Here is a 72,089-nt window from a genome sequence, read left to right as displayed (position 1 = left end):
CCACACACAAACACACACACACTCTGACATGTTTCACATTAGACATCATACGATGCCAAATACGATGTAACTAATACATCTTTGCACTGTCAAATTTAATCCAGTGACTAATGTTTACTAATGAGCCTTTAATGTAAAGTGTTAGCTATTGTACTTATTGAAATTGAATTATAATTGCAATTTAATTTATTTGAAACATTTATTTACTCTGAACATGGAAAGCAGTACACTTTTTTGGGTTATTTTATACACAATTTTTGGGTATTAAACCTGTTTATAAAAACTTCTGCAATTAATTACAACAGGAAAATGGAATAACATGCACGCACTCACACACACTTTTTATTTATTGTATCTTTAGGATACCTTTCCTTAGGCATAATAATTTTTATGAGATCATATTTTCTATCCCTGAACGCTCTACCTTCAAACATAACCCTCAAAGAAATGTTCTGCATTTTACAAAACATAATGTAATATGATTTATAAGTTGTTTTCTTTGTGAGGCCAAGTAAAATGTCAAATTTGTCATAATTTACAACATCTGTGGGGACATTTGGTCCTCACACTCATACTCACATACACAGGCATTTTCCTGAAGCTGTTTTATTGAGTAGCCATCCCTTATAGATTCAGTGGTTACTGTACAGTACTACACTGCTAAATGCTGCAGAATTGTTTCATCTTAAAATATGGCAAATGAACTTTAATGGGATGAGGCTTTTAAAGCATTTGATATTTAATGAGGCACTTATTATTAGTCCTTTGCTAAAAAATAGTGTATTATATTTCATTTCATAAGTATGCTGTTTTCTAAGAATGCATGAGATCTGTTTTCCAATACACAACCACGTAAGTCATATGCCACCTTCTTGAAATAAACAAAAATTCTGTCCTTACCATGAAAAAGACTTGTAAGATGTGTGTAGCTTAATAGGTAGTGTTTTATTGTTTGTACAGTAAAATCGTTCCACGAAAATCTTCCTTGAAAATGCATGCAATTGTGTTCCATATTTGTAAATGTACATTTTATGAATTGGAAATAGGAAAAAGAGTGGCTAAGGGACTGTCTAAAAAGCAGACACTTTGCATTTAAAGTCCATGTGAATTGAAAGTTGCTGAGACATTTATTTTAGGATGTTGATGTATTTCCAACTGTTTCAATATATTTTAGGTAACGGGGCTTTCTTTTTGCTCATCATTCTCTCATAGCAAACTAACAATAAGAGTGTAGGTTATTGATCTCCTATGGAAGCCTTCAGGTTAACATCAACAGAAGGACCGCCGCTCCAAAGATGGAAGTAGATGGTCAGACTTTGATTGTAGATTATCTAAACAAAACTTTTTTTTTCAGTGGATTAACTTGCACGAATTAATTATTCACTTTGAGAATAACAATGTGAGCTAGCAAAATAAACATTGTAATTTTAAACATTGTATTTTTTTATTTCACATGGAATATTAAGGAACCTGAATTTTGATTGGTAAATGTAGATTATATGTAATTTCATGACATTTTTACTCCAGGTAGAGGGTTTTTACTGTGAAATGTAATTACAAGATTTTGTATGTTTTTTAAAAACAGGAAAACTAATAAAATTTCTTTTAATTTATTATATGAATATATATATATATATATATATATATATATATATATATATATATATATATATATATATATATATATATATATATATATATAAATTATTATGTATTTTTTATTACTTGTTTGTGCTACAAAACAGTTTTTATTCTTTGTACTTCTTAAAATACCAGGAAGCAAATAACACCAAAACAAAGTAAATTTATCATTTATTTGCTGATGAGACTTTGGGTGAAGTACTGCTGTTGTATTATTCATTCATTCATTTTCTTTTCGACTTAGTCCCTTTATCTGAATGAACCGCCAATTTATCCAGCATATGTTTTGCGCAGCGGATGCCCTTCCAGCTGCAACCCATCACTGGGAAACACTCAAACACTCTTATATTCACCTTCTTGCTGTGAGGCGACAGCGCTACCCACTGCGCCACCGCGTTGCTCGCTTTTGTATTATTATGACGATAACTCTGTGAAAAAGATCACAGTATTTTCTATAGATGTATGTGACAGTGGTCACTGCGCATTGTTAATGCTGTTAAAGCAACCTCATAAAATTAACGAAAGTTAGCAACTAAATCAATTTGTTTGAATTGCCGTGAGATAGCATTGGATAGTCACATCAACCTTTCACTGGAAATTTTCCAGCGTTTCTTATATCCAGAGTACCCACGGGGTCTTCAAAGCACTGAAAAAGTCGTAAATTTGCTAATCTCAAATTAAGGCCTTAATAGCCCTGAATTTGGTATACAAAATCTTGGATTTCGTTATAAAGGTCTAATTTTATTCATTTATTTTTGCCTTTCCTAAGAGTAAGTTCATACCGTAACTAAATTACTTAAGTTACTAATGTGGGCTAATTAAAAATTCATGCCGCGTAACGTTGAGTGCACCTTGTGCTTCACGTCATAGCAGAAACCGCAAAAGCATACGCACACGTTACTATGGTTACTAGGCAAGTGAGGTACAGAACAAGATAGTCGCTAGCCTAGTTTGTCAGCTAAAATGGGAAAGTGTCGGTTTAATCCACAGTGGCCAAGGAATCCAAGCTACGGTTGGGTCAAGCCAGTGCCAGGAAATGACCACGACACCTGTTGGTGCCGGTGTGGTCGGAAATCTTTTAAGCTAGCACTGATGTTTGTTACGGCCGTGGACTCCCATATGAGGGGTGCCAAACACACCATGTGTAGTGCTGCTTGTCAGTGCCAACCACCTATTGTGCAGTTCTGTGCACCGGAGACCTCGTCAGTTACTGAAACTGCTTTGGCTATCAGTAATGAAGAAATTTCTACTTTAGAAGCATTGCCACCACAGAGAAGGAACATCCTATCTTACTGTGGCTCAACACCAACTCTGCGGGCAGAGGTGATGTGGGTCCTTAAAAGAATCTCTGAGCACAACTTTTACACATCAAATGAGAACGTTACAGAGGTTTCCTGACTCAGAGGTAGCAGCTATTCTCATGTGGAAGCAACAAAATGGCATCTATTACTCGGATTGGCTCCTTTTATTACTAAAGAACTGACTGACCAGGTCAATAAAGCCAATGGGTTTGTGGTCATGTTTGACGAGAGTCTCAATAACGAAGATAACAAAAAGTAAACAGTTGGACCTTCATATTCGCTACTGGGTGGACAACCAGGCTGTTGCGCATGGATTAAATATAACTGATAATTGAAATAAAATGTTTTATTTAATTCAAGTAGCCCACTTGTACATAATTCTTTTCTAGGGTTCAAAATTTATACAGATTTGACATTTCCCCTCATACTTCTGTCAGAATGGATACGAAGTTGGCATTGAATTTCATTTGAAATGGTATTAAAAAGCCTTGAATTTCATTTGAAGGATCCTGGGGGTACCCATGCATACAATATGGTCAATTCAAAAAGCAACAAGGCCAAATTTGGGCTGTCAGTAAACATTTAATAGATTACCAACAATATAGTCTACAAAAAGACTAGTAATTGAATGGAGAGGAATGACTGATTACACACGGTCTAATCTGTCTGTTTGATAGCTAGTCTATTTTTGGACTGTTGCAAGACGTCTGTTTCATTGACAACCCAAATTTAGCCTTGTTTTAAGTCTATGTTTGTACATCTATTTATTGTGTGTTTTTAATACAAAGTTGCTTGTGGGTATATAATTAATTACATTTTCTAGAAAAGCAGCCAGAGCATTGTTGGCAGTGGCTTAAGAGATACTGAGTGAACAAAATTAAAGCTTTGTTTAGGTCTTAAAAAGATTATTTGAGTGTAAAAAAAAAAGTGTATTTGAGACTTACCTCTCTCTTTGAGCAGTAGCACCACTGCTTCATTCTCACTGGTGGTTTTATCTCCAACTAAAGTGGGTAGGTAAACATTTGCTCCAAAGTCTATGAGCAGCTGAATGTATTCCAGCCCACAGCCATGTCTCAGACACATCTCCAAAACAGTTTTAGGCTCTTTGATCCTGGCAAGCATCTTTTCCTCAGTACAGTTGTAGTCTGGGTTGGCTCCAAACTGCAGCAACAATTTAAAACATTCCAGATGACCATAAACGGCTGAAATGTACAGTGGTCCTCGGCAGGCTGTGGCATTTAAGGCCCAGTCTGGCATTTTGGGCTTGACATCTACATCAGCGCCATATTGTAGGAGCTCCCTCAGGATGTCCACATCACCCTCTCTGGCCGCAGTCAACACAGGGGAGCAGTTGTTATGTGGGCTTCCATTAGGGTCTGCGCCAGCTTTTAATAAAGCGACAACACAATCTATGTGTTTGCCAGAGACGGCTGTGAAAAGTGGCGTTTGAGCTTTGACATCAAGACTGTCGACCTCTGCCCCGTGATCCAGGAGGACATCCAGACAGCGTAGGTGACCCTGAGCAGCTGCCGTGCGCAGTGGAGTGACCGGGATCCCCCAACCACTGCGGTTGTTGATGCACTTTCTGTATTGTTCTTGAGACAAGAGTTCAGTAAGGAGTTTGTCATTGTCTGTAAAGACAGCTTGATTCAGTTCGTGACTGCAGTTGGTGTCTTCCTCCTCATCCTCTTTGGGTTGAAGAAGAGAAAAGATCTTAGAGATGTCCATCAAACTCATGCTGGAGGACTTATCCTGAAGCACTCCTCAGCAAACTGCTCGAGTCTCCATGTCATCAAACATACAGACAGATAAAGAAGGAAGTTAAATTTAAGTTAAGGAAGAAAGAAGGTGTTAAAATTACCATTCAAGCTTAACAGTGACTACGTTTACATGGACATAAGCGAATTGTTGGCCTTAATCTGAATAAGACAGCAATATGATTAAGGTGTTTACATAAGTTGCTTTTTGAATGTTCTTTTCATGATCCCGTTTTACATGTTATACCACATAATTCGATCAACGTCATTACATCATAACGCTATCCACATTTTCTCCAGAGTAATTTGGGGTGTTTTATTTTTAATTTGTAGACTTTAACTACAGTTTGGCACTTTCACTTTCATTCAGCAACATTTCATGCATGCCCCCCTTTACAAACGACATATCATATGTGAGTATGAACTACTGGAAGAGTATCGTTTTAATGGAATTTGATACGAATAGGCAAATGGTGCCGAATGGGAGAAAAAAATCTCGGTATTTCATGAAGCATGTGTGTGTGATCCTTCACTGACTCTGTAAGTGCAGAGAATAGTGTCAAAAAGCTGTGTGTGCACGGAATATCCTATCACCAAATGCGGCGAAAATCCTACATGACAGTAATGGTTTGATTGGGGTGTTTACATGTCTGTACTCCACTTCAATAATGCGACTAAAATACTCCACATGTTTTAATTTGATTTCTGTTTAGTTCAATTATGACCTTAATTGGATTAAATGAATAAAAAATAGCTGTTTACAAGGTAGACTCTTAGGGCCCTACCATACACCCGGCGCAACAAAGTGCAAGATGTGTTTGCCACGATGTGTTGCTATTTTCAGACCAGCATAACCCTAAATTTTCTGTTTTGCGGTACATCGTTTAAATGGCAAATTAATTTGCGCCACTTTGTGGACTCATGTGTGTTTCGGTTTAGAAAAGAGGTGTGTTAGGGCGCATTGTTGGCGCATTGCTATTTTGAGGAACTAAAAATGTTAGCTTACACATTGCTTAATACACACAGAAAGTACAGCAATACACAAATATCTTTACAAATGAAAAAGAATTAAAGCAATAAAATAATACAAAAATTATTATTTTCTACATAAATATAAAAACTATACCTCCATGCCTTCATTTAGGGGGGCTTTTTTCAGTTTGTTCGTGACAACTTGCTTTTGTATAATGTTGTTATTATTATTTATTTATTATTATTAATTATTTTTTTTTTTGTATTATTTATTATACGCATATTTATGTTTGTTATTTTAAAAACAATCTGATTTGTCCACCTGTTTTTGGACCATATGGGGCATAGCACGTGTGTTTGGATATATACATTTTTTGACCACACTTTGTTATTATTGTTCATTTATTAGTTTGCTGGAAAGTAGAACGGAATTTAGAAATGGTTTTGAAACAAATCTGTGCACTTAACAAACAAAATTAATTATTTAGGCGAACAGATGTCTTCAGGGGAGTGAGGAAGTAAAGAGGCCAAATAGAGGAGGCTCATTCTTTATCCTCGTGCTGCAGATGGTCTGTTTAACTGTTTTCTCACTAGTGACATATTGTTTTTCCACTTTCCACAAAGTCCGTCATGTAAATAGCAAATGCGCCATGGCACAACGCAACTCACTCTTAAAGGGAATTGGGGATGAGCCTCTCATTGGTTTATTCTCAAAAGCACACCCTTAACTCATTAAGAGAATAAGCTCAACCCTGTTAGACCATGCACCATGGCACAGAGCATATTTTTCCGTCTTTAAAATAGCAAAAGTGTATTTGGACACGCCCTTAATGCTTTTGTGACAGACGCTTCAGACTTTGCGCCTACATTGTTAAATAAGAGCCCTTAATCAGAGTATTTCCTTAACTGTATTAAAATCAGATTTTTGGTGTCCATGTAAACGTACTCAATGTCTTAAAAGTTTTTATATTTGAATTGTAATGTGGACACAATGTTTCTTCTTCTTCTAAGAATCACAGATTTTCAGACAAACAGAATAACTTTGAACTTTAAATACACTAAATGTCTGTTACACTCTAAACACTTCTGGGTTGTTGTTAATTTTTTTCAATTAAAATTAAATTACACCTAAACCAAGTATTATTATTATTATTACTTTTGGCGACGCAGTGGTGCAGTAGGTAGTGCCGTCGCCTCACAGCAAGAAGGTCGCTGGTTCGAGCCTCAGCTGGGTCAGTTGGTGTTTCTGTGTGGAGTTTGCATGTTCTCCCTGCGTTCGTGTGGGTTTCCTCCGGGTGCTCTGGTTTAACACACAGTCCAAAGACATGTGGTACAGGTGAATTGGGTAGGCTAAATTGTCTGTAATGTATGAGTGTGTATGGAGGTTTCCCAGAGATGGGTTGCAGCTGGAAGGGCATCCGCTGCGTAAAACATGTGCTGGATAAGTTTGGTGGTTCATTCCGCTGTGGCGACCCCGGATTAATAAAGGGACTAAGCCGACAAGAAAATGAATGAATTATTACTTTTGTTTTTCCATTGATTGCATAGAAGAACCATGTCTAAAATGTTCAAAGATGTTCGTAAAGGGATAGTTCACCCAAAATCTAAATTCTGTCAGCATTTACAACCTTTCTTTTGTTCTAAACCTTTATGAGTTTCTTTCAGCACCAACAGTTACCAACAATCATAAAAATATTCTTTGACTTTGACTCTTTGATCCTTTTGTGTTCCAGAGATGAAGAAAGAAACTTAAATAAGTTTTGAAGGTGAAGAGAAGAACTTGAAGGTGAGTATTTTTTTTTTTCATTTCACTTTAATGGAACCGTTACTTCCAATAAATAACCTTTATTTAGTCTTTAAATGTTTTAAACAATATTTTGGAGTAGTTATTAAATTAAATGCATCCTTTCCTTTACATATTTTGTTGTTTATGGGTAACTTGCAACTAGCATGTCAATTAGCAAGCATTGACTATTAGAAGACTGTGTTTAGTATCTCCTAACACTTTTTTGTGATGCTTTACCAACTGACAACCTGCTGACAATAAACGATTCTGCAACAACATGTCAATTACATTTATTAAACGAGTAAAATTTTAAATGAAAATCATTACATTTATTTGTCTTGTAAAAAAATTCTAAATTAGCAAATTCTCACTTAAGAAGATTCTAAATGGTCTTGTTTCCATACTCAACACAGTTTTCAACTCGGTTTTACTGTAAATTTGAAAATATTTAAATGGAATATACTGGAAAATATCTAACTAATACTATACATTTTATTTTTGACTTTTTTTTGTTTTATTTTTATATGCTCTTAATTATTTTTACAGTTGTGGCAGATATACATCGTCCCTCCTCTAGTACAGCCAACATAGGACAAAAAACAATGTGTGTTTGATAACAACAAATCAACATTTATGTACAGTTGGGGATTCCAGTACTTGCATATGCTGATACAAATATCTCAGAAACAGTGTTTTAATGTGTTTTAATTGTGATGAGGTTTAAGTGTAACACACTTTCACACTATTAGGTTATTAATGTGAGGAATCATGCAACACGGAAGACTGGGGGAAGGGCTGCTGAATATTTAGCTTGGCCAGGACAAAAAAATTATATAAGAAATTTGTTTAAAAAGATTATATACAAATAAATGTACAAACAGAAAGAGATATATATTTGATAAATATTAGATAAATGTGTATTTTATCAAATAGATGCAGCATTACAAATTGGAGGAGCATAAAAGTCTTCTTTGAAAACATTAATAATCTTAATCATTTGATTTTCACAAGCTCTGTTTCCATCCAAAGTTTGAATTAAACTTACAGTTGAAGTCAGCATTATTACCCACCCCCCCTGAATTATTAAAGGGGCTAATAATTTAGATTTTTAAAGGGTTTTTAAAAAATTAAAACTTGGTTTTATTCTAGCCAAAATAAAACAAATAAGACTTTTTCGAGAAGAAAAAATATTATCAGACATACTGTGAACATTTCCTTGCTCTGTTAAACATCATTTGGGAAATATTTAAAAAAGGAAAAAAATTCAAAGGGGTCTAATAATTCTGACTTCAACTGTATGTGTAAAACTGAAATATCGCCAAAACATTTGCAAATAAATCACTGTTTCCTTCCACTGAGTCAAAGAGAACAAAATCGTCACTTCCTGATGAACTGGCGGCAAATATCAAAAAGAAAAATTTAATTTTTCACAATTCACTGTGGGACTTTTTATATAATTAAATAGAAGTCTCAGAAGATTCAAACACCACAATAAAATGTGAGGTTATAATACCGAACCACTTTGATGAAAGACTTAATGACAGATGGCTAAGGTTTAGAATGACTAAAACATTGCAAAAAGATGAGTTACAAGGGGGTCGATTCGCTTTTTTGTCTATTAATGATGTCCCATCATGCCTATTTTTGCTATTTCATGATCTGTTAAAACAACATCACATTTTTTGATGCGCATCCTGGAGTTTATTTGCTTCATCGTAGTTTATACGCATTTCTTCTTATCGAATAAATCATTCATATTACACACTTGTGCTCATACGTTTTTTAAAAAAAGCAAAATTTATGCACATTTTGTCATTTCCATTAAGCATTTTTATGTGATAGTTAAAAATGCGCATATAAATAGGATGATGAAAAAATAGCTACAGTCAGTTTGCCAAATGTGATCTTTAACAACAATGGCAGTTAGTGACTATTTCAGAAACAAACAAACAAATATCGTAGCGCTCCTCCAAGCAGAGACCGAGGATCCTTCAAATGCAGGTTATGACATTCTGCAATCAAATAGAATTTCGCATAATTGTAGCTTACCTGTACAGTGTGTAGTATCCACAAACTAAAACGCATGTAAACTCTGTAGCAGCGAGAGTCAGTAAGACACCAACAGATCTGAGCAGCCACAGGCGCTAAGTTTAGGCCACAAATGGATCGGCCCAAACTTCCATTCTTGGAGGGCCAGAGGAATGAGTTATAATTAGAAAGGTGATAGACCTGTGACAGACACAGACAACATGGCTGTCAGTGTAACAAGCCTCGCTGTAATGGGATCTGTATTGGAAGATTCATTGAGAAGTTTTGCCAAACAACAAGGTGTTAGTGAAAGAGTGAAGGCTGTAGCTTGTGTTGTAATCTCAGAGTCATTCAGTGTTTCTGTCATGATAACTGTGTGCTGCAGCTGTTGGGCTGTCGGGAGCTGTAGATGACTCAGCTGCTGATGTACCTACAGTCCTGAGAGACAAATGTTCTGCAGTTATTTTTGTTTTCATACTGTCTGGGAGTTCTCTACAGTTAAACCATGCTATTTTAAGTTTCAAGATAACACTACAGATTGTTTTAATGGATTTTTATTACATTTTCATATTTTTCATTTAATTTTAAGAGGAATTAAACTATGATCCATCTGCTCACTGACTTTAAAGAATAAAGTGAGCCATTGCTATATATATATATATATATATATATATATATATATATATATATATATATATATATATATATATATATATATACATATATATATATATATATATATATATATATATATATATATATATATATATATATACACACACACACAGTTGAAGTCAGAATTAATAGCCCCTTTAATTTTCTTTTTTTATATATATATATATTTCCCAAATGATGTTTAACAGAGCAAGGAATTTTCACTGTATATCTGATAATATTTTTTCTTCTAGAGAAAGTCTTATTTTTTTATTTCAGCTAAAATAAAAGCTATATATATATATATATATATATATATATATATATATATATATATATATATATATATATATATATATATATATATATATATATATATATATATATATATATGTATGTAGGGTGAAGAATGCCACAACTTTGAAAATCTGTATATAATCAAAGAAACATGACGAAACCTTGAGTACTTAATCAATGTGAAGAGTACTAAGCAAAGTTTTTTTTTTCAGTAGAAAACAAGTTCATTGATGTTCAATATGACCCCTTCCAGACACTCGAGTGACATCAACCTGAAAGTTGTGGTGCTCTTGTTTGAATCGCCCTGTATAATATACAGTAGGCGGCACAGTGGTTCAGTGGTTAGCACTGTCGCCTCACAACTGTATCAATTTCATTTGAAACTACATACAATAAGTTATTTAAAATTGTAATAAATATTTGCCAATTGAATCACTTGAACATTTTTTTACATTTTAATAAATGCCGCCTTGATGAACAAAAAAACTGACCCTAAACTTTTAACTGTATGTATATACTGTATAAATATTACAGTTTAAAATTATAATTTCTGAATAAAAGTGTGTTTTTGTTGTTTTTTCTTAAGATCTTACCCTGAACATTTGAAGCAAGTGTGGATACAAAGCATTGTGGATACAACTGGATAACTGTAAAAATGTTAAAATCCCCAGAGCATGATGGGATCACCAGTTTAAGAAAGTTGAGTAAGTTCACTTAATTTAGTTTCCTCAGGGTGCTCCGGTTTCCCCCACAGTCCAAAGACATGTGCTATAGGTGAATTGAATAAACTAAATTAACCGTAGTGTATGTGTGTGAATGAGTGTGTATGAATGTTTCCCAGTACTGGGTTGCAGCTGGAAGGGCATCCATGTGTAAAACATGCTGGATAAGTTGGTGCTTCATTCTGCTGTGGTGACCCCTGATTAATGAAGGGACTAAGTCGAAGGAAAATGAATAAATTAATAATTGTAAACTAACAACTGAAAAATATACTGTATACTTGAATTTATTTATTTATTTATTTATTTATTTATTTATTTATTTATTTATTTATTTATTTATTTAGTTGAAGTCAAAATTATTCACCCTTGTGTGAAATCTATTCTTTTTAAAATGTTTTTCATGTGATGTTTAGCTGAGAAGGCGCAGAAAAGAATTAAATTGAAGTTGAAAAGAATTTATATTTCACAGGAGGGCTAATAACTTTGACTTTATATCTGTGTGTGTTTGTGCATGTGTGTATGTGTGTGTGAAAAATATACTTAAGTTCAGGCTTTATTTTCTGGAAGCTTGCATTAAGCACTGACACAAAATATGAACCAAATTTGCACTATTTAAGGTGTTTTTATTTTCAATGTTAAAGCAGATGATTTATTCAACAATTTATTATTTTCTAAGTGACAACTGGTCCTTGAAAACAAACACGTTATAAAGAATCGCATACTGTATATTTTAATTGAATTTCTTTCCTATTGATTTCTTCCTGAGGTAAAAGTCTTACACAAGGGTTTAATCTGAAGAAAGATTCCAGGGCTGCCATTGGATTAGAGGCACAATGGAGCACATTAACTAGGGGTAATCCTGGCGAATATCGCAAATCCTTTCATATGACTCTGACGAGAGCAGAACCCTACAAGAAGACACTGGTCAGGAGCTAAAAAAAAATACAGCCAAATGTCTGTGAGTATTGATTAAATGTTTATTACTATAAAACAGAGTATTTTAGTTTTTAAGTAATAAATAAATGTTGATCTTGCATAAAGAATATATACAACCAAAGCAGCAAGATATTTAAATAATGTTGTTTATTTTTTATTTATTTTTTTGCTTTATATCTGACTAGTCAAATGTTTGAAAGATTTTTTTGTTTTGTTTCTGAAAAAGTCGTTTAAGAAGTCTTACCAATACCTTTATCTTTTTTTTTCTTCAAATACTTGTGTTTTACTACATATATTTATTGAAGCTGTTTGTTGTCTGGGTTGAACTGAATTGAATGTGGTGGTTGACAGCTTATTTTCACAGTCTAAGATTTCTGGCCTGGACCAGTTTGGTTCACTTTAATGTTGTTGTAAAACACAATTTTCTTTAAACCAAAATAAATCTATACATAATTATATTAAATTTAAAGATCTAATTATGTAAATGTTCTAGATTTGATGTCCAGTTAATACTTATCTCCAGTGCACTTCATATAAAAACATTTGTAGAATTATTTTGGGGTCATTAGTCAATATTATATGGAGCTAATAATATGCCAAAACAATCTGAATTTGAATTGTGTTATTTTGAGTTATTGACCATTGTAATTTAATAAATCAGATTTTTTACATGCTTTTAAAAATTGTTTTGAATATGAATTTCTTAACTTGAATATTGAACTTTATTGACAATTTTTCAAGGCTGAATTTTTTATTGACGCATTTTCAAGCTTCAGATATTTTTGTGTTCTGAATTCATAGACTGCAGATATCCAGTTTGTACAAATTCAGTTTCAAGTTTAAAGAAATTCAGAACATCAAATTCAATGTCCTAAAATTCAAAAGCAGAAATTCAGATCGTGAAATTCAGATTCAGCAGAAAGTCGGTCAGGGGTGATCAACAGGGAAGAGTAGACGATTATCGAAATCACCGACACAATTCTTCTGCAAACTGACTATTGGGGGTCAGCTATTTTCAGTAGTTTGGTGTTTTTTTATCTACATATAGCCTAATGTAAACTTAAACTCATATGCATTTTAATAGCGGGGAACAAATGCGAGCACGTTGTTGCTTCATGATCGCTGACTTGAAGTTGAAAGCTATAAACACATTTATTAAACCAGCCTCAAATCTCAGAGTGTCCTCGTGTAAGTGCGCAGAAAGGATGTTCATCTTTAAGTATAGGGAAGGCTGCTTTCTGTTTTGGTCACATAAAACAAACATTATGTTGAAAACTTAAGTTAAGAAATTCAAATTCAAGTTAAGAAATTCAAATTCAAAACAATTTTAACGGCACATACAAATTCAAATTTATTAAATTACAATTTTCATAAAATCAATTGAACTCAATTCAAATTCAGATTGTTTTGGCATTCTATTAGCTCCATAATATTAGGGCTGCACAATATATCATTTTAGCATCGATATCGCAATATCTGCATTCGAAACAGTCACATCACAACATCTACAGTGTGGAGTTTTAATATATGTATTATTATAGTTGATCAGCAATGAAGAATGTACAGTGTTTGCATTTTACGTTACATTTGATTATTCAATAACAGGGGCAGCAAAAAAATAGCCATATGTATGAGGTGGCGCTTCTTGTAATGGCAGATTGAACAAATATCAAAGTTGCAATTTTAGAAATATATGTGCTCTCAATAAAAGAAATACATCTTATGACATTTTGATGCATTTTTCCCTCTTCATTTACAAATATCATGATATATTGATTTGTTGAATATCATGATGGTTTTCTTGTGATATATCGCTGATATCATTATCTATTATTATCGGGGGGAAAATATCATAATATCGTATCGTATTACTGTACATGAATATCTGACTACTTATTTCACTTTTATCTTTGCACTTATTTTATTTATTTGTTCTTGCAATTTCTGTGATTCACTCTACAAGATTATTCTAATCGAAGTTAATGATTTTTTTCCAAATGGAGTTATTCAAGTCATCTGCCAAAATTGTATTCATATCCCAATATATATTGCTGCAAAATAAAATATTGCGATATCAGATTTTTCCAGTATTGTGCAGCTGTAATTGATTCAATCAATCAATCAATCAATCAATCAATCAATCAATCAATCAATCAATCAATCAATCAATCAATCAATCAATCAATCAATCAATCAATCAATCACTCAATCAATCAATCAATCAATCAATCAATTCAAAAGCAAATGCTTCTCTGGTCTTCTTTCTTTCTTTCTTTCTTTGTTAATTTAGCTAGCTAACTAGCTTGGATCGGCAAGGCAAGTTTATTTATGTAGCATATTTCACCCACAATGGTAATTCAAAGTGCTTTACAAAAGAATAAAAGAAACAAGAGAATTAAATTGATTAAAAACAGATGAAAATGTGTTAAAACAGGTTTTAAAGGAATGAAAAATAAAAGAAAGACATAATAGTGTGATCTGCCAGATGTAGCAAAGTGCTCATTCAGTAAATGTGTTAAGATGTGTTAGTCTCGATTTGAATGTACCTAATGTTGGAGCACATCTGATCTTTTCTGGAAGCTGATTCCAGCAGCGGGGGGCCCATCCTGATTTGACTGAACTTCTGCAATTTTGAATTTACTTGATCATAATGATCGGTTTGTATTCAGTGAACATATCTGTATTGCATTTAGGTCCTAGGCCATTTAGTGACTTGTAGACAAGTAGCAATACTTTAAAATCTATTCTGAATGTAACTCGGAGCCTGTGCAAAGACCTGAGGACAGGTGTGATGTGCTCTGATTTTCTCGTACTGGTCAGAATCCTGGCTGCAGCGTTCTGGATGAGCTGCAACTGTCTGACTGTCTTTTTGGGAAGCCCAGTGAGGATTGAGCATCTAATTCTTGCAATGTTTTTGAGATGATAGCATGCTGATTTACTAACTGATTTGACATGACTACTGGAATTCAGATCTGACTCCAGAATCACATATTCACTAAAAAGTATTCACTAAAACGTTTTCACTTAACACTTATATTGGTTTAAAAAAAAAACATTTTCCCCGTAATTAAAAACTTTGGTGAATACAAAATGTTGATACATGTTAAAGATTTTTAAAGTGATAATTCAAAATTAAAATAACAAAAAAAGGTATATGATTTTCGACATTTTATAAAATGCATTTGAAATCAAGAATCTGTGATTTGATCATTCTGTTTAACTCATTTTAAGTCTGCATTCTATCGTATCAAATTAACGGGGTGTAGATACCAATATTGTGCCTGAAGACATCAAGCTTATGTCAACAGAGAAAGACCACCACATTTTTTTCAGTACATTAACTTTTATGAATTAATTAATCACCAAAAAAACAAAAACAAAAAAAATTGTGCTAGCAAAATAAACACTGCAAATTTTGATTTCACACTGACATTAATTTTGATAATACAAATAAAAAACTAAGGCAGCACTGTGACTCAGTGGTTAGCACTGTCACCTCACAGCAAAAAGGTCGCTGGTTCAAGTCCCGGCTGGACCAGTTGCTGTTTCAGTGTGGAGCTTCCCCCAAAGACATGCGGTATAGGTGAATTGAATAAACTAAATTGACCGTAGTGTGTATGTTAGAGTGTATAGGTGTTTCCCAGTACTGGGTTGCGGCTGGAAGGGCATCTGCTGTGTATAACATAGACTGGAATAGTTAGCGGTTCATTCCTCTGTGGTGACCTCTGAAATAGAGACTAAGCAGAAGGAAAATGAATGAATAAATGAAAAAAGAATGAAGAGGAAACAAGGAGGTGAGTGTATCTGTACAAAAGTTTAATGAATAGAGCAAACTAAAAAAAAATTCTTAATGAGTGATTTAAAAAAAAAAAAAGTTCTCATCATTTCTCATCATAATTGTAAACAAACAAAAGAAAAGCAGCACAGTCGAACACAATGGGTGTGCAAAGAACTTTGATATAACAGGTAAATATTCCAACCATGATGATTCAGGTAAGGGGCCAGTTGAGGAGTCGTGAAGTGACAACAAGCGTAGACGGTGACTGAGTGTCAAGTGCCAATGATTAATAATCAGGTGATTGAGAATGTGCTTGGACAGAAGACCTTGCCCCAAATAGTGGATGCAGTGGATAGCCAGACTAGGTCCCCAGGTTAGTAGGTTGGAGCAGTGGAACCAAAGTACTGTTTGTGCCTCCAAACCAGCTTCTGAAGGTGTACATGAGCCAGGTCCCAGATTTCACGAAACCAGTGTTCCTCGGGTGAAACATCACACTGTTGTTCTGACCAGGGAAACCAGAGGTGGCTGATACTTTTGGGTGTATTGAAAGAGTGGTAAACTGGTGGTAAACTGAGTGAGTTGTGTGTATATTCAGCACAGGGGAGGCATGGCAATAGGTTCAGCAATATCCTCCCAGCTCTTGAATCTTACACTCAGTCTGGTTGTTGATTTGTGGGTGATTTTCCATATTTTGAGTAGGAAGAAACTTGGCATACTCACAAGATGGTCACATCTGATCAGGTCTGTCGGGGATGGTGAAGTTGAATTACAGAGGCTTGATAGGTGTTCAGGCGTTTGGCCTCACGGGACATTTCAGGTTGAGTTGGTCAGTTGTAGATTTTGATTAATGATTTGCTCCCTCCAACCAGTATCTCCATTACTTTAAGTTAAGTTGGATAGCGTGCAGTTCTCGGTTCCAGATGTCTTTTTAAAAAATGTTTATACTTTTTTGTTTTGATTGGACAGGGGATATTACAGACAGGGAGCAGAGAGAGAGGGGGCAGATCCCTTGTGCCATTGCGAAACACAGTAACGAAACACAGTGCGAAACTACAAGGCTATTGACACCAACAGGGACAGTTTCTTAGAGAAGGCACATGGATTCAAGTCTGGAGGTCCTCTGATGTACTGGGAAAGCACAGCTCTCTCTTCTATGGTGGAGGCATCCACCTCAATGATAAAGGATTTCTCAGGATCTGGGAGAGCAAGAACAGGAGTTGTAATGAAGGATTCCTTGAGTTGCTGGAAGAAACTTGGGGACAGAGACTTATTATTTAGCATAGAGGTTAGAGGAGTAGTCACTTCACTGAAGTCTGAATGAAGGGACAGTAGAAGTTGGAGAAATTCTGAGAAATCTCTGTAGTTCTTGGATGGCTTTGCCATATTGGTGATCTATAATGATCCTCGTGGAGCTGATGACATATTGAACAAACTGGATGGTGGTAAAGTGGAACTCGCATGTCTCTCCATTAAGATATAGTTGGGGCTGTCTCAGTTTAAGGAGGACATGCATAACTTGGTGGCAATGCACTACCAGGTTCCAGGAGTATCAGAATGTTTTCCATGTAGTCGATGTGTAGAAAAACTCCTGAAAGACCTCATTCATATAATTTTGGAAGATGGAAGGCAAGTTAGCCGGCATCGCATGGTGAGTGGTAGGAGTGATGAATGCAGTTTTCCACTCATCTCCTTTGCGTATACCGATAAAGCCTAATTTGCTGAAGATATGAGTCTGTGGAACTTGTGGAAAGCTTCTTCTGCAGGGCTTCAAGACTCCATCCTTTTTCCCCAAGAATAAGAGTCTTAAAGCGACAGATGATGTCAATGGTCAGATGAAACCTTTGTGAAGAGCCTCATATAAAAACTCTGTCTCGGGATGGACAAAGGGTCGATTTTTCTTTTTGGTAGGATAGCATCAGGTAGCAGGTTGATGACACAGTCCCCTGGAAAATGTGGTGGTAATTTGGTTGCTGCTTTCTTGTTGATTTTGTTTAGGAATGGCCTATAGCCTGCTGGTATCTCTACCACTTTAAATGTTTCTGGGCTCTTGACATTGGTAGATTGCAATTGAAGGGAGGGTTTATTGGAGTGTACTGGTTTAGGTGGGTTCTGGAGACAGTTAATAAAACCATCATCATTACAAAGAACATGTTACTGGTTTTCCAGTTTTCATGGAGAGCCAGTGGTGCGCCAAGATTACATCCACCTTAGAGCCCTCCAACAGTGAAAAATATCATTCTTCTCAATCAAGACAGCTAATCTAGAGATGTAAATTTGGTGATGCATGCATTACCCTGCAACACCCAAGTGACTTACCCTAGATCGTGGATATTTCAAGTGCCTGGGAGTGTTTGAGTGGATGATGTTTGAGTCTCTTGAGTGCAGGTAGTGAAATGAAGTTTCCAGTTGAGCCGAAGTCGAGAAGGGCCTTGACTGGTACAGAGCAAGGTGAAGCAATTATTTGAACTGCGATGGCTATCGGACTGGATATTTCAGGGAGTAGTTAAATTTTAGTAACTGTTTTGTTCATTTGTGGATACTCGCAAACACAACAAAATCTTGCTTTTATAGAACAAGTAAAACTTTCACTCAGTCATTTGCCATCTCAGTCTGATTTTTATGTAGAAATGCATCACCAAAATAATAAATGAATCTCAGAACAAAGTCTACATACATGTTCTACTGATTTTCTATATGTGTTGCTGACAGATCATTGAGAATATTGATGTGTCGATGTCGTAAACTATTAAAAATGTTTGTGAATGGTTGCGTGTTATACTGAGGATCCTGTCCACACCCATAAACATGATGTATCACAAAACTAAACATGATTGGTTGGATAACCTGTCAGTCATGCAACAGTCATCAGTCTGAGGGCTGGCTATGCAAGACTAGTAGATTCGTGACATCCAATGTTTTCACAGACACACTTAATTGTATATTGTGTAAATATAAACTATTTTTTTTATTTTGATGGCTGCAACCTATTCCTTTAAAAAAAGTGGGGATACAGGCTAAATAAGAATGAAAAGATAAAAGAATAATATAAAAAAGAAATGTTGTTTTTAAAACAGATTTTCACTGCATTAATAACTACACAGTTACCTTTAAACAAAAGAAGATGCAGCACAACATCAAATACTTTTAGTTCATCTTGGATTTGCACACAGACGCTACTATCCTCCACAATGGTGACACAAAAAATGTTTTACAGTATTTTGCTGTTTTTTTTCTTGACCTTACGGTAAAATACCGGCAGCTGTGGTTGCCAGTAATCTACTGTTTTTAACATTTTACATTCGTAAATTCAATTTACAGAATATTTTTGTTAAAAATACATCCCACAGTCTGTATTTTTCATCGAACACATTTAACCCCTTAAACCCCAGAGCAAAATCCTCACTAGTGTCCTCACTACAGAGGGTTGAACACTCAGACAGTGATGAAGTTAATGAGATAATTGTGTCTAATTAAAGGAGGATTGATAATTATTGATGAACAACTGTTAACAGCAGAATCACTGAAGAAAATAAAACACACACTAAAAAAGATTTTTCAGATGAAATCAACTGAAAATAAAACTCTAAATAAAATAATAATTAATAAAAATAAAACAAATTACACAATAAAAAATGTTATTTGTCAAGATCTCAGCAGAGATCATTAAACAACTCCACAAACACCAGGAGCTTCACTTATTACTGAAATTTGACTTTGTCACGTGAGCAAAAGCTTATAATGAAATTTATGTTGTTCATTTGAAGTCACCATGATGGAGGTCAGAGTCTGCTTTAGTTGGGCTCTTCAACTATTTGCGCTGACACGAGATTTTATTTTTGTTGCTATAATTATTGTGTTAATCACACTTTGTATAGCATGAAAAGCCAAAAGAAAAAGCAATAATAAGTCTGAAGAGATTAACTATGATATTAAAGCCACCCTCACCTGCTTGTGCACTCATTAAATATCTCGTTAACTGTAAGTGAGAAATGAATACCATATGTAAATGAAACCACTTGACCTACAGCAGCCAATGACTGTTTAACAGGTCTAAATACACCATTCACAATGAGAATGTTTCATCAATGGCAGAACTTAAAAACACACAGACATCAACTATTAGTCTTTGAATCTCAACAATGGTGACAAACAAAAAATAAAAATCAAATAAAAAAACAGCATAAAGGAAATGAAAGAGATTGTAAGAACTTTAAGCTGCAAAAAAATATTCATGCTACAATGCATGCTGAGATTTTTGTACTATGCTGGCACCCAGCATGCATTGCAGCCTGAATAAATTAAGCAGCTTTTTTAGCAACCATGATTGAGGTTCATATCCTGATTCTTGATGTCTGTGTGTCTTAATATGAAGCTGGAGATCTCTAGGTTTTGTGCATGAAACTAATTAAATTTTAATTTCTTGATAATTGTTTGTTGAACCTCCATGGAAAGCTGTAACATATTCCAAACAATATCAAATAAAACTATTTTCTATGGTTTAATTTATAAAACTCTAGAAATTATATCTGTAATTATTAAGTACATACAGTTTAGTTTCTCATTGCCTTTCTTGCTATGACTGATGAGTTTCAGAAACAGAGTTATAACAGCCAGAGAAACATTAAGATAGACGAATAAAGGTTCAAGAGCTCAACTAAAGCAGCCTCTGATCTCCATGATGGTGAGGTCAAATGAAATATTACAATATTTTCAATAAAAAATATAAACCTCTGTTAATTATCAAATATTCTTGCAGATACGAGAGAACGGAAGTCAAACTATAATCAGTGAAGCTGCTAATGCTGTTATTTAATGGAGTTGTTTAATCCTCTGTTGTAATTCAGTTGGTTTGGTGTGAGGCTGTGTCTGTAGTTGTATTTCTTGTTCTTTCCTTCAGTGATTGTGCTTGTTAGCAGCAGCTGTTCATCAGTGTCTGAATTCAGTCATTTGTGGTCATTCAATCTGTCTAGTGGACTAAACTAATTGACTAATTTAGGGACTAGTGAATGAGGGTGTATGGTGAGATTTCAGACACTCTGATTAGTTTCTCGAAAACAAAGGTTAGATCTGTTACAGCTATTTTCCGTATTTTGTACAGAAATGAGCTGTTAATTATTTAACAGGTTTTTACTGTAGATTGTGCAGACTTTTACTGTTAAAATCATGGAAATTTTTTTACAGTGTATTATAAGCAGGGTGGGGATGGGTGGGGTTTTCATGTTAGGTTGTAAAAGGAGCATCTGAGCAAGCAAAGCTGGATCATGGTTCATCATTTTTTTTGCTAAAATCCACAGAGGATTGTCAAACATTAAAAATCACATTTAGCAGAGCAAAGTTTATATATTACGTGACATACAGTTAGGGTTCTGTTCTGGAAAAATCATGAACCCATCCATGCAGCCATTCACAGACAGCAGAGAGAGTAGCAGCAAGTAAAATGCTAATACAGGTTTTATTCTACTTGTGCTACAACAGCCATAGGCACAAGAGTGGAAATGTATGGTCCATTATAAAAAGGAGAATCAGACAAGGATGACCACAAACTGTTGACCAGCTGATACCTTATTTAAGATTGGCCAAAGATATTGCTGTAAAACTTAATAATTAGTGCTCCAAAACAATTAAACTCTGCAATTATAAGCAAGGTTGGTGTGATTTAAGATACTGAACCTGTGTCACAACTTTTTTGGAGTGTGTTGCATCCATCAACATCAAAATTTGTGTATATCCAAAACATATGAATTATGTGACTAGAATCTTTTGTTCCTGTACTGTAGTTAAATAAATGTTACAGAGAATAATCAAATCAGATATTGTTGATTTTGTCGAATTTTACACAACGTCCTAACTGTTTTAGAATTGGAGATTCAGGTCTTGATATGCCTTGCTATCTTGATATGCTAGTATAGGTCTTGACCTGTATACTAGCCTTGTTTAACTAATGTATTGTCAGGTATGAGTTGAACCACCATGTTCACTATTTTTTTTTTTATCTTAAATACTTCCATTTGTTCTGAAATTATTATTTTGGGGGTTATTGACACTTGTCAAGACTTTGTAGTGATCTGCAATGCATTTAGTGCTATTTGATAATGCTATTTATTTGTTTAAATGCAGATAATCTTATTCACTGTTGCTTTACAATTAACAATATATAGCAAATGTTATTTAGCACATGTATTTGCTGTATTCAGATAAACGTGCGGGTCACTACAATGGATGCTGAGCTGGAGTTTGCCATTCAGTCCAGTACAACTGGTAAACAACTTTTTGACCAAGTATGTATTTTGTTTGTTCGTTTTAAGTCTGATAATGCAGCACAGAATTGGAAAACCTTATGGGTGAACAGTCAGTGACATCCTTCCATTTTCTTTCCTCCTGTTTAAGGTTGTAAAAACAATTGGACTTCGAGAGATCTGGTACTTTGGACTGCAGTATCAGGACAGCAAAGGCTTCTCTACATGGCTGAAACTCAATAAGCGGGTTAATATTTATTATATTTGTATGTATAATCTTTCTTTTTGTTTGTTTGTTTTTTTGCTCTAACCCAGCTGTCTTATAAGCAAGACTCAGAACTATTTTCAAACGAAACAATAGTACTTATCAAGAATATGAATCTCTATGCTCTGTTTAATATTTTTAAATCAAATATCTTTATGCATATGCTACGTTTGTGCAGTACTAACAGCATTATATTAAACAGCAAGATATACATATTTTGAAACAAAGAACAACTTGTCATAACCAGTCCTTTCTCAGCTCTGTGAAACCGATTAATAGCTATGTTACTATAGCTAACTGCCAATTCTTAAAGCATTTATTGCAACTATTATCAAAAATTCAGACTGAGGCCTTGACATAAAGCGTAGACGGGGCTTTCTTTTTTGTAGGCATATGTTTGGCATCTTATTTGTGTCAGAGGAATGCTTCTGTAATGTATGTTATAGGCCTCAATATGTTGTTTGCCATTTAGGATTGAGATACAGAGGCGTGCGTAGTGTCAAAATGATAATGCGCCTTGCGCATTCGCAATTTACATGGTAGACTTTGAAACTGAACAGACTATATAAAGAATGAACCTCCTCCATTCAGCCTCTTTACTTTCTCTTTACTTTACTTTCACTCTTTACTTTACTTTTTCGTGGATAAGGAAACGCCGTTGTATGCACTTTGATGAAGAAATCCAGTAGCCTACATATTTAATTTTGTTTGTTAAGTGCAAAGATTTGTTTCAAAACTATTTCTTAAATCAGTTCAGTAATTTCCAGCAAACGAATAAATGAACAATAATAATAAAGTGTGATTAAAATATCCAAACACACGTCCTATTCTTATGCCCCATATGGTGATGTATACGTCTCCAAAACTTGACAAATCTAGGTGGACAAATCTAAACCTTGTTTTTATTAAAACAAATATAAATATGCATATAATAAATAATACTGCTAATAATAATATTATACAAAAAAAAAAAACCTGAGGTGAGGCATGGAGGTAGTAGTTTTTATATTTATGTAGAAAATAATAATTATTGTAAAAAAATTTTCATATGTGAATGTATTTGTGTATTGCTGTACATCCTGTGTGTATCAAGCATTTGGACCCACATATGCGCATAACTAACGCACTCTGCGCTGGACTTTAGAGCAGCTTTTAGCTGGTGAATGGCGTGGTCTATTTAAGTTCCTCAAAATAGCAAAACACCAACAATGTGCCTGAACACACCTTTTTAGACCAGCACACACAGTCCACAAAGTGCCGCAAATGGATTTGCTGTTTAAACAACATGGTGCAAAACATGAAAATTACTGTTGCGCTGGACTGAAAATAGCAATAAATCACACCAAACACGTCTTGCGCCTTATTGCGCTGGGTGTAAGATAGGGCCCGAAGTCTCTTACTGGTGATTGAACTACCTGAAAGACGTTTACATTTTGTTAAATATCTAAACATCCATGCATGTTTTTCTGAATTTACTATCGATAAGTTTGTGTTTAGGTAAAACTATTTTTTTAATTAATTTTGTGAACTGACGTTTATAAGGCCGATATTGAAAACTGAAAAAGCAGATCAAAAGAAGATGACCTTTATTTTGAAGACATTTTTTTTTATTTACCATTTTTTGATACTAATTTGTCATATTGGTCAGTTTAGGCTGATTACCTTTTTATACTAAAGTACGTTAACAAATACATTTGTGCTTGCATGTTAGGTGACTGCTCAAGATGTCAGAAAAGAAAATCCACTGCTGATTAAATTCAGAGCAAAGTTCTACCCTGAGGATGTGGCAGAAGAGCTGATTCAGGAAGCCACACAGCGCTTGTTTTTCCTCCAGGTGAAAGAAGCCATTTTGAATGATGACATCTACTGTCCACCTGAGACGGCTGTTCTGCTGGCCTCATATGCTGTACAGATGAAACACAATGACTTTAATAGTCAATATCACATTCCTGGATATTTGTGCAGAGACAAACTGCTTCCACAAAGGTGTTTCTTTATTTCTTTTAAAGCTTTTATCACAGTGTAAGATTGGTTTATAGTACTGTTTAAAAAAACTATAATACCTTTTTATTTGTTAGAGTCCTAGAACAGCACAAACTAACTAAAGAGCAATGGGAACAAAGAATTCAGGTGTGGCATGAGCAACACAAGTCTATGAGCAGGTAGAATCCATATTCCCACATATAAAATTACAAACCCGATTCCAAAAAAGTTGGGACACTGTACAAATTGTGAATAAAATCTGAATGCAATGAAGTGGAAGCTCCAAATTTTAAACTTCCAGAATGTTTTATGTTCATGTCAAATGTTTAAACTGCGAAAATGTATAATTTTAAGGGAAAAATAAGTTGATTTTATATTTCATGGCATCAACACATCAAAAAAGTTTACCACTGTGAGGCATCTCCTCTTCTTTTCTGCAAACGTTTGGGAACTGAGGAGACAAGTTGATCAAGTTTAGGAATAGGAAAGTTCTCCCATTCTTGTCTAATACATGCTTCTAGGTGCTCGACTGTCTCGGGTCTTTGTCGCATCTTTTTCCTTATGATGCGCCAAATGTTTTCTATGGGTGAAAGATCTGGACTGCAGGCTGGCCATTTCAGTAACTGGATCCTTATTCTATGCATCCATGATGTTGTAATTGATGCAGTATGTGGTCTGGCATTGTCATGTTGGAAAATGCAAGGTCCTCCCTGAAAGAGACGACGTCTGGATTGGAGCATATGTTGTTCTAGAACTTGAATATATATTTCAGCATTGATGGTGCCTTTCCACATGTGTAAGCTGCCCATGCCACACGCACTCATGCAACCCCATACCATCAGAGATGTGGGCTTCTGAACTGAGCGCTGATAACAACTTGGGTTGTCCCTGTCCTCTTTAGTCCGGATGACATGGCGTCCCAGTTTTTCAAAAAGAACTTCAAATTTTGATTCGTCTGAACACAGAACAGTTTTCCACTTTGCCACTCCTAAAAGTCCATTTTAATTGAGCCTTGGCCCAGAGAAAACGCCTGCGCTTCTGGATCATGTGGCTTCTTTTTTGACCTATAGACTTTTAGCCGGCAACAGCGAATGGCACGGTGGATTGTGTTTACCGACAACGTTTTCTGGAAGTAGTTCTGAGCCCATATTGGGATTTCTATTATAGTAGCATTCCTGTTTGTGATGCAGTGCCGTCTTAGGGCCTGAAGATCACGGGCATCCAGTATGGTTATAACTTCAAACTCTTTGTAATTTTTCACTAAGAAACTCCTTTCTGATATTGCTCCACTATTTTTTGGCGCAGCACTGGGGAAATGGGTGATCCTCTGCCCATCTTGACCTCTAAGAGACACTGCCACTCTGAGAGGCTTTTATACACAATTATGTTGCCAATTGACCTAATAAGTGGAAAATTTGTCCTCCAACTGTTCCTAATATGTACATTTGACTTTTCTAGCCTGTTATTGCTACCTGTCCCAACTTTTTTGAAATGTGTAGCTGCCTTGAAATCCAAAATGACCCAACATTTGACCTGAAATTTAAAAATATTACACTTTCAACATTTGATATGTTATCTATATTCAATTGTAAATAAAATAAAGGTTTATAATATAGGTTTGTATAGTATTGCATTCCTTTTTTATTCACAATTTGTACAGTGTCCTAACTTTTTAGAATCGGGTTTGTACCGACAACAATACTCTGAAGCTAAAATGAGTGGTTTGAGTTTTATGTCAACAGAGAGGACGCAATGATAGAATACCTGAAGATTTCCCAGGATCTGGAGATGTACGGAGTGAACTATTTCAGCATCAAAAACAAAAAAGGATCTGAGTTGTGGTTGGGTGTTGATGCTTTGGGACTCAACATTTATGAGCGATCAGACAAGTACACCTGTCTATATTTCATATGCAACCATTTGGTGCAGTAGACCATACTAATATTCCTGTTTTTCATTAGGCTGACACCTAAGATTGGATTCCCTTGGAGTGAGATACGGAATATTTCTTTCAATGACAAGAAATTTGTCATTAAGCCTATAGACAAAAGTCCCCGGTAACTAATTTTAACAAATGTATCCTCGTATTACTAGATTTATTCTTTTATTTATGGTTGAAAATGGTTGTCATACATCTCTTTTATAACTGTCTGAAACGTTCAGCATGTAACCTTTTCCACAGGACTTTGTGTTCTATGCACCTCGCCTTCGAATTAACAAGCGCATCCTGGCTTTATGCATGGGGAACCATGATCTTTACATGCGCCGCCGCAAGCCAGACACCATTGAAGTGCAGCAAATGAAAGCACAGGCCAGAGAGGAGAAGAACAAGAGGCAACAAGAGAGGTGACAGCATTAATAACAAACATATCTCACGGCAGAGAGCAAACCTATCCATCACTATTTTTTAATATAACCAAGGCACATGTTGCGGATGTTGGCTTTTAGGTAGAGCTTTATGTGAAAGTAAATTCAGTACAGTTCTGTTCTAAAAATCTAGTAATGATGGGTCAGTAAATATAGTCAACAGGTTGAACTCAAGTGCATCAAATGAAAAGCAAATGTGAAGCATCTTGATGGGGGTGGGGCATGTCAGATTTGGAGAGAATTTCATTGGTTATGATTTGATGAGAAACTGTAGTATGGGTTGAAGTGAATTAAACCGTTGATCCATTTAGGCAAAGTGACAAACTACAAGCTTTACATATTGATATCAGTTTTGTATCTTCTAAGCATGAATTTTGTCACTGTTTTGGAGCACACTAGTTTATAGATATCTTAAAAAGAACAATACTAATACTAACATTTGAAAACCTTTATTTTAATTTCATAGGACCTTTAACACAACAATCTTGAGTCAGTATTGCAATCATTCTTAAAAGAAAGGCAATGTTTGCCTCACAGCAAGAAGGTTGCTGGTTTAAGGCCATGTCAACTTGAGCATTGGCATTTCCAAAACCGCAGTTTGTTGCTATGCATGTTTATCTGTTCGTTCACATGAAAACACTGAAAAAATGTTCTGAAAACTCTGGCCAGGGTGAAAGCAGAGTTCTCTCCTCATGACGTCAGCGTGTATGCTGTTTTCTCTTTTCTTGGCTCAAAGTCTAAGACTCTTATCATACACCCGGTGCAACAAGGCACATGACGTGTTTGGCGTGATTTGTTGTTATTTTCAGACCAGCGTTGCTATTTTAAAGAACTGAAATAGACTGCGCCATTGACCATATAAAAGCAGGTCTAAAGTTATGTGCCTATGTGGGTCTAAACGTTTACACATTGCTTAATACACACAAGAAGTACTGCAATACACAAATATCTTTACATATGAAATAAATTAAAGGATTAAAATGTTACAAAAAAATATTTTCTACATAAATATAAAAACCACTGCCATTGGGGAGGTGTGGGGGCAACTGGGGTGGTGGTTCCCATTTTTAAGAAGGGGGACCAGAGGGTGTGCTCCAATTATAGGGGGATCACACACCTCAGCCTCCCTGGGAAAGTCTATGCCAGGGTACTGGAGAGGAGGATCCGGCCAATGGTTGAACCTAGGATTCAGGCGGAACAATGCGGTTTTCGTCCAGGCTGTGGTACACTGGACCAGCTCTATGCCCAACCAGTCCACATGTTTTGTGGACTTTGAGAAGGCATTCGACTGTGTCCCTCGTGTCATTCTGTGGAGGGTGCTTTGGGAGTATGGGGTCAGAGGCGCTCTGTTAAGGGCTGTCTTGTTCCTGTATGAACAGAGTAAGAGTTAGGTTCGCATTGCCAGCAATAAATCAATCTTGTTTCCAATACATTTTGGACCCAAGCAGGGCTGCCCTTTTTACCAATTCTGTTCATAATTTTTATGGACAGAATTTCAAAGCGCAGTCTTGGGCTGGAAGGGGTCCGGCTCGGGGACCACAGGATCTCATCTGTTATTCGCAGACAGTGTTGTTCTGTTGGCTTCATCAAACATTGACCTTATGCATACACTGGGGCGGTTTGCTGCAGAGTGGAATGCGGCTGCAATGAGAATCAGCACCTTCAAGTCCGAAGCCATGGTGCTCCACTGGAAAAATGTGGTTTGCCATCTCCAGGTTGGAGGAAAGTTCTTACCCCCGGAAGGAGTTCAAGTGTCTTAGGGTTTTGTTAACAAGTGAGAGAAGAATGGAACTTGAGATTGACAGGCGGATTGGGGCAGCAGCAGCAGTAATGCGGTCGATGTACCGGTCCGTAAAGAAGGAGCTGAGCCTACCAGTCAATCTACGTTCCTACTCTCACCTATGGTCATTAGCTTTGGGTCATGACTGAAAGGACAAGATCTCGGATACAAGCAGCCGAAATGGGTTTCCTTCACAGGGTGGCAGGGCGCACCCTTATAGATAGGGTGAGGAGCTCTGTCACCAGGGAGGATCCCCGAGTTGAGCCGCTGCTCCTCCACATTGAGAGAGGTCAGCTGAGGTGGCTCGGGCATCTGTTTTGGATGCCTCCGGGACGCCTACCTAGGGAGGTGTTCTAGGCATGTTCCACCAGGAGAAGACCTCGGAGAAGACTCAGGACACGCTGGAGAGACTATGTATGTCGGTTGGCCTGGGAGTGCCTTGGGATCCCCCCGGAGGAGCTGGAGGAAGTGTCTGGGGAGAAGGAAGTCTGGGGTTCTCTCCTAAGACTGTCCCCGCGACCCGGCCCCGCAAAAGAGGTTGAAAATGAATGAATGAATGAACATATACATAAAGGAATTTGCACAACAGCATGTACAAGTTACATGGTTTCCGCTACATTCATTCTTCCATGGCGAGGCCATGCCACGGCTACATTACAGCTTCTCATTGAAAACATTTAATTTTTTTAATAGCGGGTTATAATCGTACCAAAATTTATTAAAGGGTAGGTGAATTATAACAGGGCAAACATTTCTGTAACCGTAGTAGTGCTGTGCATCATTTGTTTAACCCTTTAAGGTTACGTGCTGACTGGCTGACTGACTGACTGACTGACTCGACAGGTGCGTGATGCGTGAGACCCAGCAAACACGACGTATAGCCGTTTCACTTTACTTCATTAATACACACATTAATACCACTCTGTATGTCTATTGGACACATTTATAAATATTCCTAGCAACTCTAATAACGCACTTAGCAGAAACACACAGCGTTTATTTGAGAGCGCACAAGAAGAGTTTTGTGCACGAGCAGAGGAAATCTGCGCGCAAGCAAAGACATTCGCATGCTGTAGGCTATTACATAAATGCAATATCGACTTCTAATACTGCGCTCACTACATTTGTCATTGAAGTAACGCCACAGGTAGTTGGTAGATCTGTGTAGAAAAAAAAGGCCTGCCGCCACAGCTGGAAAAAGTCCTAGAGGAAAAACTGAGTTACAAGATGTTAATCTGACAGCTGCTGACAGAGTAAATGCCCTTGTTTTTAGGTCACTGTTTTATAGAATTTTGCCTTATCCACAAGCAATAATTTTCTGTATACTGTATGTATAACAACAAATAATACAAGATTTTACACACAAACACTGTACCATTGTTAACAAGACAAGTCCATAAGCTGAATAACTGTCGCAAAATGACCTCAAGTTCGCTAAATACCATAAAAAGTCTATGCAGTGGTGGTTAAAAATATTAATTGTCTAAAGGTGCAGTAAAGGATCTCCTAGCATTTATGCTTAACACTCTATATTTCAAAATAAACCCAAACAAACACGCCAGTCTTTGCTTCAGTTTGCTCCGATTTCTGATTGTAAGTACCGTACTTGAACTTGAACTTGAACTTGCTGATTGCAAGAGTGGATATTTATTTATCATAGCAGAAGGGAAGCAAAAATAATGCTTAAAGGTCCTGTGAATTTAAAATAATGTTTTATAGATGTTATTTTTAGACTGTTCCTTTTAGGGATATGTATTAGCTAGTGAGCTCCAAAACAATGACAAATTTGCGTTTTGAAAATAGAAAAGTGCTATAAATATCCAAAGCTTGCAGTTTGTCACTAACGCCTAAATCATTGGTCTCATACTCAGTTCATGGAGGGCCGCAGCTCTGCACAGTTTTGCTCCAACCTTGATCAAACACAGCTGATCCAACTAATAAAGGTGTTCATGACTCCTTTGAACACCTTCATTTTGCATGGTTATGATGACGTAAGATATTGGTTAGTTTGCATTCAGTCCTGGAGCTTCATCTGCTACAGTATACTTTATTCACAGAAAGTACAATTTCGGATTCTTGACCCTGAAACACACCATGAGACTGATTCAATCAGGAGATTGTTTGGCCCTGATAGATCTGAAAGAAACATTTGATATTGACAGTAATATTCAGTAAGGTTCAAGATCATTCAGGATTCTTTTTGAGGGCAAATCTAACTAATCTTACAAGCCTTTGCACCTTTGATTTTGACCAAGTGCACGGACACTGTTCTACGTTGTTGTAACTCCAGGGTCTACATATTGTATATTACCTTGATGATTGACTGAATTTAGCACATTTTATGTTTTAGCATTAATACATCATTCTGAGTCTCCTACAGTAGATAACTCAGAAAAACCTGTAGAGAAATGTTATGTTCCCTAGGACTGCTTTACATGGTGTAAACTAATGCATAATACAAGAATTGCTGTTTATGTCCGTTGTTTAATTCTTTTTACCTCGGTCTGGATCAATTCAAAACACGGCGAGACATTCTGAAACATTCCTTCTGCTGCTGTAGCCCATCCGCCTTAAGGTTGGATGTGTTGTGCATTCAGAGATGCTCTTCTGCATACCTTGGTTTGAACAAGTGGTTATTTGACTTACTGTTGCCTTTCTATCAGCTGGAACCAGTCTGGCCATTCTCATTTGACCTCTGGCATCAGCAAGGCATTTGGAAGTTATATTTGCATTTGGTTTGACAAAACCATTAGAAATGCAGTTAATGACAAGATAGACACTAGATTTTGGTACAGTGACTAAAATAAATTGTGTTTTAGGTCTGGGACACACCAAGCTGATGCTAAAGAACTAATGCTGACAAAAACAACGGTGTAGTCACCTCATGTCAGCAGCGCCTAGTCCCGTCTGGACCAAAAAGCTGCACTTGAACACACCAAACAGACAGCAGCACACTGAAACAAGAGCACACATTCTGTGCCTGCATGAGAATGTGTTTCCACACCTACAGGGGGCAGTAATCTGTTTTTTCATCCCGCAAAGGGTAACCAGAACTTGCGGTGCGCAGATACAAATGTAAATAAAGCAGCATTTTGTACCATTTTTACAATATTTTTCACCAGGGCCGGAGTGGGACTCCTTTTCAGGCCTGGAGTTTCAAGACTTAGACCAGCCCACTTTAGTTCACGACTGACTATATTAAAATAACGTCATTTTCAATTCAGTACTTCACAGTGAAGATTTATTTGAACAGTTACCACAATATAATGTTTAACAGTATCATAATATATTTTCTGTAAGAATTAGTGCTCATAAATATCCAAACCTTCAAATGAAAAAATATCAAATAAATACAATCATGTACTATTAAGCTATATGAATGAAATAAGGATTAAAATTAAATGTATTGAATTTTCCAATGACACTATCATGTCTTTTTCAAGGAAACAGCTGCTTTACAACTTCCATCATTTTTCATAAATATGAGAACATTAAAGGGTAAATCTCCAACACTATTCTTTAAAAAACATCTCAATGTCCTTTTCTGCAATATCTGAATCTATATTCTGTGCAAAATTATTCACAGATATCCAGTCCTTAAACAAATAAAGAATAAAACAAGGATTGCACTGTTATATGCCAGACATTTTTAACCACAGTATTACTTTCTAATGACGGCTTTTCCCCCCCTTTTTAGCTTTCTGATCAAGTTAAGTCAGATTCATTAATGTAGTGAATCATCTGATTTCATTAATTGTCTCAGAGCATTTTTAATAAGCAGGTTTAATATTCATTAATAGTAATATCAGAGGCATAGCAACTGGGGGCAAGGGGATATGTCCCCCTCAGTTTTAGAGACAGACGATTTAGAAACAGGTGATTGATAATAAAATGAACGTAAAATTTTAGATCTCATTCAGCTGTCCCCCCACTTTTAAAATGTTCGTTATGCCCCTGATTAATATTACTTACTTGAATTCGTATAAGGCGATGCAGTGGCGCAGTAGGTAGTGCTGCCGCCTCACAGCAAGAAGGTCACTGGTTTGAGCCTCGGCTGGGTCAGTTGGCGTTTCTTTGTGGAGTTTGCATGTTCTCCCTGTATTCGTGTGGGTTTCCTCTGGGTGCTCTGGTTTTCCCCACAGTCCGAAGACATGTGGTACAGGTGAATTGGGAAGGCCGTAGTGTATGAGTATGAGTGAGTGTGTATGGATGTTACCCAAAGATTAGTTGCGGCTGGAAGGGCATCCGCTGCATAAAACATGTGCTGGATAAGTTGGCGGTACATTTCGCTGTGGCGACCACAGATTAATAAAGGGACTAAGCCAAAAACAAAATGAATGAATGAATGAATTCTTATATTCATTCAATGACAATCCTGCCTGCCCATTCTATTGTGTTGGGCTCATGACTGGTGCTTGGTAACATTACGGGACCTGGCTCTTCACTGTTAGCGGCAAACTGGACAAGAGGCTGCTGCTGCTGCTGAAGAGATATGGTACAAGGAAAAAGTTCTGTACATAAACGGTGGTTTGCAGACATTGTTGTTTTTCACTGCTCCTAATTAGCTTAATGTTAACTTACCGGCCGTTTCATCGTCTTTACGTGTTGTTGTACTCTCGCTGCTACTGGTTTTAACAAAATATGTCCTCATCTTAGTATATTTGCCCTTCCTTCTCAGTTTCTAGAGCTTTCTTTTTTAAATCCTGGCCTTTTCAGCACCACATTTGCGCTTTTTATTGTCCATTTTTCATCTCTTGCGTTTCTCTTAACAAATGATTTTGCTGATGAGCAAGGTGCCGCTGTTGGAGGAGTCGAATGATAATTACGTCATCATTTACCTGCAGGCTGCATTCTGCTCAAGGGGCTGCGAGAAAATAAATGAAAATAGTGGAGCAGCGATAAAATAATGAATAAAAAGAGTGAGGCTATGGTAAAATAAATGAAAAATAAATAAATGAATAAAAAGTACAACTGTTGTGAGTGAGGCAGACACCAGCCCTCACGGCCAAAAACGAACCGGCCCACCAGGAATTCTCCCGGTCCTCCCGATTAGCCAATCCTGCTTTTCACTCACCAAAGAGGGATTTGCTTGTGCAAATATGTCTAATAATCTAATAATTCATGTTGTTTGCAAATATTTGAGAAATGCAACAAAATTACAGCTGGCTTCTTTGTGTTCCTTCTTTACTTTATTTGTTTGCATCTTTTCGTCACCTAAGATTTTTGTTATTGCGTTTCGATTAATCACCAATAGCGAGGACAGTTCTACATACTGAATAAGGCCAACTGACTCTGACGTTAACCCAACAAAAGACAATGTGTGAAACACACAAAACCAATAAGCCTAACAGATGCTTACCAACGGCCCAATGGCCGACTATAGGCTTAATGTGTTCTGGCCTTAAGAGAGTTTATTTTTATTTATTTTTTTACAAAACATTACATTCCTTTCATGGATTCACGGTGTTTATGCATTTTAATTTTAGAGCACTTCTGGAAAATGAGAAAAAAAGAAGAGAAAATGCGGAGAAAGAAACTGAGAAGATTGCAAGAGAAACAATGGAGCTGATGGAAAGATTGCGGCAAATCGAGGAACAAACCAAAAGAGCTCAAGACGGTTGGAACTACAAATGTCTTTCTACAAGTGTTAAATTGATTTAATGGGTTTAAATGTGATGTGTGTAATTTTCTCACAAATAGTGTCTTCAATAGCTATGTTTCCATCCAAAAATGTGCAAAAACTTTATGCGCAAAACTGGATTATCTCATAAAAGACGTGCGAATAAAGCAGCGTTTCCATTCCAAGAGAACAAAATCTTCACTTCGTGATTAACTGGCGCCAAATATGAACAGTAAAAACTTAATTTTCTGCAGTAGGTCTTTTCGTTACTTAATAATTGACTTGCGCCTCAGAAAGCAATCCTGACAAGCTTTGAACGCGCAGTGGCGTTTGAAGGCGTGAGACGCGGAGCATAGACGCTCTTGATTCTGGAGGTCATTAATAATATAATATCACTAATACTAAAATGGTTAAGGTGTTTTAGAATGACCAAAACAACATTTCAGATGTTTTACAGTGTGCTCAGCCTGCTTGTTTATCCATTCACACACATTTTTATCATCACATGATGTCTTATAACAAAATCACATGACTTTTTAATGCGCATACTGAAATTTATTTGGTAAAAGTGTTTCCATTTGTGCATCTTTTCTTATCGAATAAAAAGTTTATCCTACTAAGGTATACGTATATGTTTTTTTATGCACATTTTCAAAATTTATGCGCATCATGGGGTTTCCATCTACTGATTTTTTTATGCGCATATCCAAAATGGGTGGATGGAAATGTAGCTAATGAGAACTGAAAAGTAGTTTAATAAATACTCCATCTCTTTGTCTCCAATAGTCACAAAGTCCCAAGAACAGAAGCACCCTAAATATCTTACTCATCTGAAAAGTTTATATTACATTATATTTGTGTCATGCAGAGCTTGAAGAGCAGACCAAGCGAGCACTGGAGCTGGAACGGGAAAGGAAATTTGCTCAAGAAGAGGCTGAGAAATTGGAGAAAGACCGCAGAATTGCAGAAGAGGTGAAATCAGCACTCTTGCAGCGATCTGAGAACCAGACGAAGAACCAAGAGAATCTGGTATGGAGGAGTAAATACTTTATAAAATCCTGTAGAGCTGAGGTCACCAAAACTAGTCCTGGAGGGCCGGTCTCCTACAGAGTTTAGCTCCATCTTGCATCAACACACCTGCATGGAAGTTTCAAATATACCTACAGTAGTAAGACCTCAATTAGTTTATATAGGTGTGGCTGCTCTAGAGTCCTGCTCCTGGAGGTTCACTTTCCTCTAGATTTAGACTCAAGAACATTTACCTGTATGTTTCTACTCGGGTCCAATTCTATTTTTGTACCCCTTTCCCTTGGCCCTTGTGTGAAGTGTGTAGGGGAAGGGCTTCAAAATTTACCCCTAAGAAATGGGACAGCACTACAGCACATGCACACGTCATCATATGTCATCACGATCTCTTCCTTCATATGAGATCAGATGATGCCAACTGCTGTAGTTATTCCAGTTGTGTTAATTTTTGGTATTTATCTTCAGGAAATCACTGAAGTCATATATTATGTTATTATAAGGATATAATGTGTCAATAAGATCGTAACTGTACTGCACATTTACACAGTGGCCATATTTATCTATGTAAACACACCAAAAACAACATAAACATTAAAACAGACACTGTAAAAAGGTCATTCCCAGCCACTAGACTTTTCTGACAGGGTATTCGAGTGTCATCGAGTGACAGTATGTTGTGGGACTGCTATACAGAAGTTATTATTAGGGATTATAGATCTTATAGAACCAAATTATCGGTTTTTATTTTAGCGGGTTTTTAAAGCATGACTGTAAAACACGAGCGTGGTTATGAATGTGTTAAAACATGTGCTTGTTTGTTGTAAAAATTCGTAACAATGACATAAGAATACTAATTTGTGGTTCTCCTTAGTTCCGGGTGCAGCTATGCTTCCGTTGTGGCTGGTGTATTCTGGGAAATGTTCTTACCCCTTGGTTTTAAGTGTGGTCCTGAAAAATCTCAGTTCGAAGGGGTATCTACCCCTTCATGTGAATGCGCAAAATGAGGGGTAGGGGTAAGAGGAAGTGCTAAGGGGTAGAATTGGGATTGGGCCTTAGTCTGAAATCTTGGATTAGTTTGGACACCCATACTGTAGCGGTGTAGATATTAAAGTGCAAGAGTGTCCAATCCGGCTCCTGGTGGGCCCCTCCCCTGCAGAGTTTATCTCTTTCCTTAATTAAACTCATCATACTAGGCATACTAGATGTTTTTAAACGTGTGGAGGAAAGTTAAAAGCTTATAGGTTGATTTCTGCCGTGGTTGACATCTGCCGTGCGCACCCAAGCAAATTCGCAAACAGGACACCAGCCCACTGGGACCAAGTTTGGATACTCTTGTTGGACACCCCTCATGTCATTCCAAAAATGAGTTTCTTTATCAAAACACATGCAGTACAAAGTTATTTGAATCATAGTTTGGAATGACAGAAATTGTAAATGAATTACAGAATATAAATGATTTACTTTTCCAAAACAGACTGGGGTGTCCAGTCATGCTCCTGGAGAGCCACTGTCCTGCAAATTTTCACTCCAACCAGCTCTAATAGTTGTTAGAAGTGTTTCCCATGTGTTAGGGGCCATTCACACAGAACATGTTTTTCCATAACAATATGTTACTTTTCTGTTGTTTTCTATACAAACACACTCCCTCTTGCAGAGGGTGAATTCTAAACTGCATGATACAGTTGGGTGAACATCTATATCTCTGCATCCTTTAAAAAGCCCATTAGGTCCACTTAAGTCCATACTGCACTATGCAGTTTACAGTCTTCCCACTGCACTGCAGGAAGGAGTGTGTTTACATAGAAAAACCATGAAAAAGTAGCGCATTAAAATGGAAAATCAACTGTGTTCTGTGTGAATGGTCCCTAACACATTGGAACATTTTGGAACATCACATGGTTTTGGAAATTAGATTTTCAATTGAAACTAATTTTTCACATGTAGTTGATTTGTGGAAGCAAAAACACTGTTTTGCATGTCTCTTTAAATGCAAATGAGTTGCAATTGTTTCCTAAAAATAGTGGGGTGTTTACAGCTCGCACCTCAGTTACTTACTACAATACCACTCACTGTCCATCCCTGCCGTTAATTGTCATGTCACAATAGACTCTTGAGTGGCTGCTTCTCATCTCTGTTTATGTAAAGGGTTTATATGGACCAGAAAATATTTCTCGATTCAGCAGTAGTTCTGAGCACTCATTGTAGTTTCTGTAGAGCATTCCCACTGCACATACAATACAAGGAACAAAACCATGTCTCATTCAAGATCCACATAATTGTGACGGTCAAAAACTCCATGTTTATTTATATAGAAAAAAACTTTCAAATGTTTTAACAGGGCAATGCTAAATTATTCATAAAAGCAAATTTTCTCTCAGTAAAACTGTTGATTTATATATAAGCCTCAACTTTTGCCTCCAACCAGCTCTAACACAATTCCCTAGAAGTTTTGCTAATGGATTTCTGGAAGGAACCTTCGATAAAGATGTTCAGCTTAGAATTTACACTCTGCAGGACAGTTGCCCTACAGGAACACGTTTGATCATCTCTGCACTATAATAAAAGCTCTATCATAAGAGTATAAAAACAATTTCAACTCCCCGGCTAGAGTAAGTTACCATTGATTATGCAATAATACAGAAAATGTATTAAATTTGTCTTTGTGGCACATTGCAGTGCTTTTATGATTCTTCGTGCACTTTTTAATGCTTACCAGTCCCCCATCATGATATTCAAGTATTCTGAGAAAAACATTGTACATCTTTATAGGCAACAGAGCTGGCTGAGCTGACGTCCAAGATCAATCTTCTGGAAGATGCCAAAAAGAAGAAAGAGGATGAAGCCAGGAAATGGCAGAGAAGGGTGAGAGTGTAAATATACTATAGCATCTTTTGGTAACGCTTTATATTACAGCCTGCAAAAGAAGCACAGTTCAAAAGAGTTTACAGTGTACCTATTTAAATCTAGAGAACTTCCACAATATCTACTCGTATGGACAAGAGAACAATGTGCATATTTTGGGGGCAACAAGAGGGTAATAAATGCTAATTTATTAAGCATTATTACAATAAGTATAATTAAAGGCAGTATTTACACAATGGCTCCGTCCAAAATCGCATACCTCCATACTATATAGTGAGCCAAAAATCAGTATGCGAGTCAAGTAGTATATCCCAATTCATAGAATTTGAAAAACAGTATTGCTGCGTCCCAATTCACATACTTGTACTACTCCCTAAAAGTGTGTACTTTTTTTTGTAAAGGATAAGTATATACTTTTGAGTGTGTAACAGAAGAGTATGCAAGCTTTGGGACATACTAATTCCTCATTAACGGATCGTTGTGTTGCTTAGTTATGAGCCCTGTCAATCATCCACACATCATCCATATTTCTTTCATATTTCATTACCTACCTTTTTGGAGAATCAGCAGCAGCAGCTTAACCTGCCATTCGCGAGTCTTTTATGCAGAGAAATCTCTTTAGCTCTTTGGCTAATTATGCATTCAGAGGTTAATGTCCAAACATATCATTATATAAGGTCATATTGTTGTTGCAGATGAAATTTAACGTGAAAACGTGGTTTAAGATGAAAACATGGTTTAAACATGTTCCAGTTGGCTAGATATTGATTAACAGTCATTCAAGCAACTTTACCGAAGCCACTCTACTTGACAGTTGGTCTTGCGCATCCACCATGGTTTGTTAGTTTACACTTTTTTTTTAGCACAAAGTATGTGTGAACCCAGTGCAGGAATGCAATAAAGCAAAGCAGTTAAACACCAGCATATTGCTTTACTCTTAAACCTAACCCCAAGTAATAACAACGACACACATTCAGTATTAATCCACACAGTGGCTAAAGTTGAACTATTTTAAAAATTGACCGAGCCATGTGTGTGGAACAGCTGATGGTGGCCATAGCAAAGGCAAACAGCAGAGGATCGCCAGTTCAGAAATGCATTTAAATCGGTAAAGGAAGAAGCATGCCTCACATTTTTAATGTAGTTTTGGACGCGATATGTGAACAGCCCCATACAGATTTAACCTGAGCGATACAGTACAAGCACTGATCTATAATAGATACGTGATTACAAGCCACGAGGGGTGATTACAATTTATAACACATAATTTAACACATATTTTGTAAACTACACAAAACGAGGCAACAATTTTAATGACACTTACATGTTATGATCTGGAGGAAGAAGAAACTGGTCCATTTGAACTGTAAAAGTTACTGACAAAGTCCCTGTCAAAGTTTGACAAAGTCCCATAGTCTCTGCTGCTCCTTCAATAGTAAACGGCCGTCGAATCCTGCATTGAAGCGTAGGTTACTGTATCAAAAATCAGAAAAATGACATGAACAAACGCAGCTCTAGGTTGGCTATACCGTTGTGTTGTTGTAAAAATAAACTTTAACACTTTATTCCCCGCAGCCGAATCTCCATCTGTCAGTGATCGCCATCTTCGCGTCATGATCAGTCCCGTGATCACTCCTCTAGTGTGTGCATGGAAAGCGTGTGCACATTTTACCGAAACTGGAATTAGATATTTGGTGATGTACCGTATCGACGTCGATGCAATCAAACAAAAGATCGGAACCCAACTTGATTCGTTTATTCGACTCGGAGTCAAATATTTCGCTAAAGAGTCAATAGTTTTAAACATGCTGCACTTTTAGATTTAAACCTCTGCTGGATGTTGTCATTCACTTAGAGCTGTGTTACACAATGCATGGAAGGTCATTTTCAAAAACCCATTATAGGGGCTCTTTAATACATAGAATGCAGAACTGCAAGAATATAATGTTTTTTTGTGTTTATTACACTTACAGTAGCTACTCTTAACAAGAGGGTTAGGCATCACTTTAAATTACAGCCAGCAAATATTACACTTGCACAATAACTATAAACTATAAACAGATTGTATGTTTGCACAGCAGTTGAGAAAATGTTTAAGTTAATGTTATTTTACATGAGGGAAAATACCCTGTAGTTTCAAAATAGGTGCCTTTAAATTATGAAATACTTAATTTTAAGTAAATTTGGACTTGAACTTTGGACTTTGGATTTGTTACCCTCTTATTGCCCTCAAACACTTCATATTGTTTTTTTGTACCTGCATGTAGGTATTGTGGAAGTTCTCTGTAGTTTTAAATAGGTACGTTGTAAACTCCTTTGAATTAAGCGATTCTTTTGTGGGTTGTAATGTAAAGCATTAGCCATCTTTTCCACATGGGTAGCCTCAGACAAACACAGTCTCATGACAGTTCACTGAGCTTTCTCTGTATGAGTATGTTGGCAGGCAATTATGGTTGAGGTAGACCTGGAGAAGACAAAAGAGGAGTTGAAGAGTAAGCTAATTGGGGTCCACATCCAGGCAACATCCCAGACGGAGAATGACCATGATGAGAACGATGAGAGCAGTGCCGAGGCCAGCGCTGAGCTCACATCCACTGGATCATTTCGAGATCGAAGTGAAGAGCAGCGCATCACAGAAACCGAGAAGAACGAACCTCTGCAGAAGCGTCTACAGGTGAGAATAAGAGATAGGTATGCGTGTTTATATTATAGGTGGGCATAGATAACCTCCCACCACTAGTTTATATAAAAAAGAGATGTAACCAAACATGATCAATGATGCACAGTTGAAGTCAGAATTATTAGCACCCCTGAATTATTAGCCCCCCAGTTTATTTTCTCTCCAATTTCTGTTTAACGGAGAGAAGATTTGTTCAACACATTTCTAAACACAATAGTTTAATAACTCATTTCTAATAACATAAAATTTATTTTATGTTTGCCATGATGACAGTAAATAATATTTGACTAGATATTTTTCAAGACACTTTTATACAGCTTAAAGTGACATTTAAAGGCTTAACTTGGTTAATTAGGTTAACTAGACAGGTTACGGTAATTAGGCAAGTTATTGTATAATGATGGTTTGTTCTTTAGACAATCGGAAAAAATAGCTTAAAGGGGCTAATAATGTTGACCTTAAAATGTTTTTTAAAATATTTAAACCTGCTTTTATTCTAGCTGAAATAAAACAAATAAGAAGAGAAAAAGAAGAAAAAATATTATAGGAAGTACTTTGAAAATTTCCTTGCTCTGTTCAACACCATTTGGGAAATATTTATAAAAATTTAAAAAATTCACAAGATGGCGAATAATTTTGACTTCAACTGTATATCATTTTGATAAATCATGTGATTTTGTACACAATATTCTAACATAAAATTAAATAAAACAGTCTTATTAAAATGTGGAATATAGCTTTTCCATTGAAGACCAAACATTTTATATGCACTGTTTATTTACATCATAAGTAATATGTACAATTATGTGTCGGCAATCAGTCAACATGTATACACAGTGGCCATCTGAAAACGCTGGATTGGGCAATTATTTAGCAATCCCTTTATTTTAACGTGGTAATCAACTAGTCTTATTTACCAGTCTGTTAAACAGTTTCAAGCCATAGCAAGCTTTACTATTGTAGATGGTGTTAACTTACAGAACATGGAGTACATAAGTAGATTAATGACATATGACTGGCAAATGATAATGAGTTATCTTGTAAAATGTGCACTCAGTCTCATGGCACTGTTAACTCACATAGAGCAATTCTAAATCGAAGATGTACGTGACTAATAAAAGTGCGCTTCACTTCAAGGCAGTTTCGTTAAGTGGAGATTATAGCACTACATGATAATTACAGATGTCAGAAATAATCACATCGTCGAATGACGTCCTGAATAAAGCAGTTTTTGTTCTGTGGTAGTGGTACACTGAAGTACATGGCTGTTGTAAGACGCGGCAGACGCAGACTGTGCACCTGAACCTAGCGCAAGTTAGTGGGTTAGCTAAACTGTAGTCGCAGCTAAAATGAAACCCGCGAGGAAACAACTCCTCACGAAAATGAATGCTATGATCATATTAATTTAAGACTGACCGACTTAATAACTTTTAATGTACAATCATTCATTCATTCATTCATTCATTCATTCATTCATTCATTCGTTTTCTTTTCGGCTTAGTCCCTTTATTAATCCAGGCTCGCCACAGCGGAATGAACCGTCAACTTATCCAGCACATGTTTAACGCAACGGATGCCCTTCCAGCTGCAACTCATCTCTGGGAAACATCCGTACACTCTTACATTTACACACATTCACTACGGCCAATTTCGCCTGATTCACCTGTACCACATGTCTTTGGACTGTGGGGGAAACCGGAGCACCCGGAGGAAACCCACGCAAACACAGGGAGAACATACAAACTCCACACAGAAACGCCAACTGACCCAACCGAGGCTCGAACCAGCGACCATCTTTCTGTAAGGCAACAGCACTACCTACTGCGCCACTGCGTCGCCCTTAATGTACAATCTGAGTAAATTCTCTAAAGGTCAGCGAGAGGCTACACTGTTTCAGTTAAGCAAAAGCACGCACAAGGGTAAATAAACAGATCCAAGTTTAACATTTGCGTGAGTTTCGCGATGATTTCCTGGCATGATGTCGCTTTAGTTTTGTTTTTATCAGCTATTTCCGACCCCATGCAGTTTACGGTCTTTTTGTCTTGACATCAAATATCAATCTTCTTTTTCTCTCAGCTGTTGCCATTTCATATAGTTTAATCAGACAGATGCCCCTGTGTCATCCTGCGTGTCCTGTGGACCAGTTACTTGTGTGTACGTGTGTAAGAATCAGCTCTTTGGTTTAAATCACTTTTGGGGATTCGAATCTAAAGATTTGAACATGTACACACAAAAACCAACAGAAACTTAAAGCAAACATACATTACTCAAATAAACACAGTTTTACTTGAATGTCCATTTAAACTTTGGAAGCTTTTCTGATCACTTCTCTGTCTCCCTGAGAATGTGCATTGCCTTGCAGATGCCATTTGCAGGTGCGAACAAAAGGGGCTTTGCTGAGCATTCTCAAAAACTGGTTTGGGGGGTCTTTGAGTGTAGCCTCTTTTATTGTGTTAAGATGTAAAGTTAATTAGCACACATTTGTGATCGCAACTGGCGAGTCATTCTGTGGATAACCTGTTGCTGGGTGCCTGTGGATTGCTTTAAAAATGAAATCAAAGCTCAGACATGTAGGCACCCACCAATCTTTTAAGGATAATATGGTCTGTGACTTGTTCGGTTCTGGAAGGATCCGTTGACTACCTACACGTGCGTCATGCATCACACACCAAGATTATTTGTGATTGGATATTCACCAAAAAAGTCCCCCAATCACATTCTCATTTGTTCTTATTAGTCAACGAAAATGTCAGTATATTTTTATTATAGCTATCGTCATCATCACTTCATTTTTATTCAGTTTTCGTTGGTAGAAACTTGTTCGTCACAAAAATGATGACGAAAAATTTTCGTCAACGAAATGAACACCGGCATATGCGCACTCAAAAGAAACGAGATCACAACACCAACCTCATTTATGACCATTCTACACATTATCATCCACTGGATAACGCTATGTCTGATCGCACTTGTCTTAATGGCGAATCTCCTCCAGAAATGGCAGCAGCTCTTTGTTTACAAGTTTGTGGGCATTTGAGTAGTTTCTTTTAATGTGATGTGCATTTGACAGAATGGACTGTACATCGCATTCATTTAATACTGATTACAAAATTAGAAAACTTTTGTTTTCAAGTGCAATTGGTTTATATAAAAGCAGATTTCAAGCTTTATGTGGATATATTTCTTATGTCTGTGAAGCAAGTATTCGCTGAGATTCCAGTGTGTTTATTGACCACATAAACTGTCGAAAAAGCACATGTCTGGTTACAATTTCAAAACTATATGAGTGACATGTCTTGTGTGTTCTATTGTCTTCGATCCAATTCAGGAAGATGGAGGAACGTTAGCGAGTAAAGGGCATAAATAAGTTGGACTGGAATGCAGCCCAAGTCAATAAGAGCGAGCACTCAACATTCCAGGATTATCAGCGATGTCTAAACTAAAGCCTCTGATTGGCTATTGGGTTCATAAGCACCAAATAAATTTGTGTTATAATAATGCACATTGTTTAGTGCTCAGCTTTTAAAAAGGACAAAAAGAAAAGTCCTCCAACCTATACAAGACTAACGGTGAAGCTAAATCATGCCATGAATTGGCTTTATGCATTTGTTTTCTTGTTTTATTTTAATAGTGATTTTCATAATTATAAGATTGACTACATGCAGCTTGAAGGGCATCCGCTGAGTAAAACAAATGCTGGATAATTTGGCCTTCATTCCGATGTGGCTACCCTCAGGGACTAAGCTGAAGGAAAATGAATGAATGAAGATTTACAGTAGTCCCTCGCTATTACGCGGTTCACCTACCGAGCCCTCGCAGTTTGCAATTTGACATGCTTTTTTTCTAGCGCATATCGTGTTCTGCGTCCTGATTGGTGCATTGTGTTCTGCATCCTGACTGGCTGTAGAGCATTGTCAATCAATCTCCCCCATGCCGTGTCTCCTGTACAGTACATAATGCATTCACCTTGGCAAATTTACATAAATCTTCGATCGCTAGTAGTGTGACTCTGAAGTGCTGGACTGTATGTTTGCAAGTTTTCTCCCCACAATGTCGACAAAATGTTCTGCGCCCTCAAAGGCACCTGCGGTAGCACACAAAAGGCAGAGGAAGATGCAAACTATCGCACAAAAAGTTGAACTTCTGGACACGCTAAAGGAAGGTAGATGTTACGAAGCTGTAGGGCGCCATTATAGAATAAATGAATGAAGATCAAATGGTTTTGATCTTTGGTTTCATTCTATAATACTGGACTAATTTTTCTACGAAGGTTTGAACTTTGAGAGTGTTTAAACAAGATAGAAAAGTGTGAAAATGTTAATGCCTGTCTGAGAAAAGTCTATAAATTGTGTACTGAGGTGGTTTACAGCCTTAAAGGGCACCTATGGCAAAAAATCTACTTTTCAAGCTGTTTGGACAGCCATGTGTGCATGTATGGTGTATAGACTGTCAATTTGGGTGATATAAGCACACCCAGTGCTTTTTTTTTTCAATTTAACAGCATAAAAACGGTGGACCAATTGGAGCGGGTTTTCAAACCGACTGCAACTTTACGTAGGAGTGCGGTCCCCCCGCCCACCAATATTGATTGACAGGCGCGTCATCATATCCTCAGTTTGTTGATTCACGTCCGCCATTTTCAGCGTGAGTCAAAGCGATATCACTAAAGGAACACCCTAGCTCTATTTTTAGATGCAAGGCTCATTGGGCTCAACACAAGAGTAATATTCTCCACATTATCGCTTTAATCGGAATTATTGGTTGTATCTTTAGGTAGGTTTGCAAACATGTGTACTCATCGAGTCTACCTTATACTTCAGCCGTTAGCCTTTCTCGCGATCCCAGAAGCTCCCTGTGATCTTAACTAGCATGCGTTTTAGAATTCTAAACATCGGTTTCTATCAGGGTACACTCAAGTCGACGGCTGGGCACCGCGGACCGCTGCAGAAACCTATGTTTAGAATTCAAAAATGCGTGGCGCGACGATTCGGGACACATGTTTCTGCCGCGCTACAGAGGGTGTCTGGTGTGCCATGTTGCAGCTTTGAGCGGCGCATCCGGTGCCTCAGTCAAAGTTAATTCAGTGTGTGTGGTTATTAGTTTCTGTGTACAAGCTCGGCACTTGAAACTAGCACACAGTTGGCTGTAAAACTGAACAAAGACACAAATGATTTTGTACTCTCTGCTTGGTCTGTGTCCGAGTTGTACATGTACGACTGAATGCTGTACCTCACACTCCAGCTCGTTCTCGCAGTCTGCCTGTCAGACTCTGTTGCAAATGAAACGAAAACGTAGAGCGGGTGAGCTCATGGCCCTGCCCCCTTGTTACGTTGACGGGAAGCCGAAACTAATCTACATGTGAAGCAACACACCAATAAATCAGCGAACTGTGGACACGCCCCCAACATGACACTTTTTAACACATTATAATAAACAAATCTGAATTGTGCTTTAAACTGAACCTAAACTGGCACACTCAGAAGAACCATAATATTAATATTAAATCATAAAAAAGAGGTAAACTATGGGCCCTTTAAAACATCTATGATCATTGTAAAAAATAAAGCTGACGTGGATTTCACCTATCGCCTATTATTTTTAGAACGTAACTCCCGTGAATAACGAGGGACCACTGTACTTTAACTGTGCAAGGGCCAGTTATTGGCAATCAAATGGTCCAATCATATAGAAATTCTGCAATACTGATTTGTTCCTTAATGTCTTTACAGGCTTTGAGCTCAGAGCTAGCAGATGCCCGTGATGACAGCAAGAAGACCGCAAACGATCTGATCCATGCTGAGAATGTGAGGTTAGGGAGGGACAAGTACAAAACCTTGCGGCAAATCCGACAAGGAAACACCAAACAGCGCATCGATGAATTTGAGTCCATGTGAATTCCCAGTTTCACAGATTGTTCATCTGTTAGTCAATACACAGTTGATATCTGTGTTTGATTATCTATTACAGTTTGTTTTCAAATCAGTGGCAGATATATTGAATTATCTTATTGTTTTGAAGGTAAAATAAGGATAAATGTTGTGAACATATTGATTGATCTATTCAATTAGACTTTGAGTTTATGTGACAATTAAATAATAAAAATACATACTTTATGTATTCATACCCATAATATATTTCCCCTTGTGCTTATGCGTAGTTTCAAATGTAAAGTGACAAGTTCCAACTTAATCACCCTAGTGATTTAAGCAGATAATTTCCTCAAGGGTTAGAATCACCTAGTGATTGAAGGCCTGAGATATGGCGTAAGCTCTCATAGTACATTTCTTTTGAATCAATATTGAGTAGCTGCAATCTGAATTTTGGTGAGCCCCAAAAAGCGAACCAAATATTTTTTTAGAAATCAACTTTAAACCAATTCTGGGGACTGTGCATATGAACAGAAAATGCTAAAATCTACACCAGCCTTCAGATCTTTAACAAGGAAAAGTGCAGGTTCTGAACAGGCACATATTTTTAGTTGTGTTAGATTCAGAAATGTGTAAAATCTAGGATTAGAGTTCTTCATAGGCTAAAGAGATTAATAAGAGGCTATTTATAAGGCAGAGGTCCAGAAGAACTTGTTGTGCACGTTTTCAGGTTCCCTTTTAGTAGGTTACTACATATTACATCGTGACTTGTGACTGATAATTGGCAAGTGGAATCTGCAAACAAGTCCACTCCCATATTTACTGGAATTGAAGTGGCTCATAGGTAGCCAGTTCATTCAGATATTAGCACGTTCCACAGTAAAGTGTTACTATATTCCAATTACATTTCTGAGGAACACAGTAATGTAACGAGTTTGAAATTTGTGTAATTTGATTACAGTTACTAAAGTCAATGTCATTGCATTACTTACGTTACAAATGTTCTTTTAAATCATGTTTTCTGCTGCAATGTTAGTTAATGAGCATGTGCTTTTAAATTGCTGGAGATCGTGAGCTGAAATAGTTGCCGTCGAGAGTGGTTGCTTCTTCAAGTGGAAATACAGACATTACTTTGATTTCATTGAGCGTAAAAACAAAACAATTGCTGTGAAATGCAGTCTATGTCCAGTCTCTAGAAACTAGTCTTTAGAACTTCCGACTGCTTTTAACTCGACCAGCAACTTGTTCAAGCACTAGAGCAGGAACCATTCTACAACAATACTCACCACCAAGCAGGACACCACCCAAAAACATGGCAGCCCAACTCAGCCTAAACAGGCTTAATTGAATATTTATGCAGGAACGGGAGTGAAGGTATCTTCTGAATATGAAGACAAGTGTAGCTGCTTATTCACATATCGCGTATTTTGTGCGCGCATGTTGGGAGCACATATTACACATTTTAGTAGATTAAATATAATATTTTGTATTTTTATAGGTATATTTTATACAGTTGAAGTCAGAACTATTAAACCCCTTGAATTATTAGCCCCCCATTTATTTTTTCCTCCAATTTCTGTTTAACTGAGAGATTTTTTTCAGCACATTTCTAAACATAACAGTTTTAATAACTCATTTCTAATAACTGATTTATTTTATCTTTGTCATGGTGACAGTAAATAATATTTGACTAGATATTTTTCAAGACATTTCTATACAGATTAAAGTGACATTTAAAGGCTTAACTAGGTTATTTAGAGTAATTAGGCAAGTTATCGTATAATGACGGTGTGTTCTGTAGACTATTGAAAAAAATATAGCTTAAAGGGACAATAATATTTTGACTTTTTAATTAAAAAAACATTTTAAACTGCTTTTATTGTAGCCAAAATAAAACAAATAAGACTTTCTCCAGAAAAAAAATATTATCAGACATACTGTGAAAATTTCCTTAGTCTGTTAAACATCGTTTGGGAAATATTTAAATTTAAAAATATTTAAATATTAAAAAAAAAAAAATCAAAGGAGGGCTAATAATTCTGACTTCAACTGTGTGTTTTAGAAATAACTTTAAAGTAATTAGTAATCTGATTACTTTTTACATGAAGTAATAGTGTAATCAGATTACAATTTTCCAGTAGGAATCAGTAGTTTGTAATCTATTACTCTATAAGTAACTTACCCAACACTGCCAAATGTATTTACCAGATCTACAACTCAGTTGAAAGAAGTCTTCCCATTCCATTAATGTCTGATCAAGCAAAATCTTTAGCCCAATAGATTAACAGTTTATTAGTTTTTGGGACCACATTTGACCGTCCACCTCCCATGCTGCTTTGAGTTTTTTCTTTGGGGCAAAGAAGGATGATCAATGTCTTGCACTGATTATCGAGGGCTGAACAAAATCATCATGAAATTTCATTATTCTCTTTCTCTTATGAGCTATGCTCTGGAAGAGCTTTGGGGTGCAATCATAATTTTATTTTATGCTGTGTTCACACCAGACGTGGCACACGGATAAATCACACTATTCACACGTAAGTAGACGTGGATTTTATTAAGAGAATAACTGTTCATGTGCTTTAGGAAGGCTGAAAAACAGCGTATATTCGATTGGCGCTATGTCTGAGTCCACTAGATACTTTCATAGGTGCACCCAGCTCTGTGAGTTCATCAACTCCTCCAGAAATTATACCTGGATGATGGAAGATGTGCTTCTGACTGAGCCGAGCCCAGTTTGATCAACTGTTGTCCGATGTTGGCAGGAGGATTTCCCCCGGGACGCCTACAACAGGCACTACATCATAAGCACGGCCCTACCAGAGAAAGCTCCTTATTGGTTAACGCAGCACGAATGTCTGCTGAAGTTCAGTTTTTCCAACTTGAGTGATTCTTAACGTGTGTTTCGTGTGTCGATCGCACAAAACGTTTAACTCGTGCCGCTTCTTTCGCGCGAATCACATCATTTGCGTCGTCTCATTCGTGCGTATTGCGCCGCAGGATGTCTATTCGCGTCTTTGCATTGACTTTGCATGTAAATCACTCACACTTGACGCTACTTTTACGTCTGGTGTGAACGCAGCATTAGGCTGGACCTCTGCAGCACTTAAAACCTCATCTGGATATATGAGAAGGATGAATGGTGGATTATCCATTACTGGATATTTTCAGTACTGTGTGATGCTTTTTGGGTTGGTAAATACACCCTTTGAATTCCAAGACTTCATTATTGAAGTACTCAGAAAGTTCCTTCTTTGTTTCATCATTGATGCTAGGCCCACATGGAATCTGCTCGTGCAGAATTCTGCAGATTTTTAGCCCATCATTAATTCTGTTAATTTACTTGAGTAAATGTGTGTAAATCTATATTTATTCAGTTTTTAAATTAATTACAGTAATATTATTGACTAATATGAAAACGTTCATCTGATTTATGTACAATACAGTTTGTACAGTAATATTTCCTGTCTTTTAGTAGAGATATTATATGAGAGATTTGCTTTGTTTACCAAATGAAGTGAATCTAACTGGATTTGCATTTTAAACATTAAATAAAAGTTAAAAAGATATAAATTTTTATTTCACATTTTAGTTTAGTTTTAGTCACGTTTTAGTTATGATACTCTCTAAATAATTCCGCAGAAATCCACAGATTTTTACCAAAATTCTCTGCAGAAATAGCAAAAAACGTCCGCAGATTCCGTCTGGCCCTATTGATGACATCCTGATTTACTCTCAGAGTATGAAGATACATCATGTTTCAGAGGTCCTCCAGAGAAAATTTGGCTTGATTAGGTTGTTTACTATCTGTATGCCTAAACTAAACGTAAACTGTGAACTTGTCTCTTAAATCCGATTGGCTGATTGGAATGTTGTTCCAGGATCAGCATAGATGTTGATACAAGAACATGTCCTACTTGGCAAAATCCCACTAACGAAAAGTAAAGTATTCCACATATTTTCTTTTACTTACATTTTGAATAGAAACATGAAGCACGTCTTTGTGATGAAGTGGATCAGTTCTCTTGTTCTATTCTTTTTATTAACGGAACAAAACCAGCCACAGCCAAAAACTACATCTGACATCAACACAAATAGCATGAGAACAGGAGAAAATGAGAAAACGAAAAAGTGACTGCTGCATTTACAGGAGCTTGTCCTTTCTGTCACCTTCTTTACAGCTTTCTCCTGCTCATTTAGGCACTGATGTTTTCCTGCAAAAATAATTTTGGTCATATAAACGGTTTTAAGGATTTCATGATAGGTATACATCATCTTGGTAAACAATGTCAGTCTAAACGTATTTCTAACCACAGTGTTTATACAGATCTTGTCTGCATTTCATTGGTAGACAACTACATAAAGGTAAAACAGAACGCTTAACTATAAATCATCATACAATCAAGTCAATACTTTACAAAACGTTAGGTCTGCACAGGAAAAAAAGGAACTCCACAAGTTTGAATAGCTATGTGATCTCTAAGATCTATTAAATGTTTGCATTTCATATATAAGGTCAAGGCCAAAGGTTTGCTAAAACTTTTTTCTAAATTTTAAAGTTAACCACAAGTAAAATTTCATTATACAACTTCAGTGGCATCAACATCATACATCAAAAAAACTGATCATGCATGCCACTATACTTTCGTTATATTGGTCACTTTAAAGATAGTAATTTGTATGTCATATCAATGTTCCATATATATGCTTCTATACTTTTGGTCCTGACTTTATAGTTTCCACTTATGTTAACCTGTATATTTGTGTTTACTGCATGTTTGGCTGGTGCAATCTTTGATATATTCAGAAATACAATACTACACATAAATTCTTGGAAAAATATATGCATTTTGTCACAAAGATGTAAAAAAAGAGTGAAAATGTATTTTAGTTTCAGCACCACTGATGGTTCTGTTGAAAGAAATATGAACTAATGATATTGAATGTCCTCATGGATGCTTTGAGGCTATTTTTATATTACATAGGAAAGAAAACTTGAGAAGACTTCTTGTTACTCTCCATGTAAAATCAACATTGTGCGCCATAGACACACAAGACACCAGCAAACACTTCTCTTATTTGTCTCTTTTGAGTGGTTTGTTGGTTAATTGGTTTGCTTTTGAACATGTTCAAGTGTGGTAGACATCAGAAACTCTTTCAATTGTTTGCTTTTCTTCCCCCAGAAGGCAAACACTGGGCCGAAAAACCGAAAACTCCTATTTAGACTAAGAGTAATAAAGATGAATGAAGTTTTTTTTTTTAAGTTTGATTTTGGTGAAATGCTGAATACATCAGGGGTTTCCAATCTTCTCCTGGAGAAACACCTTCCAGCTTAGATTAGCTCTAGTCATATGCTGTGTTCACACCAGATGCTGAACATGCGAAAAAGAATCGCACTACTCATGCGTAAATAGAGACATGAACATTTTGAATTTACTCACTTTATTCGCGTATCAACTTCACTTCACAATAAATGCAGATTCGCGTCATGGGCAGGGCTTCTATCTGATTGGTGAATCTAGCTTCATTACTAAATGGCTAACATGGATTTTATTAAAAGAATACCTGTGTTTATGTGCTTTAGGAAGGCTGAAAAACAGCGTATATTCGATTGGCGCCATGTCTGAGTGCACTAGATTCTTACAGAGATGCACCCAGATCTGTGAGTTCATCAACCTCTCCAGAAACTATACCTGAATGATGGAGGTTTTCAGTGGTCCTTTAGACTGAGCCGAGCACAGTTTAATGAGATGTTGTCTGGTGTCGGCAAGAGGATTTCCACTCGGGACACCAACAACAGGCACTACGTTATAATCACACACATACAAGAGCAAGCTCTTGATTGGTTAACAGCGCAGACATCCCAAGCGTCTCCTGCCCGATCCTTAAATTTGTTAATACATTGCGCACCCCTCTCCACCGCATCCCTCCCAGCTCTTCAGGTACGTCACGTGCAACTACCCACCCCCCCACCCCCCCTTTCAGATACATTGTGCGTAACCCCCCAACCTCAAGCAAACCGTCTCTCCAAAATGACTTTTCCCAACTTGGAATGTCTGACAGCGTGAATGTCCGCTAAAGTTTAGAATTTCCAACTCGAGCAATTTGTGCTACTCGCGATACTCGCGTCAATCACCCAAAATGCTCAACTCGCGCCACTTCATTCGCGTGAATCGCCTCATTTTCTCAGTGTACCGCATGATGTCTATTCGTGTCTTTGCATTGACTTAACATGTAAATCCCTCCCGCTTGAAGATTCATCCACGTCTGGTGTGAATGCAGCATTAAACATACCTGAAACATCTAGACAACAAATTTATAATAGCTAGAAATTTCCAGTAACCCTCCAAGAAAACATCCTGACACCCCTGGATTACTTCATTCAAAATCTAATAATACACCTATTATAGATAAAAAAAAAAACAGTAGATGTACTAAGAAATGTCAGCCTGAACTCACGAGGAAATGTAACTATTCTACATATTTTCAGAAAAGTGGCTAATTCGTACAAATTCATATGATTACATTCGAATGAAAGTGGCAAATTTTTAAATGGAGGCGTTTACTCCAAACCCCACCACTAACTGGGGGAGCAAATCGTAATACCACAATGAGATTATACAAATTAATACAAATTAGCCACTAATTTTTGATTCGAAATTGCATTGGGAACATTACAAGATATGAAATACTTAATTCAAACAAATTATGCGGGGAAATAATGGAGCACTAATGTTAGTGAACTTTCCTTGAGCAAAACGAGACAATTAGTTTAATTGTTTCAGACAACAAAAGTACTTTACTACATAATAAAGCATTGGCTGCATGCTGATTATTTCTCTTGCACTTTTTTGTCATGCCAATAAAGCTTTAAATTAGCGAAAATAGTTTTTCTATCAAAAGCACTTGCCTTTATTTCTTTGTTACAACAAGAATTTTCAGCAATCTCTAATAGGAGAAGAACAGGCCAAGTTTTTCTCTTCTAGTTTTTTTAGTCTCTACTTAAGTTTTACCCTTTATTTTGCTAGTGCAATATCTCCAATATTGTATGTGCAATTCTCACAGACAGTCAAAACTATTATCAGTTCTTAATTGACACATTGTGTTTTCCAACAAAAACTGTTCTTTCAGTCAAGTCTTGGGACACATGCTCAATGGTGGATCATTTGTGGTGTAATTTTTACGTTTCAAGATTTAAGGATTTCCCTGTGCGTATTTCCATCTTTGTTACATACCGAAAGACCTAAACTAGTCCAGTCTGCATGTGTATGTGTAGTGGGTAGGGGTGGTATATAAGTGGTGACTGACCATTTGAGATGTAATAGTTACTGAAGTTGTGGTCTGTCATGTATGGTGCAGGCTGGTAGTAACAGGTAACATTATTGGCATTAGGAATGATATTCTGCTCACCTAGGACTTTGAGTGCTAGAATGGTAATCATATTAAGAGTTTGTCGGCGCTCATGCCCCATCAAGCACACAGTGCTCTCATTGACCACTCTCCGAAGGGTCATCAAGTAATCATATTTGCTTTTTTCCTCACCAATAAAATGGTTGCGCAGGTATGATTCAATCTTACGCTGCTGCTCGTTCACGTCAGGGAAGTCAATAAAAAAACGTGAACACATGTATCGCTCGAGTGTCTTAATTTCAGTTTCGCAGGCTGGTTTGAAATCCCGGACAAGCAGATTACTGTACTTGAGCAGGCCTCCACCCCTAATTTCTTCAGGGTTACGTGTTGCTATTAGCCGGTAGCGTAGGTGGTCCATAGCCTGCTCAAAGTCACCGTACATGCTCTCAGCCAACACTGTAACAAAAGGTAGCTCTTTAGCAGGAGGTATAGCCTCAATGATGTCTGAAACTGATGTGTCGGATATTTCGGAAACCATTGCCTCACTTACAGAGGATGTAGATGTTTCTAATACTGACAATACTGCAGAGGGTTTCAAAACCTCTGAAGGTACTTCAGGTGGTTCTAAAACTTCAAATATTAATTTAGAGGGGTCAATTGCATCAGGGGATAAAGCTGGTGGTTCTAAAAGAGGTTCTGGGATTTTAGGAGATTCTAAAGTTTCTGTTGTGGAAGGTTCTGGTGATGTTGAAAAAGGTGGTGGTGATAGGCTTTGAACCTCTGGCAAAGAGACATGCGGTTCTAACACATATGTTGGAGGTTCTTTAGTTTGTGGGTTTGGCACAAGAAGTTCCTGAGTGTGCTTAATGGACACGGGGTAGTTGTGAGTTTGGGGTGATATAACATGTTCTGAACTGGATAAATTGGTCCCTACCACTTGTGAATCAATAGTATGGTCAGCAGACAGTGGTTTTACTATTTGAGATAAGTTGCTGATGGATTCTGAGGGTTGACTAAGATGTTTTAGTGATGTGGGGTCTTTTACTTGGGCACGTGAGTCATTATCTTGTGTTTTGGGAGAGGCTGAGTTGAGGCAATAACTGTCATTTGTCTGAAGCAAAGGTTTAGAATTTACATTAATGAGAGGTACCGTTGGTTGACACTGTGCTGTCTGAATGCTTTCGTTACAAGGCGGGTTCATCCTGTTTTGATCTTTGGGGAGATTACTAGGATTTGATGGAGGGTTTAAAATAGTGACATGAGTAGTTTCACCAGTTTCTGGTTCTGAGCTTTGTGCTCGACTTTGAAGGCCTTTCTCTGGTGATAGACTTGTGTGCAAAGTATCTTTTGAATGCACACCATTCTCTGGAACAGGAACAGTAAAAGCTCCAGTACAAGTGGCTAGTTCTTTAGACTCATTAGAGTCTTTTTCTGAGGCACTGGATAATTCAAAGCTTTTTGTGGTAAGACCTGACAAGTTCACCTGCATAGGTAATGATTCTTTCTGGTTAGCATTAGGTGGATGCAAAACCTGACAAGTATTAACATCTGAATTATTTGAGACAGATTTTTCTGGTGAACATGGTACAAGAGTTGTCTTTTTTGACATTTTCCGAGGTGGTTTGGGTGAGGAGTGCTTGAGAACAACCATTTGTGAGTTTTGGCTGTTTTTCTTTGCAGGGGGTGGTAGAGGATACTCGGCATATGATTCTAGTGATGCTTGCTTTACAAATTTAATGGGAGCAGGTTGGAATGTGCATCGCTCACTAAATGTCCCCTTTGTTGAAAGGCAAGAGAAGTCTGCATGTACCACATCAAGCCATGATTGGGAATTAACCGGCTCTATGTCTAACATGTACTCTGTTTTGTCAGAATCCGTTTCGCTAAAAAATGTATTAACTGGGGGATTTGGTTCCATAACAGGCATGGTTTTTATCCCAACCTTTTCAGTTCCCCCACCTGAGTCACTACATGTTTCCTTTGCATTTACCTCTACCAATGTCTGTGTGTGTAAAGACACATTTTCATGAAGTTCTTTTTTTTCTTCGACATGCATTGTTACAGAGTTCTCTGACACTTGCTCCATGGATACAGTCAGTGTTGTAGTTTCAACCATCTCTGTTTTAACATCGTTGTCAGTTTCAAGGGTTGGTTCTTGCTCTGGATATTTAAACTGCTCATTCGTACTCATTTTGCAATAACACTCAAAGTCACCAAAAGTCTGCATCTCATCTGTTTTGCAAGACATGTCAACATCACTTTCCTGATGATGACCTATGTCAGAAGAGCTGAGGAATGCTCCATCCATGAAGTCCGACTGAATCTCTTGTCCTTGAGCAGAAGAGGAGTCATGGTCTTCTTGTTCTTCTGCAGCTTTTCTCCTTTCAGCATCCAAATAAGATTGCAGCATGCTGTCCAAGATGATCTGAAAGGAGTCCACGCTGAATTCAAACTGTCGTCGTAGAGAGTTGACAAACTTGAGCTCTACGTTCTTACCGCTATTGTTTGAGAGGGAGATAAGGCTCCAACGGTCATGCTCCGTGAAAACCTTCACCATTTTTTGAACATATGCCTCTTTCATGGTGAGAGCTGTGATTTTATCTTTGTTGACTCCTTTAGGTAAAAAGTCCAGCAGACAGCTCAAAACTACCTCCTTGATAATCTGGAAGTCCTCTGGCTTGGGAAGCTCAACACCAAAGATGATATCCAAGTCTTTATAGCTGGTACCATTTTCTTTGACCAGCACATGGCTGGCTGTAGAGCCATTGAGACGCACATCTCTTACCTTGATTTTCTTCAAAATCAGTCTGTCTCTGACTACATGGATAATGTCTTTGGGCTTGATTTCAAGGGTTGGGAAGTTGCCCCTTCCATGAATGGGAATGACCTCTGTAAGAACTTGGTCTAATGTCTCCACCTGTTCTTGCGTCAGTTTGTGAAACCGCCGGTCATCTTCCATCTCTATTGTGTTCACTAGATCTGGAAGAAATACAGACAGAAAGACTAATTGTTAGATCTGTAACATTTATGATAACGTTTCAATTTTAATGAAAGGATTTGCCACAGGGGGCGAGGCAGTGGCGCAGTAGGTAGTGCTGTCGCCTCACAGCAATAAGGTTGCTGGTTCATGCCTCAGCTGGGTCAGTTGGCATTTCTGTGTGGAGTTTGCATGTTCTCCCTGCGTTTGCGTGGGTTTCCTCCGGGTACTTCGGTTTCCCCCACAGTTTAACAACATGCGGTATAGGTAAATTGATTAGACTAAATTTGCCGTGGTGAATGAGTGTGAATGGATGTTTCCCAGTACTGTGTTGCAGCTGGAAGTCTGGGAAAGTTTGAGGAAGTCTGGGAAATCTTATATGATTAGTACAGAGGTCTCAAACTTGACTCCTGGAGAGCCGCATTTTACTTGGGAAGTTTTAAAATATAGCCCAGCACTCCCATATTATGTTTGTTTTACACATCTACATTTAAATAACAATAATAATAATGGCTACTAAGAAGTGAACAATAATAATCAATTCCTCTTTAAACAGCAGCTTAAGAACTACCCTGTGGTCCATATTCTTCCATTGACCTGCGTTAAAAGAGGCTATAGCCAACAGACCCTAATTTTAGTAGCAAGCTATCATGCTTCTTTCCAATTAAAGTCTTTTTCCTACACTACTTCAGGATAAAATCTTTTTCTCTTTGACCTCTACTTTCTTCTCTACTTTTTATTTCATTGCTACCTCACTAGCTATTTCTCCCTTTGCTGTTTCTGTTGGCTTCTTGACCACTGTCACCTCCAAAAGAGTGATCTCTCTCTCCGCTTTCGAAGGCTCTTTTTTTTTCCTCTTCAACCTTTTATTTTCTATACAATACCGCAGTAGTAATCTCGCCCTCTGCTCCAACAGGAGTGCTCCTTGTCTTCTACCTTCACTGCTGCACTAGAAAACTCACACCTGAGTTCTTGCTTGAGATCTCTTCTCTCTGTCCTCTGAGCCTACAGGAGTTCTTTTTCTTTACTGGTTTTATTCTTTTTTTTGTGCAATTTCATTCACTGCTGCAACTGTAAAATTGTGGTGCTCTCTAAGTTCTGTCTTCCCCTGTAGTTAATTTTAAAGATGATTTGGCAGAGATTTATGTGTAGATGACAGAAGGTGGTGGGGGGTTTGGGGGATATGGTTATGCATAGATGAAGAGTCGAGAGGTATGCAAAGATTAATAGATGAGTCAGGGAGACTCCTGGAGCTTCCGGAAGACTTGTCTGAGCTACTTGTAGCTAGCTACACCCCTATTGCGAATAAGTGTTAAACATACATAGATAAAACTCTGAATTTTCACATGACAAATGACAGAAACATCCAATACAGGCTCAATATGAAAACGTACCCCAGTATACATTTCTTGAGAGCGCCTATTATGTATCCAGAGCTACGGATGGCTGCATTTTGTCTTTAAAATGAACACTATGGGGCAGGATGACCCCGCCGATGGCTTCTGTTTCTTTTTGTGCTACCAGCTGACCACTTACCTCCGTGTGGACGGCTTTATCGATGTTACCAGTTAGCCCAATGGCTCCCCACATATGTCAGTCGACTTGAGACGCAGAGAGGAGTTGACTACGGTGACGGTAAAACAAAAAAAGGCAAAAAATAAACAACTAAACAACAGGGTGAGAATGTGACAAGATCTAAAAACGTGGTAAAACCAGGCGGCCACAAGGGCTTTTATTTTTCTGGATTGCTTTTGAAAATACTGTCGGTTTGGTTTAGGGAAGGCGGTGGGTGGGTTAATCTGTGCTTTTGAAAACACTCTCGGTTTGGTTTAGGGAAGGGGCTGGGTGGGGGTATTGGTCAGTCAGTCTGTCAGTCAGTTAGTCGACAAGTAAGTTTACGTGAGAACAACAGGCGTGATTGGCACTCACGAGAGAAATTTGAGATCTGAAAAATACGTACACAGCAGCCTCTGTTGGATTTGCAAAAACTGCAAAAAAAATGTACCTCCTGGGATGTATTTCGCACTCTCCAGAAATGTATATAGGGGTACGTATCAATAAAGAGCCTGGGTTGGAAACATCAATCTTTGTTAAATAAGTATAAGCAACAAACATAATATACTTATGCCACAGTGCATGGTTAGATATACGTAAACTAGCATTAATCAAAATAAAAAACTAATATAATGTTCATATAACATTTTTTCCATTATTAATACAGTTAGTTAATTTAATAATAATTACTGATTGGTGACAAAGCATAGCTCTTATAGACAATTAAAATGTATATTTTTGTTTTTCTTCGTCGCTCACAGTTAAGGTTCCATATACAGGTTAAGGAAAAGAGAAGGTTCAAAAGGCTCACTTTTATTGTCATTTTATTTATGTTAATGTGTAAAATTAGATAAACTCTTTTTAATATTTAAGTTTTAACATTTTAATTTAGATTCAGGGCAACGGAGTGGTACAGTAGGTAGTGCTGTCGCCTCACAGCAAGAAGGTCGCTGGTTCGAGCCTCGGCTGGGTCAGTTGGCGTTTCTGTGTGGAGTTAGCATGTTCTCCCTGCATTTGCGTGGTTTTCCTCCGGATGCTCTGGTTTCCCCCACAGTCTAAAGTCATGTGATACAGGTTTGGGTAGGCTAATTTGTCTGTAGTGTATGAGTCTGAATAAGTGTGTTTGGATGTTTCCCAGAGATGGGTTGCGGCTGGAAGGGCATCCGCTCCGTAAAACATGTGCTGGATAAGTTGGTGGTTCATTCCGCTGTTGTGACCCTGGATTAATAAAGGGACTAAGCCGAAAAAAAAATTAATGAATGAGTAATTTAGATTCATGATGAAGGCTGTCAGGCGGCATGGTGGCTCAGTGGTTAGCACTGTCGCCGGCTGGGCCAGTTGGCATTTCTATAATAATTCCTTACATTTATATATTAAAGCACTTCATACATTTGGGAGGAGGGGATCTCCTCATCCACCACTAGTGTGCAGCATCCAACTGGATGATGCTACGACAGCCATATAGCACCAGGCAGCACACCACACACACTGATTGGTGGAAAGGAGACAGAGTGATGAAGCCAATTATGAAATGGGGATGTTAGATGTTAGGAGGCCATGATGGACAGTGGGCAACAGGACATCCTGTGTTTTTTTTTCTTTAAACGACCACAGAACGTCTCATCTGAAAGACCGCGCTCACTGAGCAGTATAGGGTCCCCGTCACTATACTGGGGCGTTAGGACCCACACAGACTGCAAGTTGAGCGCCCCCTGCTGGCCTCACTAACACCACTTACAGCAGCAACCTAGCTTTCCCATGTGGTCTCCCATCCAGGTACTGAATGGGCACAGCCCTGCTTAGTTTCAGTGGGCGACCATGTGAGAGTTGCAGAGAGCAAGCTGCCTCCACTTCCGTGTGAAGTTTGCATGTTCTCCTCATGTTGCCGTGGGTTTCCTCTGGGTGCTCCGGTTTCCCCAACAGTCCAAAGACATGCGCTATAGGTGAATCGGAGAAACTAAATTCTTTGTAGTGTGTGTGAGAATGATTGGGTATGGGTGTTTCCCAATACTGGGTTACTGCTGGAAGGGCATCCGCTGTGTAAAACATATGCTGGAATAGTTGGCGGTTCATTCCACTCTGGCGACCTCTGAAATAGAGACTAAGCTGAAGGAAAATGAATGAACGCTGTCATAGGTCAATTTCAAATGAATCTGTGCATCTATAAAAGTGGATTATTAGACCAGCAAGCCTACGCTTAGCAATGGCTATTGATTGATTTTCAGATCTAACAGCCAAAAAAATAATTTCACCATAAATGTGTGAAAGACGGAAACAAATTGCAAGTGCATTCAATTGTGATTTCACACACATTAAAGTGTACTAATCTCACTCAGTCCCAACTGTGTTTACTGGGCTGTGAGAAAACACGCTTCTGTTACACTCAGAGTGAACCTAAGCAACTGTGCAAATCTGACAAATTTTTCCATCACAAGAATAAGCATCAATGAAGACAAAAATAGCAATAACACCATCAAAGTCTTTCAGGTGTACTTCATACAATCCATAAATAATGATTAAAGACAGAATATCATATAACATAAGCCATATAATGTGATCAGTTATACCCAACAGTTATTACACAGTTATTACTGCATTGATGTACTCTGTGTCTAAAGGTACACATCTGGATAAGTCACTTCAGGTAACTTCAGAGTTGGCAACTCTGACGCATTTGCAGTGAGACAAATGCCTTCAGGCTCAGTCTCACACTCTCATGCTACTCAGCTAAATTTCATGCCCAATACTAAGACTGTGCAGCATAAATCAATACAAAATACCTCATAGTATTTTTCCACCAACACAAGATATTTAGTGAATATCTCAGATATTCTTGATGGGTTTTGATTTAGTTTCTTTTTTTTTTTTTTTTAAACCCACAAATTTAAATTCTTCTTATATCTGCAAAGTTACTATTTAAGAGAGAAAACATAAGAGAAAATGAAATGTCATCGAGCAGTGTATCTTTAAAAAGGGTACAGGTTCGGGAAACGTTCTGTGATTTTCAGGGTTAAATACGCAAAACAGATTATATTTTATGCTGTGGCATGAAAAAACGCAATCAGTAACATTTCTTACATTATTTCTTGTTTCTATAATTAAAGTTGTACAGATTATAAGCATTTTATCTTATTTACATTGAAATTTTAATGGTTAATATATTAATACCATATTTAAAATGCATCTTTTCAATCTTAAAACCACAAATACAGTTGAAGTCAGAATTATTAGCTCCCCTTTGAATTTTTCTTTCTTTTTTAAATATTTCCCAAATTATGTTTTACAGATCAAGGAAATTTTCACAGCACGTCTGATAATATTTATTCTTCTGGAGAAAACCTTATTTGTTTTATTTCATCTAGAATAAAAGCAGTTTTTAATTTTTAAAAAACTAAGCTTTAATTTAAGCAATTTTTTTCCGATAGTCTACAGAACAAACCATCATTATATAATAACTTGCCTAATTACTCAAACCTGCCTAGTTAACCTAATTAACCTAGTTAAGCCTTTAAATGTCAATTTAAGCTGTGTAGAAGTTACTTGAAAAAATCTAGTAAAATATTATCTACTGTCATCACGACAAATATAAAATAAATCAGTTATTAGAAATGAGTTTTTAAAACTATTATGCTTAGAAATGTGTTTTAAAAAATTCTCTCTCCATAAAAATTAAAAAAGTAAACAGGGGGGCTAATAATTCTGACTTCAACTGTATGTCTTTAATTGAACTCATGTCATCGATATCTCAATCCAGCCATGCAACCAAAGTTTTTACTTTGTAAACAACAGTTGCTTTATTTTAAGATCCCGTTTTGGCACTTTAGTGTATGTGTAACTGTCGTATTAATTCCATTATAAAGAATCCATAGGTTCTTCAGAAAGATCCAAGTTTTGTTCTTCAGTTTAGACAACTGTAAGAATGAAGTACTCCATAAAATTGAACCAAATCAAACTTTAGTCATAGGTAATCAGGCATGCCAATAGCTGTTTCCATCTAAAAATGTGAATTAACTTTATGCGCAAAACTGGATTCTCGCATAAAAGATGTGCGAATAAAGCAGCTCTTCCATTTAACGAGTCAAAGCGAACAAAATCGTGATTAACTGGCGCCAAATATCAATATTAAAAATGGAATTTGCCATGGTAGGAGAAGCTGCATCAATCTTTCTTCATTTAATAAATGACTTGCGCCTCAGAAGGCAATCCTGACATGCAATGAACGCGCGGTGGAGGTGTTAGACGCAGAGCACAGACGCTCTTGATTCTGGAGGTCATTAATAATATAATACACTAATACTGTAACGGTTAATGCGTTTTAGAGTGACCAAAACAACATTTCAGATGTTTTACAATGTGCTCAAAATATCCAAAATGTGAATAAAAATACGTGGATGGAAACGTAGTTTCTGACATCCAGAATCACTGAATAAAACTCTGACAACAAATGCCGTAAACTTAAAGCAACTCTTTGAAAGGCAAACATGTCCATAATCCAACAGACCTTACCCTTTATTGATATCTCAGCTATTATTGAAAACACAGGCTCATTCTGAAAATGTAGTCGCATGGACGTTTCTGGAGACCACGAATTATGTAGCCGGGGGTACGTATGGCTGCATTTCATTTTTTTAAACGAACGCTACGGGGAGGTATGATGCCGTTCCTTTTCGCGTTTACCAGCTGACCCCTTACCTCCGTGTGGAAAGCTTTCCCACTGCTTTGTCCAGTTAGCTCGTCATGTATGTCGGTGGACTTGAGACGCAGAGAGGAGTTGACTACGACAACGACGGGGTTCGAGTCCGGGGAAGAGCGGTTCCAGAAATCAGGTAAGAAAAAAACAGAATCCAAAAAAATGAAATTAACAAGTGAATAAAAGGGTGAGAATGTGGTAAAATTCGAAAATGTGGTAAAAGTCAGACGAGGGCTTTTCTTTTTCTGGGTGGCTTTTGTAAATCGTTGGTTGGGTTTAGGGAAGTAAGTGTGTGGGCGGGTCAATCGATAAAATTGGTTGGGTTTAGGGAAGGAGGAGGGTGAGTCAGTCGATTTGTCGGCCGGCCAGTCAGGTATCCACTCATTTAGTCAGTCAGACAGACAGTTGGTCGACAGCGGCCTCTAGTGGGTTTACACGAGAACAGCAGGCGCGTACGGCACTCGTGAGAAAAATTGGAGATATGAAAAAGTGCACATAGTGGCCTCTCGTAGATTCGCGAAAACAAAAACTGCAAAAATACGTACCTCCCCGCACGTATTTCGTGGTCTGCAGAAACGTCCACGGGACCACGTTTTCAAAATGAGCCTGGGTTGATTATTGGACTCTTACTGCTGATTGGCTGTGCGGGTGATTTTAGACAAAAATGTTTTCTAATATTGCTCATGATTACACTAAGACAAATTGCAAAAATTAAAATTTTTGCACCTCTTTCAAAAGTGTAAATGTTCTATATAATAAATGTAGTTATATGAATCTAATCCAGACAGTATCACCCTGTTGTCATCATGTGACCTACCTTGTTTCACAGTTTGTTTGTTTTTTACAAAACCTCTTCCTTGGCTTCGTGTCCCTCATATGTGAACCTCACAAGTAATAAGTAATTGGGGTACTTTTTGCTTACTCTTTTATGAGTATTGTGAATTCGGAAATATACTCTTCCCATAGTATGCAGTCACAGGCTGTTTTACTTTATCTGAGATGTTAAACATTTAGTATGAGTTAGTGCAGGGCAATAAAATTGATATCGGTATTTACTGACCAAACACCATTGTCAATAACAATAAAAAAGTTTGGTATTAAGGCTATAGTTTTATTAAATTGTGGCTGCTGAGCATGCGTCTTGGAAGTAAGTTTGTCATTTCCAATGGAAGCGCGGGACTTGCACGACTTGCATATGGTTTTAAAACATCTAAACTTTTCTGAATTGGGCAAGTGCACCACGATTCATGTAAGTAAAACTAACCAATCTGTTTCACACTTTGTATGGAATATACACATTTTCATAATAATGGCAGACTATATGTTCAGACAAACACAGCTCACCCAAACACTGCAGTGCTTTTTACTTTTCTCTATAAACTTGCATCAGAGCTGCAGCAATGGTTTGTCTGCTTGTCATCCTCTGAGAAAACGATTGATGGTCGTCCAGTTACAGAAAGACGGCAGGGGAGCATGAGCGCAAAGCGTATTGTAACTGGTGAAGGAAACCATGCGCATGTGCTTGTCACTTCAGGTCAGAATAACAACAAAATGAGTGTTGTATAGCAGCAGTGAGGAGATTGTAAATAAAAAAGTATGTAGGGATGTCGCCAGAGTGGCTTTTTGGTTTCTTTTCTTGTGCATTCCAGCCACTAGCACTCCATCTGAAAGATGTTTTAGCATAGTGGTATTGTAGTCATTCAACTTCATGATTTGTAATGTTGCAGTATGTATTTGAATAATGATGGCTGGTTTCTTTACTTAAAGCTCAGATTTGATTATCGTAATTTCTTTTGTTTGAGGTTTACTGTATCATTTTTATTGACATCTTACAGATGTTGATCTACCTTTACCATTGCATGCACTTTGAAACATTTTATTAATCAAGTTTAAGAGTCTCTAATTTATTATAAAGAGATATTTTGTTTAAATATTTTTGTTTTGATGATTAAAACTATTTGCCATAGTAATGTTGGTAAATTAAAATAAAGTGGTTAAAATCCTAATATTCCTAAATGTATTGTTAATAAATATATAATAATTATCAATATCGAATGATATGAGACATGATATCATGCAAATTTTATTTTATTTATTTATATATTTTTTTGCAATATCACCAAGCCCTAGTATGAGTTATAGGGTTGAGTTTGCTTAAAAATTAATAAACCTCGCCATATTCTTGGTTATAAAAATACCACTACTTGAAATGTTTTAGAAAGTGCAGTGCTATTGTAATTCCTTTGTTATTGTTTACCTCCTTGAAGATAAAGATATATAACATCATGCTTAACCCGAAAAAACTGTTTCTTACCTAAAATGCTCTTTTACACCATATTACTTGGTAATTCGTCCTGACTGAGGGGGCTGGGCAGCCTAAGTGAGGGGGCGTCGCTTGGTGACGCTGGCTTTGTGTCTATGACGTCATTACCTACACGTCACGACAGTTAAATCCCAAAAGCAGCACTAATATTCAGCCCGACGTTAAAATCCTGCCAACTTTCCCTATGATTATTTATTCCAGCAAAGAGCTCTATCGGTGTTTTGGTGCCATATCTGCTACAGACACACATGAATGTGGACACTGGCTGTGACGCTGCAGCACGATGATGTTGTCCTCCCCCGCCCCTCATGCGCGCACTCTCCCGCAAATAAACCGCTGTGAGTCATCGAAGTACTTCTGCTCATCCATTCACAGACACACGCCAGCAGGTTTTGGAAAAAAACTGTCTCTTGTTAATGGATAATTGTGCGTTTAAACGCGTACTGCGCGTTATAAACTTAATTATCTGTGTGGAGTTGAGCGTGCACATTTCTTTTTGTTTATATGTGCAGAAATAACTGCTCACAAACAAAATATTTCTAATTAATTCAGTGTATAAAGTTGTAATAGCTCGAAAGCAAATAGTAAATAACTAAACGCGCGTGATATTCTCAGACAGAATTGAATAGCCTCATAAACCTTAAACCAAGCATGAATTGACAGCTCTGAGGACCAGTACATTGTTTTTATTACGTGTACGTGTGCATGTTACGATTTGTACATTTGGTATAATAGTAAATGTGATGTCGTCATCACTAAAATGTCATAAAAGTATTCACTTGCTACTCACTTTCGCCGTTTATTAACTGTTAGTTACGTTGCCAGTCCGTCGTCGTACGGTTTTTAAAACTTCGGCAGTGAAAACAGCTTTTGCTGAAGTGAATTCAAACTTGACAGCTGTCAAAGCACGAAGAAGAAACAATATTGGTATATGATAATTATTTATCTAGTCATGTGGTGGGGTTAGAAGTCAAATGAGTTCAAGTCCACGCAAAGATGGACTTCTTTAACTCACCCCTCGATGCGCAGAAACGTAAGAGTGGCAGGACGTCAATGCTGATTTCCAGGGTTAATCCGACAGTGATTTGGTCATCGGGTCAGACCTTCAGGGTTCATTAGACTGAATCCACAGCTGGGGAGTGCGGCGGGAGCGCGGTCGCTGTTCAGGCAGATCGTGGTTCTGAAACTCTTAAATATCCCACACCTTCTGCTCTCTCAGAGCCTGGAGCTTAAAGCAGTTTCCATGGCGACCTGGCGTCAGAGTTTTGAGGTAGTCCACGTAGTGCGAGAGTCACAACAATGGCACATATCAAAAGCCCGCGGAACGAGAGTTAACAGGTGTCAAGTGCGCGCACATGTATGTGCATGTTGTGTTATTGAGCGATAATGGCATGTGAAATTGGCTTGGTCCGTTTAACGCGTCACATGCCCAAAACAAAAAAATAAGCTGGCTATTAAATGACTGTCATGAAAACAAGATATAACATATAGAATTTTTTATGCAATGATCAGTTCTGTTCGGGTGGTTTGAAAGACTGAAAAAGGTTCAGAATTTGTCATTTATCAGCTCATTTATTTTGACTGCTATTCCATTATAAATTGTGAAAATAACCCATCGAAAAAGCTTTAAGATCAAGTAGAATCCTGTGTTATCTGTTGGTACAGAATTTGGGACATGGAATTTGGCGGATGTTGCTAGATCAGATTTGGTTACAGCTGGAAGTTAACGAGAATTATTTATATTATTTATTCAATTTCCCATTTACTGTATTTTATTAAAGCCTACCCCCACCCCAACCCTAAACCCAACCGTCACAGTAACGTAAAAACAGTAGTTGTACCGAGTATTATTTATGCTATCTTTTAAATTACCCAATAAATTGTATTTTTTGATGCCTACCCCCACCCCAACCCTAGACCCTGCCCTCACATTACTGTAAAAATATTAATTATTGTTATACAGTGTCATAAAAATGCTAATATAATTGATGTACATATCGCACTTCCGGCCGGCTGCGTATCCGATCCAGACTTTACAGAATTTGGCATGACGTGATTTCCCGTTCTGAAGTCACACCATGCCAGATTTAGCATCCCAAATTTTGATTGAAGAAATTTGAATGTGCTGGCCAGTTTGTTATTTACCTAATAAATTTAAAACTTTAACAGACTCTTATTTTTGTATTTTCAAAATAAGTATTGTTTTCATATCTCTTTACTCTAAATCTTTAGGAAATACTTTTGGTAGGCGACATCACAAAGTATGGTTACGATGACCATCCTACAAGCTAATCCAGCAAAAAATAGTGCTTAAAATGTCATTAAAATTCTGTATTTAAACCTCATAAATAAATAGAAAATGGGGCGAATGAGGGCAAAAAAGTCCACCCCACCACCAGGCTGGCTACAGGACTGATGATATTTGATTTTGTTTGAAATGTGATTATCACAGGCTATAAGTGGAAATAAGCTACTAGTTTGGCGGTAGCTCGGTGTAGCAATATGCATGTTTAGAGATGATTTCATATACATTAATGTCTGCGAGTCTAATATCCCAGCAAACAAGTTTGTGTTTAATAGACATCTAATAGACATCTAAACGCAGACAGCTTGGCTAAAACAAGGCTAATCTTGGGCTGTCAGTGAAAATCTAATAGACATCAAAGAATTTTTTATTTTTTTTTCAATTCACCTTTATTTGTATAGCGCTTATACAATGTAGATTGTGTCAAAGCAGCTTCACATAAAAGGTCACAGTAAATAGGAACAGTGTAGTTCAGTTTGTAGTGTTTAAGTTCAGTTTAGCTCAGTTCAGTGTGGTTTAATAATCACTACTGAGAGTCCAAATATTGAAGAGCAAATCCAACGATGCGCAGCTCTATAGATCCCGAACCATGCAAGCCAGTGGCGACAGCGGAGAGGGAAAAAACACTACACTAAATGGCGAAAGTGAAGAAAAAAACCTTGAGAGAAACCAGGCTCAGTTGGGCACGATCATTTTAATTTCTCCGCTGGCCAAACGTCTTGCGCAGAGCTGCAGTCTCAGTGGCAAGACAGCCCAAGAACAGCCCAAAACTAGACTAGTCGTCAAATAGACATACTCTATACACTCTAAAAAACATTGAGTTATTTATTTAACCCAATGTTTGAGCTAAACATATTTGGTGCGTTGTTGGGTTAATTTTAACCTTTATTAGGTTATTTATTAATAACTCAACCAGTTGAGTTAAATATTTGGTGCTTTGTTAAGTTATTTTTAACCTTTATTGGGTTATTTATTAATAACTCAACCAGCTGGGTGGTGTTTTGTTGGATTATTTTTAACCTTTATTGGGTTATTTATTTAATAACTCAACTAGTTGGGTTAAAAATTCGAATTTTTACATTCAACTGATTTAACTGACACAGAACAGCTGTATTAATATGCATGCTTAATGTTGGTTTTGCATTATAATGTTTATTTAAGCTCTAACGCAATAATGTTGTTTTTTAAATCAAATGACCTCTCCGCGTTGTGTTTTTTGTATCCGTTTCACCAGCACTTCTAATTATTGATGATACACACTTCGTAGCCGATTTATATTAACTGGATAAAAACGCTGGGTCTGGAACTTAAAATGTAATGGAAATAAAGCATTTTCAATATTCTTAAAAAATGCATGTTATTTATTTACACAGCCATAATTATAAAATTAATTGTAGTACCAGTAATAGTAGCAATGGTAATACCAGAATGGAAAAAAATAACATTTATTGAAAATAACCCAATGCATTGGGTTAAAAATAACCCATAGTTGGGAAGATGCTATAATGACCTGTAGTTGGGTTATATGTTGGGGTATTTTTCATTCATTTTCTTGTTGGCTTAGTCCCTTTATTAATCCGGGGTCAACTTATCCAGCACGTTTTTATGCAGCGGATGCCCTTCCAGCCGCAACCCATCTCTGGGAAACATCCACACACACTCACTCACCCTCATACACTAAGGACAATTTAGCCTTCCTAATTCACCTGTCCCGCATGCCTTTGGACATGGGGGAAAACGGAGCACCCTGAGCAAACTCCACACAGAAACGCCAACCGAGGCTCGAACCAGTGACCTTCTTGCTGTGAGGCAACAGCACTACCTACTGCGCCACTGCATTGCCTTGGGGTATTTTTAACCCAGCTATTTTAACTGAGTATTGTACATTGTAGACACTGAGTGAAGCCTGCTGCAGCTGTTGGATGGTCTCCACAGCACACACAGCTCCATATTCTGCTCCATCAACACATGATTTTCTGCTTGCACAGTTTAGAACTGTCTGGACTTTGCTCGGTTTCTTCATTGTTTGTGATTCTTGATTTATTTTTAACAAAAGTGTCTGCAACTAAAATGTAATGGAAATAAAGCATTTTCAATGTTTTTGAAAACTGTATAATATATATTTACACAGCCATAATTCTAAAATTTATAGTAATAGTAGCAATAGTAAGACCAGAATAGAAAAAAAAAACATTTAATCAAAATAACCCAATGAATTGGGTTAAATTATATAACCCAATGGACTGGGTTAAAATAATTGAGAAGGTGCAATAATAACCTATAGGTATACGTTGACATATTTTAAAGCCGATTATTTTAACAGAGTATGTGTAGTCATTCATTTCTGTTTGTTTGATCTTGGCCTATTCTTAGACGTCTATTAGATTTTCACTGACAGCCCAAATTTAGCATTCTTTTAGCCATGTTTAGACGTCTTTTAGACATCTATTAGACATCTATTAAAATGCTTGATGGGATAGGCTGTTTGGGAGATTCAGATGATTAAGATTTTATTTATTTAATAAAATATAAATATAATATAGTGTTTTACAAACCAGTTTAAATTTGGTTTTGCACAAAAAAACCAACTTTATTTTGAAAATGTTCCCACTTTATTTTACTTTAGCTAAAATCATTTTTTCTGCGTAATGTTTTCTGTCAGCTTTAACACTGACCAAACCGATTCTATGAAATAAGCTTCCTCTAGCCAGTGTGTGTTTTATTGTTCGCGCAAATACTTGTAGTGTGAGGTTGTTTCCTGGCAGTGAGCTTAGAGGATGCTCTGCACAGGCGCTGCAGTGCTATGTTATATCAGCCAGTTAGTGACTCATCCCTCTCTTGCTCTCATGATGTAGAGACGCAAAACCAACCATCAATCAACCCCTCCCTCCTGTACACGTCAAGGATAGATCTCTGCAGTGAAAGAAAGCCCGGACAGACTTGTCATGTCCAATGCATTAGGCACTTCTCACTAAGACTCCAGTTTAGTTACATTTCCAGACACAGATAGCCCACAAGAATAGTAACCTGACCAAATACACTGCTGTGTAAAGCAGCACCCATTTCTTAATTCAGAAAATAAAAATAAAACAGCTAAAAAGTGCTAATATGTTAACACAAATAGATAATTTTTAATATAATTTATATAGACCTATATCATTGCTTAAAACGCTTATGGCTAGGTTAGTGGTCATGATTAGTATTTCAAACAAGTGATCTAATAGATGGAGGCAATTTGTGAATTTCCATAAATAAATCCGACGTCACTACGCGTGTACCTAAATGGACTCCAGCACAGTGTATTAAATATGTCTTGTTGGCGCCTGGGCTTTAGCTGAACTCCCGCCCCAAAACGCGTGATGTCACGGAGGACGCCGTTAGTGACGCGGTGGATGATGATGCGTGCCTATGGAAGGCCATTAGGGCCAAAACGTCTGCAACAAACGCGTTTACACGTTATTACGTGTTAACACGTAATTTACGCGTTAACACGCAATTACGCGTTAACACGTAGGTACGTGTTAACACGTGATTTACGTGTTAACACGCAATTTACGTGTTAACACGTTTTTTTCAAACTAATGTCATTTTTAAACCATGATCATTTAATAAATTCTCCAACCTGCTCATTTTAAAATGTATAATGTCATTTCACTTAAATCACAATAAATGTTTTGCAGTCAATGATCTGTAGTAGATATTTTGTATTATGAAAGGCCAGACATCTTCTGCAATGTTATGTTTGATGGCCGGGGACATTTTAATTCTTGTCATTCAGCTGCTGAGATTTCTTAAAAAACATGTCCAGTGAAATCAGTATGAGCTTTATTTGACAAGTGTGGGCAAACACAAGAAACGTTTTGTGGTTGTTTTTTTTCAGGAGCACAGGATACATACAAATTAACACAAGAACACAGAATGACATAAGTGGATATAAAATAAACAATAAAACATTTTGGTTACAAAAATCATAAACAGTAAGGGTTGTGTATATGTATGACCATAAAAATAAACAGTTAACAACTGATCTAATAATAAAGATCTATAGAGATTAAGATGTGTAGAGATCTGAAGGTTGGGCAGGTGCACAGCAATAATCCTCTCCGCTGTCCTGACAGTCCGCTGCAGTCTTATGTCTGATTTGGTGGCTGATCCAAACCAGAGAGTAATTGAAGTTTTGTCAGATGAAGTGGCGGCAGATTGTGCATTCTCATACATGTAACAGGTCAATAATTACTTAACACATAAATGATTTAATGCTGAGTAACCTATCTTGGTGAGGTTTATTTCTGCAAATAATGCACATATTGTAGAACAAACATTTTATGAAAA

The 72,089-nt window shown here is 37.2% G+C and overlaps 3 protein-coding genes across 3 annotated transcripts in view; 1 reads left to right on the top strand and 2 right to left on the bottom strand.

Annotated features, from left to right (window-relative positions):
• Positions 1–9,611, bottom strand: part of asb12b (ankyrin repeat and SOCS box-containing 12b) — an 11,732-nt gene extending 2,121 nt beyond the window's left edge. Inside the window, exons 1-2 of the mRNA XM_056472759.1 lie at positions 9,507–9,611; positions 3,887–4,724 (exon numbers count right to left, since the gene is read on the bottom strand). Of these exons, the coding sequence (XP_056328734.1) occupies positions 3,887–4,679 (793 nt within the window). The 5' untranslated portion in view covers positions 4,680–4,724; positions 9,507–9,611. The remainder of the gene's footprint in view (positions 1–3,886; positions 4,725–9,506) is intronic.
• Positions 9,612–22,066: 12,455 nt separating this feature from the next.
• Positions 22,067–46,585, top strand: msnb (moesin b). Its single transcript, XM_056472317.1, is given in 12 exon segments — positions 22,067–22,150; positions 22,260–22,355; positions 24,085–24,359; positions 24,452–24,535; positions 26,099–26,245; positions 26,318–26,413; positions 26,520–26,702; positions 33,990–34,120; positions 34,992–35,152; positions 37,919–38,011; positions 40,455–40,685; positions 46,421–46,585. Coding segments are annotated over 12 exon segments (1,725 nt in total). The 5' UTR covers positions 22,067–22,087.
• Positions 46,586–52,609: 6,024 nt separating this feature from the next.
• LOC130240713 (terminal nucleotidyltransferase 5C) lies at positions 52,610–66,586 on the bottom strand. The gene is made up of 3 exons (XM_056472338.1): positions 66,468–66,586; positions 56,309–56,887; positions 52,610–54,442 (listed from the first exon to the last, which is right to left on the bottom strand). The coding sequence occupies exons 2-3, from the start codon at positions 56,865–56,867 to the stop codon at positions 53,802–53,804; spliced, it is 1,200 nt and encodes a 399-aa protein (XP_056328313.1). The 5' UTR covers positions 56,868–56,887; positions 66,468–66,586; the 3' UTR covers positions 52,610–53,801.
• Positions 66,587–72,089: the final 5,503 nt, after the last annotated feature.

Source organism: Danio aesculapii, chromosome 14 (assembly GCF_903798145.1).
Source record: "Danio aesculapii chromosome 14, fDanAes4.1, whole genome shotgun sequence".
In the NCBI taxonomy this organism is placed as follows: domain Eukaryota; kingdom Metazoa; phylum Chordata; class Actinopteri; order Cypriniformes; family Danionidae; genus Danio; species Danio aesculapii.
Note: the sequence above shows the minus strand (reverse complement) of the source record. Positions and strands in the feature narration are given on the sequence as shown.

What these genes read in the sequence shown, in the direction of transcription:
- LOC130240713 (XM_056472338.1), bottom strand. Translation starts at nt 56,867, where the DNA reads ATGGAAGATGACCGGCGGTTTCACAAACTGACGCAAGAACAGGTGGAG. An exon ending in CTTGGACAGCATGCTGCAAT is followed by an intron (nt 54,443 to 56,308) that starts CTTATTTGGATG and finishes GTGAGGCAATGG; the next exon opens with TTTCCGAAATATCCGACACA.